Source organism: Rutidosis leptorrhynchoides, chromosome 8 (assembly GCF_046630445.1).
Source record: "Rutidosis leptorrhynchoides isolate AG116_Rl617_1_P2 chromosome 8, CSIRO_AGI_Rlap_v1, whole genome shotgun sequence".
Lineage (NCBI taxonomy): Eukaryota > Viridiplantae > Streptophyta > Magnoliopsida > Asterales > Asteraceae > Rutidosis > Rutidosis leptorrhynchoides.
Window position 1 is genome coordinate 81,619,617 of NC_092340.1, and position 53,853 is coordinate 81,673,469.

General features: G+C 33.5%; 3 protein-coding genes across 7 annotated transcripts; 1 reads left to right on the plus strand and 2 right to left on the minus strand.

Moving 5' to 3' along the window:
• Positions 1–9,065: 9,065 nt before the first annotated feature.
• On the minus strand, positions 9,066–12,099 carry LOC139862003 (SWI/SNF complex component SNF12 homolog). 3 transcript variants are annotated; one of them, XM_071850540.1, is made up of 3 exons: positions 12,049–12,099; positions 10,315–11,827; positions 9,066–9,345 (listed from the first exon to the last, which is right to left on the minus strand). In XM_071850540.1, exons 2-3 carry the CDS (start codon positions 11,766–11,768, stop codon positions 9,279–9,281), a joined length of 1,521 nt encoding a protein of 506 aa, XP_071706641.1. In that variant the 5' UTR covers positions 11,769–11,827; positions 12,049–12,099; the 3' UTR covers positions 9,066–9,278. The 3 variants fall into 3 exon arrangements, with proteins under 3 accessions (XP_071706641.1, XP_071706642.1, XP_071706640.1); XM_071850541.1 differs by having other exon boundaries at positions 10,315–11,788; positions 12,049–12,088; XM_071850539.1 differs by having other exon boundaries at positions 10,315–12,087.
• Positions 12,100–15,639: 3,540 nt separating this feature from the next.
• Positions 15,640–17,887, plus strand: LOC139863018 (small ribosomal subunit protein bS21c-like). Its single transcript, XM_071851668.1, has 2 exons — positions 15,640–16,146; positions 17,692–17,887. The coding sequence occupies exons 1-2, from the start codon at positions 15,728–15,730 to the stop codon at positions 17,798–17,800; spliced, it is 528 nt and encodes a 175-aa protein (XP_071707769.1). The 5' UTR covers positions 15,640–15,727; the 3' UTR covers positions 17,801–17,887.
• Positions 17,888–18,300: 413 nt separating this feature from the next.
• On the minus strand, positions 18,301–30,681 carry LOC139861493 (uridine/cytidine kinase UKL1, chloroplastic-like). Of its 3 annotated transcripts, XM_071849890.1 has the most exons (15): positions 30,670–30,681; positions 23,600–23,726; positions 23,424–23,515; positions 22,330–22,399; positions 22,109–22,227; positions 21,801–21,897; positions 21,198–21,277; positions 20,483–20,677; positions 20,314–20,397; positions 20,155–20,215; positions 19,875–19,935; positions 19,195–19,288; positions 19,011–19,083; positions 18,597–18,679; positions 18,301–18,483 (listed from the first exon to the last, which is right to left on the minus strand). In XM_071849890.1, exons 1-15 carry the CDS (start codon positions 30,679–30,681, stop codon positions 18,337–18,339), a joined length of 1,395 nt encoding a protein of 464 aa, XP_071705991.1. In that variant the 3' UTR covers positions 18,301–18,336. The 3 variants fall into 3 exon arrangements, with proteins under 3 accessions (XP_071705991.1, XP_071705990.1, XP_071705989.1); XM_071849889.1 differs by lacking the exon at positions 30,670–30,681 and having other exon boundaries at positions 19,011–19,068; positions 23,600–23,882; XM_071849888.1 differs by lacking the exon at positions 30,670–30,681 and having other exon boundaries at positions 23,600–23,882.
• Positions 30,682–53,853: the final 23,172 nt, after the last annotated feature.

Genomic DNA, 53,853 nt, shown 5'->3' on the forward strand with positions numbered 1-53,853 from the left:
GGGAATGATGATTTTGTGATATATTGTGACGCCTCAAAACAAGATCTTGGTTGTGTATTAATGCAACGAACGAAGGTAATTGCTTATGTGTCTAGACAATTGAAGATTCACGAGCAGAATTATACGACGCATGATTTGGAATTAGGCGCGGTTGTTTTTGCATTAAAGACTTAGAGGCACTACTTATACGGGGTCAAAAGTATTATATATACCGATCACAAAAGTCTCCAACACATATTTAATCAGAAACAACTAAACATGAGACAGCGTAGGTGGATTGAGTTATTAAATGATTACGATTTCGAGATTCGTTACCACCCGGGGAAGGCAAATGTTGTAGCCGACGCCTTGAGCAGAAAGGACAGAGAACCCATTCGAGTAAAGGCTATGAATATAATGATTCACAATAACCTTACTACTCAAATAAAGGAGGAGCAACAAGGAGTTTTAAAAGAAGGAAATTTAAAGGATGAAATACCCAAAGGATCGGAGAAGCATCTTAATATACTGGAAGACGGAACCCGGTATAGGGATGAAAGGATTTGGGTACCAAAATTTGGAGATATGAGATAAATGGTACTTAGAGAAGCTCATAAAACCAGATACTCAATACATCCTGGAGCAGGGAAGATGTACAAGGATCTCAAGAAATATTTTTGGTGGCCGGGTATAAAAGCCGATGTTGCTAAATACATAGGAGAATGTTTGACGTGTTCTAAGGTTAAAGCTGAGCATCAGAAACCATCAGGTCTACTTCAACAACCCGAAATCCCGGAATGAAAATGGAAAAACATTACCATGGATTTCATCACTAAATTGCCAAGGACTGCAAGTGGTTTTGATACTATTTGGGTAATAGTTGATCGTCTCACCAAATCAGCACACTTCCTGCCAATAAGAGAAGATGACAAGATGGAGAAGTTAGCACGACTGTATTTGAAGGAAGTCGTCTTCAGACATGGAATACCAATCTCTATTATCTCTGATAGGGATGGCAGATTTATTTCAAGATCCTGGCAGACATTACAGCAAGCATTAGGAACTCGTCTAAACATGAGTACTGCCTATCATCCACAAACTGATGGGCAGAGCGAAAGGACGATACAAACGCTTGAAGACATGCTACAAGCATGTGTTATTGATTTCAGAAACAGGTGGGATCGACATCTACCGTTAGCAGAATTTTTCTACAACAACAGCTACCATTCAAGCATTGAGATGGCGCCATTTGAAGCACTTTATAGTAGAAAGTGCAGATCTCCGATTTGTTGGAGTGAAGTAGGGGATAGACAGATTATGGGTCTGGAGATAATACAAGAAACTACTGAGAAGATCATCCAAATTCAACAACGGTTGAAAACCGCCCAAAGTCGGCAAAAGAGCTACACTAACATTAAAAGAAAAGATATAGAATTTGAAATTGGAGAGATGGTCATGCTTAAAGTTGCAACTTGGAAAGGCGTTGTTCGATTTGGTAAACGAGAGAAATTAAATCCAAGGTATATTGGACCATTCAAGATTATTGATCGTGTCGGACCAGTAGCTTACCGACTTGAGTTACCTCAACAACTCGCGGCTGTACATAACACTTTCCACGTCTCGAATTTGAAGAAATGTTTTGCTAAAGAAGATCTCACTATTCCGTTAGACGAAATCCAAATCAACGAAAAACTTCAATTCATCGAAGAACCCTTCGAAATAATGGATCGTGAGGTTAAAAGACTTAAGCAAAATAAGATACCAATTGTTAAGGTTCGATGGAATGCTCGTAGAGGACCCGAGTTCACCTGGGAACGAGAAGATCATATGAAGAAGAAATATCCGCACCTATTTCCAGAAGATACGTCAACACCTCCAACTGCTTAAAATTTCGGGACGAAATTTATTTAACGGGTAGGTACTGTAGTGACCCGAACTTTTCCAAGTTTATATATATTAAATGAAATTGATATTTACATGATTAAGTGTTTCCAACATGTTAAGCAATCAAACTTGTTAAGACTTGATTAATTGAAATAGGTTTTATATAGAAAATTGACCACCCAAGTTGACCGGCGATTCACGAACGTTAAAACTTGTAAAAAACTATATGATGACATACATATGGATATATATATATATATAAATATATATATATATATATATATATATATATATATATATATATATATATATATATATATATATATATATATATAGTTATCATGATATTATGATAAGTATGTACCTCATTAAGTATTTTAACAATGAGTTATATACATAAAAATGAGACTATTGAATTAAGAAACTTGAAAACGGTATATATAACAATTATCGTTATAACAACGTCTTACTAATTACATATGAATCATTTTAAGATATTGATACACTATATATAAACATGTTAAATGATAAGTAAACATATCATTAAGTATAATAACAATGAACTACATATGTAAAAACAAAACTACTAACTTAAGGATTTCGAAACGAGACATATATGTAACGATTATCGTTGTAACGACATTTAACTGTATATATATCATATTAAGATATATTAATACATCATTATATCATGATAATGTAATAATTTAACATCTCATTAGATATAATAAACAATATGTTAACAACATTTAACAAGATCGTTAACTTAAAGGTTTCAAAACAACATTTACATGTAACGACTAACGATGACTTAACGACTCAGTTAAAATGTATATACATGTAGTGTTTTAATATGTATTCATACACTTTTGAAAGACTTCAAGACACTTATCCAAGTACTTCTACTTAACAAAAATGCTTACGATTACATCCTCATTCATTTTCATCAACAATTCTACTCGTATGCACTCGTATTTGTACTTGTACAATACACAGCTTCTAAATGTATTTACTATTGGTATATACACTCTAATAATCAGCTCTTAGCAGCCCATGTGAGTCACCTAACCATGTGGAAACCATCATTTAACATCTAGCATGACTTATGAGCAAGGAAACAAAAATAAGAACTCCTTTTAACCCCACTCACCTTCACCGCTCACCACCTACTCCATTTCACTTCCAATTTTCTTCCAAATTCTCTCTCAAAACACACACACTCTTCTATGAACATCTAAGTTACTATTTTTCCAGCAAAAATCATCAAATACAAGCTTTGGTTATTACCTATAATCATCATAAAAACAATTACTCAAGAACACATCAAGAACACTTCCAAGTTTACAAGTTTTCTTCCAAGTTTCCTAATCCATTCCAAGCTATCATCTAAGATCAAGAAACCTTTGTTATTTATAGTAGGTTATCTTTCTAAATCAAGGTAATATTCATATTCAAGCTTTGATTCAATTTCTATAACTATAACTATCTTAATTCGAGTAATAATCTTACTTGAACTTGTTTTTGTGTCATGATTCTATTTCAAGAACGTCCAAGCCATCAAAGATCCTTTGAAGCTCAAGTTATTTTTTCATCATTTCCAGTAGGTTTACCTACTAAAATTGAGGTAGTAATGATGTTCATAACATCATTCAATTCATATATGTATAACTATCTTATTCGAAGATTTGAACATGTAATCACTAGAACATAGTTTAGTTAATTCTAAACTTGTTCGCAAACAAAAGTTAATCCTTCTAACTTGACTTTTAAAATCAACTAAACACATGTTATATATCTATATGATATGCTAACTTAATGATTTAAAACCTGAAAACACGAAAAACACCGTAAAACTGGATATACGCCGTCGTAGTAACAACGCGGGCTGTTTTGGGTTAGTTAATTAAAAACTATGATAAACTTTAATTTAAAAGTTGTTCTTCTGGGAAAAAATTTTTTCTTATGAACATGAAACTATATCCAAAAATCATGGTTAAACTCAAAGTGGAAGTATGTTTTTCAAAATGGTCATCTAGACGTCGTTCTTTCGACTGAAATGACTACCTTTACAAAAATGACTTGTAACCTGTATTCCCGACTATAAACTTATACTTTTTATATTTATATTCATAAACTTAAGTTCAATATGAAACCATAGCAACTTGAATCACTCAAAACGGATTTAAAACGAAGAAGTTATGGGTAAAACAAGATTGGGTATTTTTGCTTGTTGTAACTACGTGAAAATTAGTAACAAATCTATATTAATCATAACCTAGCTAATTCATATTGTATTATATATGTATTCTAATATATTATATAATCTTGGGATATCATAGACACGTATGCAAATGTTTTGACATATCATATCGACCCATGTATATATATTATTTGGAACAACTATAGACACTCTATATGCAGTAATGTTGGAGTTAGCTATACAGGGTTGAGGTTGATTCCAAAAATATATATACTTTGAGTTGTGATCTAGTCTGAGACGTGTATACACTGGGTCGTGGATTGATTCAAGATAATATATATCGATTTATTTCTGTACATCTAACTGTGGACAACTAGTTGTAGGTTACTAACGAGGACAACTGACTTAATAAACTTAAAACAGTAAAACGTATTAAAAATGTTATAAATATATTTTGAACATACTTTGATATATATGTACATATTTGTTATAGGTTCGTGAATCGACCAGTGGCCAAGTCTTACTTCCCGACGAAGTAAAAATATGTGAAAGTGAGTTATAGTCCCACTTTTAAAATCTAATATTTTTGGGATGAGAATACATGCAGCTTTCTAAATGTTTTACAAAATAGACACAAGTAATCGAAACTACATTCTATGGTTGAATTATTAAACCGAATATTGCCCCTTCAAGTCTGGTAGCCTAAGAATTAGGAAAATGACCCCTAATTGACGCGGATCCTAAAGATAGATCTATGGGCCTAACAAACCCCATTATGGAATTTGGAATGCTTTAATACTTCGATTTATATGGTGATTGCGATTGCCAATTTATGATATACTTGCGAGTATGCGGAGAATATTCTATATGCATTATGTTAATGTCGGTTACCAGGTGTTCATCATAGAATGATTTTTATACACTTGCGAGTGTAGGATTATTGAATAAATGAAATCTTGTGGTCTATTATATTAATTTGATAATATATAGGTTAAACCTATAACTCAACAACATTTTTGTTGACGTTTAAAGCATGTTTATTCTCAGGTGATTATTAAGAGCTTCCGCTGTTGCATGCTAATACAAGACTTGGTGTCAGCATGCTTGTATAATATTGTTTAAAACTGCATTCGAGATTTACTTTGTTGTAACATATTAATATTGTAAACCAATATGTATTGGTAGTGTGTAAGTGTGATATTTTTAGATTATCATTTCTGATAATCTAGGTGGTGTCCTTTTAACCTTGTCGATAAAATAAAGGTTATGGTTTGTTTTAAAAACGAATGCAGTCTTTTAAAAACGTCTCATATAGAGGTCAAAACCTCGCAACGAAATCAATTAATATGGAACATTTATAATCAATATGAACGGGACATTTCACTTTTGAGATCTCTACAGGAAAGCATCCGGGCCTAATTTTTTCGCACGATCTCTTACAACTGTTTCCGTAGCAATGATCAATTGGGATTTTAAAAACTTTTGAGGCGAATGAAACATCTTTGTTGAAGAAGGGGTTATTTGTTGCAGAGGACTTGGATAAATCATGTATGGAATTGCAAGGGTTTTTTTTTTGGATAATTTTGTTTAAGGGTAGGATAGTCATTTACATTTAGATTAAAAGGAGTATCTTGGATACATGGAGAGGCTACCGAAAGTAGCCTATCCTCTTTGTCTGACTTGTGATGTATATCATCCATACATTTTATTGTAAACGGAGATTTTTTGATCTCTTGTGTTGACCGTATGATTTGATCAACCTTTTTCATTTGTATCTTAACTGTCTTTGTAACTTTCTCCATCGAAAATGAATTTCCTTTGGAGTGGTGGCTTCTTTTGGAGGGTTTGCTTTTTGAGGTGTTTTAAAATTCAAATTGTCATCGATAACGTAAAGATCACCCTCTCCATCTTAAATTCCGAATCTGGTTGTTGGGATTCCGGCATCGGCACCGATTTCTCCTTAGCTTTTTATTCAGCAAAAGCTTTGTAAGAGCATTGTAATACATCATTGTACTCCTCAATGATATCTTCGCCTACTGTTTCGATTATATCATCTTCAACAGCTTCTTCAACCCATAAATTGCAACTGGAAATGCTTGCAACATTTGCCTTAACATATGTGTTAATTGGACTCGGATCGTTAATTTCGATCAAGGCATACATTACATCATGTTGTTTAAGATTATGGAACATTCTATCGATATGTACGACTCTCCCAAACGACTTAGCCGCTTCAATTGCGCAATCAGAGGAACAATAATCGAAAGGGATACCCTTAATCACTTAATACATGCACATTACCATAAACAAAATCAACAAAAAAAGATAAAAACCATACCAATTGAAGAAAAGCAACTACCAACGAAAATCTTCAATAGAAGCAAAGAAGCACAAATTAGTATGATTAATATTATATAATAACAACGGAAGGTTGGCATGTCATTTTACCTTTTATTTGTTGTGAACAAGTGTCGTTTTGATTTCACGTTGATCAGAAAAAAATGCGTATTCTATTCTATCATGTTTAGCTTCAGCAAACCCAGTTTTAAAAAACTGGGTTGTTGGGCAGTTTGATTTTGTTATTTAAAAAAAAAACGACAATATATTTTGGTTAAGTAAACCATTTCCCAACATAAAACTAATGGGCACTCTAACACAACATGTTAGGATGCAAAGTTGCCTGCTGTTTATCCTAGGTTCAATATCAATAATTCATTTTTTTGTTTTTTATTCACACTAACGTCCACAAACCCTTTTCCTTTTTTTTCCTTCTTTTTTTTTTCAATCACTCCAACGCAGTAGGTTAGGATGCAAAGTTTGGCTTGCTGTTTATCTTAGGTTCAATACCAATAATCATTTTTTTGTTTTTTTAATCACGCTGACGTCAACAAACCTTTTTCCTTTTTTTCCTTCTTTTATCATTTTTTTTCAATTTCTTTTTTATTGATTCCAATCAACTACAAAACATCATTTTTTTTTAAAAAAAAATTCCTTATTTTTATTCTTTTACTTTTCTTTTAATTATGCTTACTTTTTTCTTTTAGTTACATTACGTTTGCCTTTTCTAAATTTACATAAAAATTTATCTACTTCTTTTGTTTTTAGCTTTTTTCTTGTTTTTACATTATAATTGTATGAATACTTTAAAAAGATATAGGGTAACATTGTTTCTTTACTATCCATTTAACTAATATTTGTATGAATAAATATTTATACACATGTTAAAATAATTTAAGTGCTAATGAAAGCAATTATGGCGGGAAAGACGGTTACACCAACTTTTCCCTAATTCCTTTTATTTCCTCTAATTGTTCATTAATTTCTTCAAAAACTAATTTGTAGTTTAGCTTCGATTACATATTCTTCTAATTCCTGTGAAGTTTGATCGAGGATTTAGCTATGACTTCCAATAAACGCACATCGAAGAGGAAGGTTAAAGTTTCAAATAAATTCGATGATTCAAATATGACTTTTGCTGATAAAAATAGGAATTAAACGGCGGTATAAGACATTATTACTGTAAACATAGATGTTAATTCAAATTATCTTACCAATTTGGAGGAGGAAACAATTGACGATCATATTGGTGGTGGTGTGCAGAGCATGAATATGGGGAGAATACATCTTACTGCTGAAAATGATATAGTGGTTAAGGATTCCGGAAGTTCAGACAAGGCTACTGATGATAAAGATATACATCTTATGCTTGTAAGTAGTCCTGTTAAAAAAATTGTGAATAATGAAGGTTCCGATAAAAGTGAAATTCCACGAAATAAACTGTCATATGCTAAGATTGTTAATAATCATGAATTGAATATTGAGAAAATCATGAGCTATGTTCCTGCTACGGTTAATGAAGATGGTAGCGAGTTTGTTAGTTTCAACGAAGAACTTGTTAATGAAGGATATTTAAAATGGAATTTCACTGCTTCTGGATACATGATAGCATGTTATATGCCTTGTAGTGCTTTGCAATATAACCTTAGAAAAATGTGGGGAAATTTTTGGTTTGAGAGAAATTATTATTGTTATTATGGATGATAAACAAGTGTACTATTTTAAATTCAGCAATGAGGATGGTATGAACACTATTATTTTAAATTCGGCAATGAGGATAGTACCAATTACCAACTATAAGCTACCAGCTACCAACTAACACAAACTAGTTTTGCCAAAAAATACCCGTGGTTTACAAAAAGATACTTGTTACCAACTAGGGATGGCAAAATGACACGTACCCGATGGGAAAAACCGAAACCCGTTATAAGTTGGGCCGGGTCTGACCCGAGTCCGCCGGGTCATGGTCCAGGTATGGAGATGGTTACAAAAAAATTTCCGAGTTCGGGTATGGTTTTGGATACAAACCCGTATACCCGACCCGTATACCCAACCCGCATACCCGTATACCCGACCCGATAATTTTAATAATAATTTTTATGTAAAATTTTAGTATTGGTATTATATTGTTAATGTATGAAAGATTTCTCTTATTTGTTTTGAAAATGAGTATAACTTTATCCAATATAATCATATACAACAAGTTTTCGAGATGTGATATTTTATATACTTTATGTATTTGAGTATTTTATAAACTTTTCAATTAACATTTTGTATGTGATATTTTATACTACTTTAAACATGAAGTGATTAAGTTATTTTTTGATATTATGATTTGGTAACTTGTTGAAAAATAAATACTGAATGAATAATCGGGTATACCCGTTTACCCGTGAGGAAACCCGAAACCCGATAGTATATAAGTAAATGAAGACCCGGCGGGTTTCGGGCCGGGTTTCTTAATCGGGTTCTGGTCCGGGATTACCTAAACCCGACCCGATGCCATCCCTTAGTTTATTACCTGAATAGTCTCACCTTACTAATTTTGCCACTTCCTAGACTCCCAAGTCAACCTTTCAAACACATATATGTGAAGGTATATAACTATATACTATAATGGGGAAGTTTGGTATCACCTATTCCTTATGATCTAACAACATGACCACCCCATAATTAATTGAATATCATTAGCAACAAAGATACTTAGCTTCAAAAACTTTTATATTCTGAAACAGAAGCTACAATTCATTTCTAAGCTAGAAAGCCAGAAAAAAGTAAATTACAAAGTTCTGAAACCAGAAAATATGCAACTGCACTTCTGGTTTTTCTTCTTGCTGATACCAGAAAACAAGTTTCCATTAAAATATCTCCATACTAATTATGTGGCTGTATGCGCGTTTCTAGCTGGTCTTCGATTTATGTAACGGATAACTGCATCTTCAACCCTACATATTACCAAAACATAATTACGTAAGATTTGAAGTAGTTAGAAATAAATTATGGTACATTTCCATCAACTAGATAACACACTAATTCAAACATAGAAATATTGTTAAGCCCACATATATTACTATTACTATTACTATATATATATCAATATCAATTGAAGAACCAACATTCATTGTTCAGTTTGGGCACTTTAGTAGTAATTTTGTTAAATTTTTTTACCATCATATGCACAATTACATTAGTTATGAACTTATGATATTCCATATAAGCAACTAGGCTATTTCATTAACTATGATATCCAATAGAAGTAGTGGCGGAACCAGAAATTTCTTTTACTGGGGGCGAATTTTTTTTTATTTTTTTTAAAGCGTAAACTTTTTTTAGGCAAAATATGAAGGTTTTGGGCAAAATGTGGACCTTGAGGGCAAAATATGAAAACATATGGGCAAGAAAAAAACCATCGGGGGCAAAATGAAAAAAATCTAAAATTTTTGCACTAAAAACTACAAATCCACTGGGGGCGGCCGGACGGGTGCCCCCACCCGCCCCTTAATAGTTACGCCCCTGAATAGAAGTACGATTAGGGAATCATGGTTGATGAGATTATCACATTAGGGTCGAACCAAGCAACAAAAACAGAGAGCGCTACCTATTGCTAGCAAACTGACTTTCTTTTTCGTTAGTAATTCTCAATTTTTAACTCTAATACTACTTTGGGTGTTATCAAACAAGGGCAAATCATTGATACATAAGATGCTATGATGAGTGACTTTAGTTAGCCTTTCAATAATTGAAATAACATAAACCAAATATTCACGGATGAATCATCAATCATGCATGCAAGTAAAAGGAAACTCAAGATTCACATCTATATTCATACAACGCATCAAATAAAGCATTGGCAATATATTAAATACACATATAACTGCGACACATTATTACCAAAAAAATAATTATAATATTACCAGGATTGGCTATAAAATTCAGCCTGGCTCTCTTTTTCAGCATTACGAATTGCATCACCCGCAAGAAGCTTTAAATCTCTACCTTGAGATTCAATCAGAGCATCAATAAACTCAACAGGCGATTCACTGAATCCAAGAAAAAACGCCCGTCTTTTACGATGCTCATTTATTTTTCTTATTGTGGTACAAATTGCTTCATCACACGATTCAATCTCCTTCATTTTGTCATTATTAGCCATTAAAGCATTCAATTCCTTTTGTACTAAAAGTGGCACATCAACCAGTACATCATAACAAGCACTGCCAGCTGGACTATTTCCCGAAAGCTTAATCTTATGCTCCAAATGAATAGGCTGAGGTGGCGATAAATGATTGGATATCCTCTGTGAGACAATTGAGAATTTCACTTTTTGTTCCCCGAATATTTTATAAAGCGTTGGGTCACAATTAAAATAGGAAGGATCATCTGCATTCTGCAATTTTCTAGCTTTAACATATTGCCAGATGCCAGAAATAATTCTAGCACGAGTATCAACTTCAACTCCTAAAACCTCCATTAATGGAGACGAAAGCTTAAATTTTTCAGGTTGATAATTCATTTCCAACCTAATATTCACATTAAATTCCTTATCACCTTTCCTTTTTACTTCAAATCCTTCAATACCCGTTGGTGTTCTAGAACTATCCCACACAATCACATGATTATCGGGATACAATCTTTGATCCAACGAAATAGTAACTCTTTTAAAAAAAGATGAGAACTTTGGGTACATAGGGTTTGGTTTTGACATCAACGGGTCAACGTCAATTCCATCTTCCAATATCCTCCCTACAATCTTCATCGTCCAATTAGGCGCCTCGGCATTAGGCTTTTTTGGAATAGTCTGAACTTGATTCGCAAATGTATTAAAAACATATATTCTTAAAGTTTTCTGCACGGATGGCGGTTTTTTAATAGCTTCTTGGATGTCTATCTTTTTTCTCATGATAGCAGAATCAACACGCGACTCAAATTCAAGAAGTTGTGTGTATAAAGCAGACGATGGCAAAATTGCAGCCACTCGTTCTTGTAACAACTTTTCCGGAAGCTTCTGCTTCTTTTTATGAGACGCGGTACTCGAATTCAACACGCCTGGTGGCCGCCCAACTGGTTTCGGAGCCGGACGTTTGGTACCAGATAAAGAGGATGAATTAGCAGTAACTAATGGTCCATGTGATTGGTTAATAACAAGTCCTTGAGCCTGAAGCTGGGCTTGAAATTGAGCATGATTAGCTTGAGCATGAGCTGCAGCTTTTGCTTGCGCTTTCGATTGAGCTTGTGCAATCGCCTGTGCATGCGTGTGAGACGCTGCAAACTGCGAGAGCTGAAACTGTCCCGGAATTGGTTGTTGAGGGTGGGATTGTGACAGATGATGGTCATTAGGGTTTGACATTTTATTGTTGTTTACAGACATTATTCTGTACACCTGTAACCCTAATTATAACAATGCTGGTTTGAATTCCATACAAAACCCTAAATCAAATGCAAACAACATACTTTCAGAATGCAATTATCATATCATACAATCCAAAATGCCCTAATATAATACAATTATACGTTGTGTACGGAATGGGATTACGAACGTAAATAAATTGAACAAATGTGTGTGTTATTAGATATATTACATGAAATTGAAGCAAAATTGTGAAATTGAAAGCGTGAAATAGAATTTAAAGATCTGTAAATCAGCTTACGTTACGTGAAAGCAGATCCCTTGTGAAACTCCTGTAGTACTCCGTACTTTGATTTCGAGTTAGAAACTGAACATAGAGATTTTTATTTTTTTATTTTTTCAATTTCGGGTCGCTATTACGGGGCCGACCCATTTATAAGTGGATCCAATTCTTTTCTATTTAATTTTTGCAATGATCAAGTAAAAGTAGTAAGTTTTTTATGGTTTTGTATGAATAAATAAACTGTAAACATGATTATTATATAATGTTAACCAAAAAATATAGGCTCTATTTTACACTTTTAATTTAGCTCATATTTGGTGGTATGAGTTTAGAAAGTCGTGTATCATTAATCGTGTTATAATTTTCTTCTAAATTTTACCGTAAATAATTAAAAGAGATTATCATCATCTAAATGTAAATGTATTTCAATCGAAGAATAAGTAGAACCTAAGAGATGTATTTGGATATATAGCAACAACTTCAGTATTTAACTTTAATATAAGAAAAATAAATAAGTATGGATAGTTGTGTAAGAGGTAGAAAGCGTCACGTAATAATTCAATTACTTAAATAAGGGTGCGTTTGTTTGTCTTTTAATGGAATGATTCAGTGCTAGAATGCTGAACCATTCAGCATTCAGCGTGTTTGTTTCTGACCTCTGAATGACATATGGTGCTGAATGGTTCAGAATTCAGTGCTGAACCATTAGAGTTGAAACATTCTCTTAACCATTAAGAGCCTAATTTTTCTGTAATATTCTTTTCAAATCATATCCAGAACGTTTAACAAACAAGCATATTGTATTTTTTTATTCATGTAACAAGCGAATAATGTAATTATATTCAATTCATATCGTTCATATAGAACGATTATCAAACAGCTTATTTTCATTCAGAACATACTTTATTCAGAGGCTCTGAACCATTCAGATTCTGAACCATTCAGCGCTAAATCATTTAGTTTTATCAATCGCACCTTAAGAAAAATCTTATATGTTTACCCGTTCAAATGTATTCGAATAGAAAATCACTTTGTTATTGGACATATCTCACATATTTAGCGACGAAACTTAGAGATCGTAACATGGGAGCAAAAATACTAATTTGGAGGGCGAATAGTAAAAAAAATAATAATTTACCTTAAAAAATTACTATGTATAAAGTAGTACACTATAAATTTTTTCGCAAGTGGGGCGAATAATTCTTTTGGATTATGCTATAAATAAGCAAGTAATCAGATCTCGGATCCGGGCTAGATGTATAAATAGGCAATAGCCGTCGAACTTCTTGAAGACAACTCTGTTGACGCCACTATAAATAACTTGTCGCCAAATGACTTAAACGCGACTCCCCAACCTCTATTGAAATATGCTCGAATTGGAGCTGAACCCAATTACTTCTACTACTTGATGTTTTTTAAGTAAACTTTCAACTTATTCAAAGAAGCTTCAATTAAATAAAGCTCGTTATTAACCACCACGATTAACGGAAGGTGAGTAACAATTAAGTACTAGATTATTTGCTCACCAACGACTCTCACAACATGTGAGCATTAAAGCGGAAGGATCATTAAACTCGATTTGTCGTCTTATTTTAGAAAGCTCACCGAATTTAACTAAGCTCACGAAGCTTTATTAACAAATGACACATTTCAATAGTTTAATTTAGCTAAGATCATATTCTCTAACTCATAATTGAGCCCAAGTCATTTGCATCTTGAGATTTATTTATTTATTTATTTATTTTTTTTTCAGCAAACCAGAAAATATATTAATATTCAAGGGCCAGGATCTTCCCAAAGAGCCCAAATACACAAACCAAAAACAAAAAAAAACAAAAAACAGATCAATACAATACACGATCAATACAAGAACAATACAGACCAAAACCAATACTCAAACAAGACTAAACTGATTATTAGCCCATTTCAGATTCCATAAACCTTCAACTCTTCTAACAGTAACCGAATTCTTAACTGTTAAAGAGAGCATCTTCCAGCGAATATAATTCTGAATATCATCACCCACTATTCTAGCAATCTTCTTCTGATTTCTAAATAACCTTGCATTCCTTTCTCTCCATAAGAAATATACACAAGCTGCCAACACAAGCCGATTAATAACATTCCAAATGTTCTTTGTAAATGGGTACACTGCCATTCTTTGAACAATACTATCCAAGATTTAATTTTTGTTGACAGTAGACAATCGAAGATTGAAACTCTGATACCACTTGTTAGAAATTATGAAAATTAAATTATTGTTGATCGAGTAAATCCGAATAATAACGTTTTCGAGTTCGGCTAGTGAAACTTATTAAAGAATCATAATTTGTTCTGAGTTCGACTGGATTTTGAAAGTTAGAATTCTCGAATTCGAGATAAGAAAGCTCGAACTCAAATAGTTTGTTAAATGGTCCAAAATTAATAAGTCATTATACAAAGAAAATCAGCATTTTGTGGCCGAATACACCACGTATTACCTAAAGGGAAATTGTTCAAAATACACTTTTTTTTAAGGCTTCAAACAAAATACACTTTTTTAAAAAAAAATTGTCTTTTTACACCATTCGGTAGACGGGATTCCCGTCTACCACCTTTATCTGTCTTCTACTACCATTTTTACAAAGTAGTCGACGGTGAGATAAAGGTGGTAGACAGAATTTACAAAGTAGTCGACCATCTACTGCCTTGTTGTTGCTGTCTACTGCCTTGTAGACACTAACAAGGCAGTAGACAGCAACAACAAGGCAGTATACAGTAACAACAAGGCAGTAGACAGTCGACTACTTTGTAAATGTCTGTCTACTGCTTTGTTCTCGCTGTCTACTAACCCTGCCAGTAGACGTACCATTTTTACAAAGTAGTCGACGGTGAGATAAAGGTGGTAGACAGAATTTACAAAGTAGTCGACCGTCTACTGCCTTGTTGTTGCTGTCTACTGCCTTGTTGTTGCTGTCTACTGCCTTGTAGACACTAACAAGGCAGTAGACAGCAACAACAAGGCAGAAGACAGTAACAACAAGGCAGTAGACAGTCGACTACTTTGTAAATGTCTGTCTACTGCTTTGTTCTCGCTGTCTACTAACCCTGCCAGTAGACGTACCATTTTTACAAAGTAGTCGACGGTGAGATAAAGGTGGTAGACAGAATTTACAAAGTAGTCGACCGTCTACTGCCTTGTTGTTGTTGTTTACTGCCTTGTTGTTGCTGTCTACTGCCTTGTAGACACTAACAAGGCAGTAGACAGCAACAACAAGGCAGTAGACAGTAACAACAAGGCAGTAGACAGTCGACTACTTTGTAAATGTCTGTCTACTGCTTTGTTCTCGCTGTCTACTAACCCTGCCAGTATACGGGAATTCGTCTACCACCTTTATCTCACCGTCGACTACTTTGTAAAAATGGTAGTAGACGACAGATAAAGGTGGTAGACGGAAATCCCGTCTACCGAATGGTGTAAAAAAACAATTTTAAAAAAAATTGTATTTTGTTTGAAGCCTAAGAAAAAAAAAAAAAAAATTTGTATTTTGAACAATTCCCCTTACCTAAAGCCCAACCCTAATGTCCATTCCAGCCCACAAAAACCGATTCAACTAACTTTATCCATTCCAACCTCAGTCTTATCATCATCAATCATCATCTTTACTCACAAATAAAAACACAAAACACTCATCTTCAATCTTCAACCTCAACAACAATGGCGTCCTCAGCACTATCCAATCTCCTATCACTTCTTACACCATTCAAATCACCACCACAACAACAACAACCTTCAAAATTACCACCTTCACACATGTCTCTATCCACCGATTCAAACCCTAAACAAACTTTCACTCCAATATCGAATTCAAATTCAAATTCAAATTCATCGAATGAATTGATGTCAGTTGTGTGTCCATCGTTAGCGTACGCGAACACGTTATATTTTAACTCGGCGTATAACGTGCAGGTGATTGTTGAAGATAATGAACCTGAAGAGAAACTATTGGGAAGGTTTCGAAGAGAAGTAATGAAAGCTGGTGTAATTCAGGAATGTAAACGACGTCGTTATTTTGAAAATAAACAAGAAGAGAAAAAACGTAAACATCGTGAAGCTGCGAAACGTAATCGACGCAGGTAACTTTTTGTAATTTATTAATTATTCGATTTATGTATTACTTAGGTTAACATTTTACCATCTGATTTATGGATAAAAGATACAATTATACTTGTGTATATCTATTTTCTTATTTAGGGTTTGAAAATTAGTTGCATTTGTTGTAGTAGGAATTAGTTGAAGTAGGTGCTGTGAGCAGTAGATTTTTAGTTAAATTTTTAAGTTTCTTTATTGTTTGATTTCATCAAGTGTAAACATCAAAGTGACTAATATATATATGGAAGCATTTGCCCACATAAATAAGTAATTTGGGCACTTTTTTCCGAATTGCTAAGCGTATTGACTAAGCATGGAAATTGTGCCACAAGCTAGCACAATACACATAAAGAGTATGATAATAAGTGTATATATGAATTCGAGTTAGTTATGGATGGTTACAGATTTCGATAGCTTATAAACACTTGTTTTTATTATTCCATTGGTCGTGTAGATTAATCATTAATCTATATCTATATTGGTTTTGCAATAGTTTGACGACGAATTACAAAATTGAAATGTTCTTTGATTTATTGGTATGGATTTAAGCCTAATATTTTCTTTGTTAGAGTATATTGGCTCCTTCTTTGTACTGTTTCTTCAAATAGATAAGGTTTTCCCACAGGCTATTCGGGAAAGGGCAGTAATTTATACTCAGATGTACGTGGCCGGCCTAACTAGGTTATTACCGTTTACGACCCTTTTCCTTGGACAACTCAAGATAAAAAGTTGCAAGGTTGTCCTTGTTCGGGTTACCCGGGAAGGACGAGTAATCCGACCCCGTACTCTAGTGTACGCAGCCCATCAGGAATATTATCCTGGCTGTTTCCAACCCTTCCCTGGCCACCCCAAGATAAGCCGCTAGGAATTTGTATTGCTTTTTCATCTGCCCAAATAAAATTTCGCCCTCAAAAGTGGATCAGCAGATCTCACCTGCAGTAAATTTTTCATGAACTTATTTCCGTTGCGTTCTTTGTTTAACATCTTATTAACTAATCAACTATTTAGGAAACAAGCCGTTTATCACATCTTATTAACTATTTAGGAAACAAGTCCTGTAAAATGAATAAAGATGGAAAATAAAATGGATTGACCAAAAGGTTATTTGTTTGATAGTTATTTGTTATGGAGAATATTAGGTTAGTGTTAAGACGTCAAGTTTTAACAACTGACCTATAAGTTTATTAACACACACATTGGAATGTTGTCACTTAAACTTTGTGCATCTATTGTTTTACCATCTTTGTTTTTAGAATGAACGGAACCATTATATTGTGTTCTAACTTTTAGTATAATTATTGCTTTTGCATGGCGATTAATATTACCTTACATAAAAATGTGCCGTTAGTTGATTGCTAAGTCTATTTTCACTGCGCTACCTTATCATCTTCCCTAATCTTGATCAATCCGATATGCTATGTACTTTAAGCAGTATTGTATTGAGAATTTTGTTGTTATTTATCACACTTGTCATCGGAAAACATGTTAACTAACGAAAATTGTTATGCTTTTTCAATGTCAATTTACAGACGCACCCCTTTTAGAAACCCGAATGAGGATAAAGTGGAGGGTGTGAACAAGAAGAGAGAAGACGATGATGATAACTGGGACATGCCTACTGACAGCCCTCTAAAGTGAGTTGGTGCATCCTCAGTTTTGCCCTCTAAATATACCGTACGGCGTATATTTGTTGTTTAGAAATCGATCTCTATTGGTTGTGTATTATTTGATCAGTATATCACTATATCACTCCTGGTTATGAGAAAATATAAAGGGCATGCAATTTTGTTGTATGTTATAAGAAACTGAAATATGTGGTACATAACATGCTGTATACTTGTGAAGACGCATATGATGATCACGAGTACCACGTTAACAAAATTATATTATCTACTGGTTGTATTCGACATCCGCTAATTATAATTACAACTTCCTATAATTATACTTCAAAGACTTGTTTGATGGAGTTCTTATTATTGTTGTAGTGTCCATAATGAATCTAAAACCTATTTGGCCTTGTTTAAATGATACACAAGATAGTAAATGTATAAAATATTGAATACTGAATATTGATTGGTTAATTTAACTTCAATTTCATCAGAAACTATTTCCTATAATTGTAAACAAATACTCCGGGGAGTCTTATTCAATTTCATCGGATCATGTTTCAATCATCAGTCGTCGGTGCCAAAGTAACGGTCACCAAACTCGCCAAGACCAGGTATGACACGATATTCTTCATTCAAAGCAACGTCGATCTCTGATGTTACTATCTTCACTGATGGAAACCGTTTTGAAACACAATGAATTCCTTCTGGGGCCTAAGCAAATCAGCACCAGCATACATGAATGAATATAGATGACAAAATGGGCGGGTCAGTATAGGTGACAGGTCAAAACGAGATATTTATATGATGAGTATAACGGAACTCACCGAGATGAGATTGAGGAATATAATGTAGGACTCTGGCACTCCTTTTTGTATCAGTAGTTCAATTGCCTGGTTAGCTGAGTTACCTGCAAGCCGTATCACACACATAGGTGGTTCAGCATTCAATCTAAACGATTATTGCTCATTATAACTTAGTAGCCAAAGTTGTGATTTCACGTTATAAGATAGTCTCGTAAAACTGCAACAAATTAATTTTTTTAAAATATTTTGAGTTGCAATTAGAGTCCACTGTTATCATTACCAACGGTTGAGGTTAAAAAGGGGCGAGCTTTTAAAATAATCGAGCATTACATGCAAGCATAAATACAAAAAGAATTATTAAAGTTCTTAAACGTATTATATGCATGAAGAAAGCAAGCGAGAAAAAAAAAGAAAAAAAAAAAAGATACTACCAACCTGTTGCGAGAACAGGGTCAAGAAGAAGCACGTGTCTTTCTGAAATGTCTTTTGGGAGCTTTTCATAGATAAGCTGCATGTCATATTGTCATGAAAGATCGAGTTTTATATGCTAAAGTTATGATCATGCAAAAAAAAAAAAAAGTTGGATTCATTAACCAACAAATTAGAAAGAGATAATTACCTGCTTCCCGTTGTCACCATCACGATGGATCAATATTTTTCCAATTTTAATGCCTTTACAACAAGCACGCAATGCATTCTCCATACTTTCACCACTGTAAAATAAATTATTAATCAGATTCAGAGTTCAAATATTAACTTTCAGTTCTAAAATTCCATTCACAGTTCATGCGTCATCTTTCAGTTCTCAAATTTAGATAAGATGCATGCATATGTTACCATAGTTCTGTTGTTAATTAGATTAACATGCTATTTATGTTAGTTCAAATTATAAGCAAGATTTCATTTATCCACGAATAGTGAATACTAGAAAAATCAAATGCATCAGGAGAATTATCATATTGGTGTTGAAAAATTCCCGGTGAAACACCAATACGACATTAATCAATTATTGATAAGAAAATCAAGAAAACTTCCTTCAACACGGTACAAACATTAAGGCCATAAAAGCTCATAGGCTGTCTACCACACTCAAAAACAAAAGAATATCTAATTTAATGTCCCATTAAGCTCTGTGAAATAAAAAGCATGTCCTTTACGCCGTTAAGAAGTAAAAAAAATAAAAATAAAATAATAAGTATGTCCTTTACGCTTAAGGTAACAAAAAGTGACCTACATTTACAATATATTATAATAATTAAATACGTAGTACAAGATAAGTACTCGAGTATTATTACTCACCTTCGAACAATCGACACCCCACACAGTTTTTTGCAGAAGTCAACTCCACTATATACCGATCCTGTAACAACAGTAACATCTCAGTGATATTTAGGTAACTTCTCAAGTTATAGAAAATAGATGACCACTTATCAAAATAACCTTCCTTTAATGAACAGCGAGATACAGATATACATATAACAAGGCCTTCATGAAAAAACTGAATTTAAGTTCAGTAACTTCAAGCACCATTGCGAAATGTTAAATGAGGAGCTAAAAAAGACACTGGATGACATCATACCTGTAGGAGTGACTACTTGCATCTCAGTAAATGGTAGATGACCAAGACCATGCTCCACAACCTGGGACCAATTTCATTTAGTTGTTCGCATTTAATATTAATAATTACAGATTCCAACTGTCAGTTAATAACAGTTGAAAATAGGGTAGAGTCAAGTACCAATCGAATTAGCCGATCAGAATAAAATACAAAATCATGCTTGGATATCTCTTTATCTCGAATTAATGTGTGCATGCCTCGAATCTGTTACACAAATCTCAAATTAGTATGTATTCCTTATATAGTTTATCAATATGTCGTGTACCAGATGACGTGGCAAAGTGATTACCTGGAATGTTGACTGAATTACATAAATGTTGGGATATATTTTGCAAAGGTCATGTTGACCAAGCTTTGTACGAATATGTTGCACAATCAAGTCAATTGCCACGTGATTATCACCTCCTCGTGGTATGATAACATCAGCATACTTTTTCGATGGAAGAACAAAATCATCAAAAGCAGGTTTAACAAACTTTGCATACTGCGCATTTAATAACATAATGTCACTGACTCACTGTCATTCAACATAAAGCTTCGTATTTCTAAAGATAATGAGATTTAAATGATCAGTCAAAACTTAACCACCCGATTTTCACTAAATCCTAATAATAATATTATCCTGTTGCTGAAAAGATGATTTGCACTGAGGAACAGTATCTATATACCCCCCTCAGTATATAAAACACGTGAAATTCTGATTCAAAAAACATGTTGCTATAGTTTCTAAATATCCCCTTAATGTGCAAAAAAAGGAAGAAGCTTGAGGGTATAAGTTACTGATTTCTACTTATCTAGTAACAATTACAAATGGGAAAACAGTAAAAATTGATTAAGTGCTTCCCAAATTAAAGTAATACTTCATCTTTTGGAGTCCAGGTAAATTAAGAGTATTCCTTTTTCAAGGAAGGTGGAGTAATAAAACGGAATCGATGGTACCGAATTTTGGTTATAAACTCGTATCAAATAATCTTTGAGAATTTCAAAAGGTGGAAGAAACTTACCTGTTCAAGCACGGAATTTACATCTCTACCCCTCTCGACCGTGTCTCGCCTTATTCTACGAGCAAGCCTCACATCAGCATCTAGTACAATTATCCATCAACATACAAGGAGATGAGACAAGTTGGTTAGCACAATATAGATATCTAATGACTGAATGATTCATTGATTAGTAAAAATTTACACAAGCTCGTTATATATCATCAGTATGATAATAAGGTCATGAAGATGCCGTCTTTAAAAGACACTACAATACACTAGGGAGTAATATGCAGTAGACATGTTAAAACAAACATGATTTATACAGGGTAAACTGATACTTAAATCTGCATTAAACTTGGAAAAGGGGAAACCAGGGAAACAAAAGAAGTGAAAAAGCAATTAGGTTTAACTAAAAAGTACTTATTGCATCCAAATAAGTAGACAAGACGTAGATTAGGTATGAATATAAAGTACATATTGCAGCCATTTTATACTTACAGGACTTCATTCACGTACAGAAACCAAAAGAAATAGAGTTATAGATTACAGCAATTAGCTAAACTAAATGCTAAACGAATATGGTAAAAATTATTGGAAATATAATGAGAGTTAAAGAATGAACACCCGTGTCAACAAATATCTTCATATTCATCAAATCACGAACTCGTTGGTCATGAAATACCAGAATTCCCTCTAAGATAATAACATCAGACGCATTAACCTGACAATCAAAGATAAGTTACAAAGGTAATCCAAAAAAAACAATATTGGTAATTGTCATTTATCACAAAAATATACAATCAATCAGTATTCACTATTTAAAAAAGGTACTGAGTAAGAAAGCTGATAACCGATAAGCAATAACCCTGAACTGTAATTCATTTTTGGTGAAAGGAATCAATTGAAGACAATACGTTCGCTTACACAAGTACCTGACGAAAAGACTCTTTACATCTGCGATGGTTTTTAAAGTCATATATTGGAAGTTGCACCGAGTTTCCTTGTTTGAGCTCTCCGACACATTCTAACATTTGCTCTGTGTCAAAAGCATCTACAACAGCAAGATTTATAGTTCATTTTAGCAACATTAGCCTGTTCAGATTATAAAGTGAAATGAAAACTTGCACAGCCTTAAACTAAAGAAAATCATTACCAGGGTGGTCAAAATTATACTCATGGACACGGTCAGATTCTTCAGCGCTCAAACCGCGATAAAATGAATCCTGCATGACAACAAGTACATCAAATTCGACACTTCAAGGATACTCCGAATCAATTATTCAGGTATAGAAGTTTTTCATATTGTACAAAATATAATAAAATGGAAATAACGTAAAAGTTATGGCGAACTTGTGGCTGTGGTGTGGTGGATTGACGCATTCTTCCCACAGGGGAGATGCGGGTTCGAATCTTTGCACACACAATTAATTCCCAAGTTCACCCCCCACATTACGTGGGATACCTGGGTTGAGGTCACCAATTTAAATCTCTTCGTGAGAGAAGGTGTCTCATTAAAATAAGTCTGGCTGGGAGGTTTTATCAGATCATTCATGGACCTCTACCCGGACACTGCCCGTATGGATGTGTTCCCAGATACAGTCGATTGGGTACGGGTTTCCGCCCGAACGTGTGTGTTACGCGCAAATGATGAGGGTCGTTGATATAAATGATCCGCTGATGCAAAAATGGTCGTTAAAAAAACATGGAAGTTATGGTAGTCATACTTTGTTCAAAATTCAAATACCGAAACACTATAAAAACTGTTGCTAGCAATAACCGCATGTTTCCTTAATCAACCATGCGCTAAATATAACAGCAACATTTATAGTACATTTTTCGAAAGAACTAAACACTCTTATTGCTAACTAGTTAATAGCCGAACTTCTCACTCAACTTCATTTTCTGTTTCCCACAACGTAATAACTCGTGCCTAACATCAGATGTCACAAGTAACATGTGAAGTGCTTAATTATTTTTTAAAGATACACAATAACGATAGCACAAATATCTCAATCATTCATGTACTGTTAATTCTTTCTAGCATCTAATATAATCTAATCATCTATAATTATAAACTTCTACATTTAATAGATGTCACAAAAATATATTTTCTCCTATCTTATATAACAGTAATAAGTAATTTTAGCCTCACCAGCTTAACATATATCTCAGAATTAGACAAAAAAATAAAATAAAAGTAATTATACAGATACATATACATATACATATACATATACATATACATACCTGATTAACAAGAACAACACGATGATCATGAAGTTGTTGAATAATCATGTCACAAACAGTTGTTTTACCGGAAGCAGTACCACCAGAAACCCCTGGCAAACAATAAACAAATATATAATTATAATTGTAAACAAATTTTAGGTAACTGATTGATTGAATAATCGATTAAAATGTACCGATGACGAACGGCTGTTTAATTGAATCGGAATGTAAGGAAGATGAGGAGGATGAAAGGAATCGGGCGTCGAGATGTAAGCCGGAAAAATGAGGACCGGAAGCGGCTTCCATGACGTAATCAATTGACTTGGTTTGCTCCGGCATCGTAATTGGAGCAAAAGTCAGTCAGTGAGTATAGTCGTCGGAAAATTGATTAAAAATGAGTGTTGGGGTTTCCGCGTTGGTTTAAAGCTTTGCGGTCAGGTTTATAGTTTATTTCACAATAAACAAATGGCATATTCCGGGATCTGTCACGGTATGGAACTCATTAAAATTTATTTATATTTATATTTAATTTAAATATAAATAAATTAAATTAAAAAGTTTATTTTATGAATATTATAAAACCAACTACTTTATTTTATGTAGGTACGCGGTTCGTCGCAGAAGAAAAAAATTTGTTTGTAATTGCAAATTGTTTGTAGGCTTTATAAATAACTAGGTTTTGAGCCAGTGCGTTGCACGGTTGTTAAAACAGCCATTAATTGTGAGATTTTGGAACAGTTAGTTTGCCATTTATTCTTAATCAATTTTACCATCTCTATTTATATCTGATCACAATGCAAAGATACACGTACTGACCACTTGATATTCGCGACAACATTGAGTTACATCTTTTTAATTCTCAATAGCTTTTATTATCTCCCTTTCCTTCGACTTCTGGCTCATTCATCTTCTTCAATTTTTACTATTGTATTATTAGTTGAAAGGCACCTTCAAAAGTAATAATATCATCTCCACTTAATATTTATGTTAATCTTTTGTTATTCATCCTTCACTCGTTCACCCTTATACAGGACCTTCATATACTTTAGTTCCTTTGTGCAGTTCGTTGACACTAACATGGAGATAGGTTATCGATTTGATTTTTTGAAGAGAATAATCATAATCATTGAAATATATATATGTGATGAAGACGCTTAATTAGTCGACATATAGATTAGATCGGCATTTTTCTTGATACTATAACTTTGCAAATCCTAATTTAGGGCTACATGGGGAGATCGACGCTTCAATAAGTTATGGGGTTGAACCCGTTTGATTTTTAATTTATTTAATTAATCATCAAGTAGTTAACAAATATTATTTAATTAATTTAATTAGTAATTGTTATTTACCTGCTTTCTTTTGCGTAAAATTGTGGATTGTGGAAAGTACATGTGGATATTCCACTTGGCAAAATTATCTATAATTAAGGTCTTAATGACATGTCGGCTTGTTTAATCTCTCTTTTATATATATAGATAGATACTACTCGTGCGTTGCATATAAGCTCTATAAAATAGTATTCGAACACATTAGACCATTAGTATTGTTACGATTAACTATATGAGTATGAGTATCATTTGTGTTGAAATCAAATGTATTGAAAATATTATTATTGTAAACGTTATAAATAAAAACAATTATAATGCAACAATATATTGGTTATAATCATTATTACGAAGTTTCATGTACTAACTCAATGACACTAAAAAATGAATATAGTTTGAATAAAACAATTACATGTCAGTGAGATAGAAAAAACATTCTTGTAATACACATTTCTGAAGCAATTTCAATCGTAATTATCCAATGATTTTCAACTAAGAATCGGTTCATCAGTTGAGTTTTAAATGAAAAATATATGGGGTCCTGCAGTTTAATTTAGTGGTGTCATATACAATTTAAAGAGTATTCATTGTTAAAAATTTTCAAACTAGTGGTGTCCCGTGATCCCACGGGTCAGCACATAGATTCGCCCATGGCGCTAACACATGATGGGAAAGTTACCTACAAAGCATTTCCGTAGTTCGAAGTGTTTGACTTTCCTACTTGACTCATAGAGTTCAACGCAACATTATATAGATTCCACCCGCCATGGATTTCGCTATATCCATTGTCACTAATTTCTTAACAAAACAACACTTATTACTGCGACCACCATATGAATAGAAAAAAAAAAGATAAGTAACAATTTAAATCAACAAACTTACCAAAATCAACTATCATGGTCAACTTATAAAAGTCAAACCATGTACTAACCATGTACTCCTACTAACTATCACAAATCTCCTCTTTATGACCTCATAGTTGAAATGTCCCGTTCTTATTGATTAAAAACGTTCCATATTAATTGATTTCGTTGCGAGGTTTTGACCTCTATATGAGACGTTTTTCAAAGACTGCATTCATTTTAAAACAAACCATAACCTTTATTTCATCAATAAAGGTTTAAAAAGCTTTACGTAGATTATCAAATAATGATAATCTAAAATATCCTGTTTACACACGACCATTACATAATGGTTTACAATACAAATATGTTACAACAAAATAAGTTTCTTGAATGCAGTTTTTACACAATATCATACAAGCATGGACTTCAAATCTCGTCCTTATTTAAGTATGCGACAGCGGAAGCTCTTAATAATCACCTGAGAATAAACATGCTTAAAACGTCAACAAAAATGTTGGTGAGTTATAGGTTTAACCTATATATATCAAATCATAATAATAGACCACAAGATTTCATATTTCAATACACATCCCATACATAGAGATAAAAATCATTCATATGGTGAACACCTGGTAACCGACATTAACAAGATGCATATATAAGAATATCCCCATCATTCCGGGACACCCTTCGGATATGATATAAATTTCGAAGTACTAAAGCATCCGGTACTTTGGATGGAGTTTGTTAGGCCCAATAGATCTATCTTTAGGATTCGCGTCAATTAGGGTGTCTGTTCCCTAATTCTTAGATTACCAGACTTAATAAAAAGGGGCATATTAGATTTCGATAATTCAACCATAGAATGTAGTTTCACGTACTTGTGTCTATTTTGTAAATCATTTATAAAACCTGCATGTATTCTCATCCCAAAAATATTAGATTTTAAAAGTGGGACTATAACTCACTTTCACAGATTTTTACTTTGTCGGGAAGTAAGACGTGACCACTGGTTGATTCACGAACCTATAACAATATATACATATATATCAAAGTATGTTCAAAATATATTTACAACACTTTTAATATATTTTGATGTTTTAAGTTTATTAAGTCAGCTGTCCTCGTTAGTAACCTACAACTAGTTGTCCACAGTTAGATGTACAAAAATAAATCGATAAATATTATCTTGATTCAATCCACGACCCAGTGTATACGTATCTCAGTATTGATCACAACTCAAACTATATATTTTTTGGAATCAACCTCAACCCTGTATAGCTAACTCCAACATTCACATATAGAGTGTCTATGGTTGTTCCGAAATATATATAGATGTGTCAACATGATAGGTCGAAACATTGTATACGTGTCTATGGTATCTCAAGATTACATAATATACAATACAAGTTGATTAAGTTATGGTTGGAATAGATTTGTTACCAATTTTCACGTAGCTAAAATGAGAAAAATTATCCAATCTTGTTTTACCCATAACTTCTTCATTTTAAATCCGTTTTGAGTGAATCAAATTGCTATGGTTTCATATTGAACTCTATTTTATGAATCTAAACAGAAAAAGTATAGGTTTATAGTCGGAAAAATAAGTTACAAGTCGTTTTTGTAAAGGTAGTCATTTCAGTCGAAAGAACGACGTCTAGATGACCATTTTAGAAAACATACTTCCACTTTGAGTTTAACCATAATTTTTGGATATAGTTTCATGTTCATAATAAAAATCATTTTCTCAGAATAACAACTTTTAAATCAAAGTTTATCATAGTTTTTAATTAACTAACCTAAAACAGCCCGCGGTGTTACTACGACGGCGTAAATCCGGTTTTACGGTATTTTTCGTGTTTCCAGGTTTTAAATCATTAAGTTAGCATATAATATAGATATAGAACATGTTTTTAGTGGATTTTAAAAGTCAAGTTAGAAGGATTAACTTTTGTTTGCGAACAAGTTTAGAATTAACTAAACTATGTTCTAGTGATTACAAGTTTAAACCTTCGAATAAGATAGCTTTATATGTATGAATCGAATGATGTTATGAACATCATTACTACCTTAAGTTCCTTGGATAAACCTACTGGAAAAGAGAAAAATGGATCTATCTTCAACGGATCCTTGGATGGCTCGAAGTTCTTGAAGCAGAATCATGACACGAAAACAAGTTCAAGTAAGATCATCACTTGAAATAAGATTGTTATAGTTATAGAAATTGAACCAAAGTTTGAATATGATTATTACCTTGTATTAGAATGATAACCTACTGTAAGAAACAAAGATTTCTTGAGGTTGGATGATCACCTTACAAGATTGGAAGTGAGCTAGCAAACTTGAAAGTATTCTTGATTTTATGTAACTAGAACTTGTAGAATTTATGAAGAACACTTAGAACTTGAAGATAGAACTTGAGAGAGATCAATTAGATGAATAAAATTGAAGAATGAAAGTGTTTGTAGGTGTTTTTGGTCGTTGGTGTATGGATTATATATAAAGGATATGTAATTTTGTTTTCATGTAAATAAGTCATGAATGATTACTCATATTTTTGTAATTTTATGAGATATTTCATGCTAGTTGCCAAATGATGGTTCCCACATGTGTTAGGTGACTCACATGGGCTGCTAAGAGCTGATCATTGGAGTGTATATACCAATAGTACATACATCTAAAAGCTGTGTATTGTACGAGTACGAATACGGGTGCATACGAGTAGAATTATTGATGAAACTGAACGAGGATGTAATTGTAAGCATTTTTGTTAAGTAGAAGTATTTTGATAAGTGTATTGAAGTCTTTCAAAAGTGTATAAATACATATTAAAACACTACATGTATATACATTTTAACTGAGTCGTTAAGTCATCGTTAGTCGTTACATGTAAGTGTTGTTTTGAAACCTTTAGGTTAACGATCTTGTTAAATATTGTTAACCCAATGTTTATAATATCAAATGAGATTTTAAATTATTATATTATCATGATATTATCATGTATGAATATCTCTTAATATGATATATATACATTAAATGTCTTTACAACGATAATCGTTACATATATGTCTCGTTTAAAAATCATTAAGTTAGTAGTCTTGTTTTTACATATGTAGTTCATTGTTAATATACTTAATGATATGTTTACTTATCATAGTATCATGTTAACTATATATATATATATCCATATACATGTCATCATATAGTTTTTACAAGTTTTAACGTTCGTGAATCACCGGTCAACTTGGGTGGTCAATTGTCTATATGAAACATATTTCAATTAATCAAGTCTTAACAAGTTTGATTGCTTAACTTGTTGGAAACATTTAATCATGTAAATATCAATCTCAATTAATATATATAAACATGGAAAAGTTCGGGTCACTACAGTACCTACCCGTTAAATAAATTTCGTCCCGAAATTTTAAGCTGTTGAAGGTGTTGACGAATCTTCTGGAAATAGATGCGGGTATTTCTTCTTCATCTGATATTCACGCTCCCAGGTGAACTCGGGTCCTCTACGAGCATTCCATCGAACCTTAATAATTGGTATCTTGTTTTGCTTAAGTCTTTTAACCTCACGATCCATTATTTCGACGGGTTCTTCGATGAATTGAAGTTTTTCGTTGATTTGGATTTCATCTAACGGAATAGTGAGATCTTCTTTAGCAAAACATTTCTTCAAATTCGAGAAGTGGAAAGTGTTATGTACAGCCGCGAGTTGTTGAGGTAACTCAAGTCGGTAAGCTACTGGTCCGACACGATCAATAATCTTGAATGGTCCAATATACCTTGGATTTAATTTCCCTCGTTTACCAAATCGAACAACGCCTTTCCAAGGTGCAACTTTAAGCATGACCATCTCTCCAATTTCAAATTCTATATCTTTTCTTTTAATGTCAGCGTAGCTCTTTTGTCGACTTTGGGCGGTTTTCAACCGTTGTTGAATTTGGATGATCTTCTCGGAAGTTTCTTGTATAATCTCCGGACCCGTAATCTGTCTATCCCCCACTTCACTCCAACAAATCGGAGACCTGCACTTTCTACCATAAAGTGCTTCAAACGGCGCCATCTCAATGCTTGAATGGTAGCTGTTGTTGTAGGAAAATTCTGCTAACGGTAGATGTCGATCCCAACTGTTTCCGAAATCAATAACACATGCTCGTAGCATGTCTTCAAGCATTTGTATCGTCCTTTCACTCTGCCCATCAGTTTGTGGATGATAGGCAGTACTCATGTCTAGACGAGTTCCTAATGCTTGCTGTAATGTCTGCCAGAATCTTGAAATAAATCTGCCATCCCTATCAGAGATAATAGAGATTGGTATTCCATGTCTGGAGACGACTTCCTTCAAATACAGTCGTGCTAACTTCTCCATCTTGTCATCTTCTCTTATTGGCAGGAAGTGTGCTGATTTGGTGAGACGATCAACTATTACCCAAATAGTATCAAAACCACTTGCAGTCCTTGGCAATTTAGTGATAAAATCCATGGTAATGTTTTCCCATTTCCATTCCGGGATTTCGGGTTGTTGAAGTAGACCTGATGGTTTCTGATGCTCAGCTTTGACCTTAGAACACGTCAAACATTCTCCTACGTATTTAGCAACATCGGCTTTCATACCCGGCCACCAAAAATGTTTCTTGAGATCCTTGTACATCTTCCCCGTTCCAGGATGTATTGAGTATCTGGTTTTATGAGCTTCTCTAAGTACCATTTCTCTCATATCTCCAAATTTTGGTACCCAAATCCTTTCAGCCCTATACCGGGTTCCGTCTTCTCGAATATTAAGATGCTTCTCCGATCCTTTGGGTATTTCATCTTTTAAATTTCCCTTATTTAAAACTCCTTGTTGCGCCTCCTTTATTTGAGTAGTAAGGTTATTATGAATCATTATATTCATAGATTTTACTCGAATGGGTTCTCTGTCCTTCCTGCTCAAGGCATCGGCTACCACATTTGCCTTCCCCGAGTGATAACGAATCTCAAAGTCGTAATCATTCAATAATTCAATCCACCTACGCTGCCTCATATTCAGTTGTTTCTGATTAAATATGTGTTGAAGACTTTTGTGGTCGGTATATATAATACTTTTGACCCCATATAAGTAGTGCCTCCAAGTCTTTAATGCAAAAACAACCGCGCCTAATTCCAAATCATGCGTCGTATAATTTTGTTCGTGAATCTTCAATTGTCTAGACGCATAAGCAATCACCTTCGTTCGTTGCATTAATACACAACCGAGACCTTGCTTTGATGCGTCACAATAAATCACAAAATCATCATTCCCTTCAGGCAATGACAATATAGGTGCCGTAGTTAGCTTTTTCTTCAATAACTGAAACGCTTTCTCTTGTTCATCATTCCATTCAAATTTCTTCCCTTTATGCGTTAATGCAGTCAAGGGTTTTGCTATTCTGGAAAAGTCTTGGATGAACCTTCTGTAGTAACCAGCTAGTCCTAAAAACTGGCGTATGTGTTTCGGAGTTTTCGGGGTTTCCCACTTTTCAACAGTTTCTATCTTTGCCGGATCCACCTTAATACCTTCTTTGTTCACTATGTGACCGAGGAATTGAACTTCTTCCAACCAAAATGCACACTTTGAAAACTTAGCGTACAATTCTTTCTTCCTCAATACTTCTAACACCTTTCTCAAATGTTCACCGTGTTCTTGGTCATTCTTTGAGTAAATAAGTATGTCATCAATGAAAACAATGATAAACTTGTCAAGGTATGGTCCACACACTCGGTTCATAAGGTCCATGAACACAGCTGGTGCATTAGTTAAACCAAACGGCATTGAAATGTCCCGTTCTTATTGATTAAAAACGTTCCATATTAATTGATTTCATTGCGAGGTTTTGACCTCTATATGAGACGTTTTTCAAAGACTGCATTCATTTTTAACACAAACCATAACCTTTATTTCATAAATAAAGGTTTAAAAAGCTTTACGTAGATTATCAAATAATGATAATCTAAAATATCTTGTTTACACACGACCATTACATAATGGTTTACAATACAAATATGTTACATCGAAATCAGTTTCTTGAATGCAGTTTTTACACAATATCATACAAACATGGACTCCAAATCTTGTCCTTATTTTAGTATGCAACAGCGGAAGCTCTTAGTATTCACCTGAGAATAAACATGCTTTAAACGTCAACAAAAATGTTGGTGAGTTATAGGTTTAACCTATATATATCAAATCGTAACAATAGACCACAAGATTTCATATTTCAATACACATCCCATACATAGAGATAAAAATCATTCATATGGTGAACACCTGGTAACCGACATTAACAAGATGCATATATATAAGAATATCCCCATCATTCCGGGACACCCTTCGGATATGATATAAATTTCGAAGTACTAAAGCATCCGGTACTTTGGATGGGGTTTGTTAGGCCCATTAGATCTATCTTTAGGATTCGCGTCAATTAGGGTGTCTGTTCCCTAATTCTTAGATTACCAGACTTAATAAAAAGGGGCATATTCGATTTCGATAATTCAACCATAGAATGTAGTTTCACGTACTTGTGTCTATTTTGCATATCATTTATAAAACCTGTATGTATTCTCATCCCAAAAATATTAGATTTTAAAAGTGGGACTATAACTCACTTTCACAGATTTTTACTTCGTCAGGAAGTAAGACTTGGCCACTGGTTGATTCACGAACCTATAACAATATATACATATATATCAAAGTATGTTCAAAATATATTTACAACACTTTTAATATATTTTGATGTTTTAAGTTTATTAAGTCAGTTGTCCTCGTTAGTAACCTACAACTAGTTGTCCACAGTTAGATGTACAGAAATAAATCGATAAATATTATCTTGAATCAATCCACGACCCAGTGTATACGTATCTCAGTATTGATCACAACTCAAACTATATATATTTTGGAATCAACCTCAACCCTGTATAGCTAAGTCCAACATTCACATATAGAGTGTCTATGGTTGTTCCGAAATATATATAGACGTGTCGACATGATAGGTCGAAACATTGTATACGTGTCTATGGTATCTCAAGATTACATAATATACGATACAAGTTGATTAAGTTATGGTTGGAATAGATTTGTTACCAATTTTCACGTAGCTAAAATGAGAAAAATTATCCAATCTTGTTTTACCCATAACTTCTTCATTTTAAATCCGTTTTGAGTGAATCAAATTGCTATGGTTTCATATTGAACTATATTTTATGAATCTAAACAGAAAAAGTATAGGTTTATAGTCGGAAAAATAAGTTACAAGTCGTTTTTGTAAAGGTAGTCATTTCAGTCGAAATAACGACGTCTAGATGACCATTTTAGAAAACATACTTCCACTTTGAGTTTAACCATAATTTTTGGATATAGTTTTATGTTCATAATAAAAATCATTTTCCCAGAATAACAACTTTTAAATCAAAGTTTATCATAGTTTTTAATTAACTAACCCAAAACAGCCCACGGTGTTACTACGACGGCGTAAATCCGGTTTTACGGTGTTTTTCGTGTTTCCAGGTTTTAAATCATTAAGTTAGCATATCATATAGATATAGAACATGTGTTTAGTTGATTTTAAAAATCAAGTTAGAATGATTAACTTTTATTTGTGAACAAGTTTAGAATTAACTAAACTATGTTCTAGTGATTACAAGTTTAAACCTTCGAATAAGATAGCTTTATATGTATGAATCGAATGATGTTATGAACATAATTACTACCTCAAGTTCCTTGGATAAACCTACTGAAAATGATAAAAATAGATCTAGCTTCAAAGGATCCTTGGATGGCTTGAAAGTTCTTGAAGCAGAATCATGACACGAAAACAATTTCAAGTAAGATTTCCACTCGAAATAAGATTGTTATAGTTATAGAAATTGAATTAAAGTTTGAATATGATTATTACCTTGTATTAAAAAGATAACCTACTGTAAGTAACAAAGGTTTCTTGATCTTGGATGATTACTTGGAATGGATTTAGAAAACTTGGAAGTAAACTTGCAATCTTGGAAGTATTCTTGATTTTATGAAACTAGAACTTTTGGAATTTATGAAGAACACTTAGAACTTGAAGATAGAACTTGAGAGAGATCAATTAGATGAAGAAAATTGAAGAATGAAAGTGTTTGTAGGTGTTTTTGGTCGTTGGTGTATGGATTAGATATAAAGGATATGTAATTTTGTTTTCATGTAAATAAGTCATGAATGATTACTCATATTTTTGTAATTTTATGAGATATTTCATGCTAGTTTCCAAATTATGGTTCCCACATGTGTTAGGTGACTCACATGGGCTGCTAAGAGCTGATCATTGGAGTGTATATACCAATAGTACATACATCTAAAAGCTGTGTATTGTACGAGTACGAATACGGGTGCATACGAGTAGAATTGTTGATGAAACTGAACGAGGATGTAATTGTAAGAATTTTTGTTAAGTAGAAGTATTTTGATAAGTGTCTTGAAGTCTTTCAAAAGTGTATGAATACATATTAAAACACTACATGTATATACATTTTAACTGAGTCGTTAAGTCATCGTTAGTCGTTACATGTAAATGTTGTTTTGAAACCTTTAGGTTAACGATCTTGTTGAATGTTGTTAACCCATTGTTTATTATAACAAATGAGATGTTAAATTGTTATATTATCATGATATTATGATATATAATATATCTTAGTATGATATATATACAGTTAAATGCCGTTACAACGATAATCGTTACATATATGTCTCGTTTCGAAATCATTAAGTTAGTAGTCTTATTTTTACATATGTATTTCATTGTTAATACACTTAATAATATATTTACTTATCATTTAACATAATTGACCAAGTGTATCAATATCTTAATATGATTCATATGTACCTAGTAAGACGTTGTTATAACGATAATCGTTATATATATCGTTTTCGAGTTTCTTAAATTAATAGTCTCATTTTTATGTATATAACTCATTGTTAAAATACCTAATGAGATACATAATTATAATAGAATCATGTTAACTATATATATATCCATATATATGTCATCGTATAGTTTTTACAAGTTTTAACGTTCGTGAATCTCCGGTCAACTTGGGTGGTCAATTGTCTATATGAAACCTATTTCAATTAATCAAGTCTTAACAAATTTGATTTCTTAACATGTTGTAAACACTTAATCATGTAAATAACAATTTCATTTAATATATATATATATAAACATGGAAAAGTTCGGGTCACTACAGTACCTACCCGTTAAATAAATTTCGTCCCGAAATTTTAAGCAGTTGGAGGTGTTGACGTATCTTCTGGAAATAAATGCGGGTATTTCTTCTTCATCTGATATTCATGCTCCCAGGTGAACTCGGGTCCTCTACGAGCATTCCATCGAACCTTAACAATCGGTATCTTGTTTTGTTTAAGTCTCTTAACCTCACGATCCATTATTTCGACGGGTTCTTCAATGAATTGAAGTTTTTCATTGATTTGGATTTCGTCCAACGGAATAGTGAGATATTCTTTAGCAAAATATTTCTTCAAATTTGAGACGTGGAAAGTGTTATGTACAGCCACGAGTTGTTGAGGTAGCTCCAGTTGGTAAGCTACTGGTCCGACACGATCTATAATCTTGAATGGTCCAATGTACCTTGGATTTAGTTTCCCCCGTTTACCAAATCGAACAACGCCTTTCCAAGGTGAAACCTTAAGCATGACCATTTCTCCAATTTCAAACTCTATATCTTTTCTTTTACTGTCCGCGTAGCTCTTTTGTCGACTCTGGGGGGATTTTCAATCTTTGTTGAATTTGGATGATTTTCTCGGTAGTTTCTTGTATTATCTCCGGATCCGTAATCTGTCTATCCCCCACTTCACTCCAACAAATCGGAGACCTGCACTTTCTACCATAAAGTGCTTCAAACGGTGCCATCTCAATGCTTGAATGGTAGCTGTTGTTGTAGGAAAATTCTGCTAACCGTAGATGTCGATCCCAACTGTTTCCGAAATCGATAACACAAGCTCGTAGCATGTCTTCAAGCGTTTGTATCGTCCTTTCGCTCTGCCCATCAGTTTGTGGATGATAGGCAGTACTCATGTCTAGACGAGTTCCTAATGCTTGCTGTAATGTCTGCCAGAATCTTGAAATAAATCTGCCATCCCTATCAGAGATAATAGAGATTGGTATTCCATGTCTGGAGACGACTTCCTTCAAATACAGTCGTGCTAACTTCTCCATCTTGTCATCTTCTCTTATTGGCAGGAAGTGTGCTGACTTGGTGAGACGATCAACTATTACCCAAATAGTATCATAACCACTTGCAGTCCTTGGCAATTTAGTAATGAAATCCATGGTAATGTTTTCCCATTTCCATTCTGGGATTTCAGGTTGTTGTAGTAGACCTGATGGTTTCTGATGTTCAGCTTTGACCTTAGAACACGTCAAACATTCTCCTACATATTTAGCAATATCGGCTTTCATACCTGGCCACCAAAAATGTTTCTTAAGATCCTTGTACATCTTCTCCGTTCCAGGATGTATTGAGTATCTGGTTTTATGAGCTTCTCTAAGTACCATTTCTCTCATATCTCCAAATTTTGGTACCCAAATTCTTTCAGCCCTATTCCGGGTTCCGTCTTCCCGAATATTAAGATGCTTCTCCGATCATTTGGGTATTTCATCCTTTAAATTTCCCTCTTTTAAAACTCCTTGTTGCGCCTCCTTTATTTGAGTAGTAAGGTTAGTGTGAATCATTATATTCATAGATTTTACTCGAATGGGTTCTCTGTCCTTTCTGCTCAAGGCATCGGCTACCACATTTGCCTTCCCCGGGTGGTAACGAATCTCAAAGTCGTAATCATTCAACAATTCAATCCACCTACGCTGCCTCATATTCAGTTGTTTCTGATTAAATATGTGTTGAAGACTTTTGTGGTCGGTATATATAATACTTTTGACCCCATATAAGTAGTGCCTCCAAGTCTTTAATGCAAAAACAACCGCGCCTAATTCCAAATCTTGCGTCGTATAATTTTGCTCATGAATCTTCAATTGTCTCGACGCATAAGCAATCACCTTCGTCCGTTGCATTAATACACAACCGAGACCTTGCTTTGATGCGTCACAATAAATCACAAAATCATCATTCCCTTCAGGCAATGACAATATAGGTGCCGTAGTTAGCTTTTTCTTCAATAATTGAAACGCTTTCTCTTGTTCATCCTTCCATTCAAATTTCTTCCCTTTATGCGTTAATGCAGTCAAGGGTTTTGCTATTCTGGAAAAGTCTTGGATGAACCTTCTGTAGTAACCAGCTAGTCCTAAAAACTGGCGTATGTGTTTTGGAGTTTTCGGGGTTTCCCACTTTTCAACAGTTTCTATCTTTGCCGGATCCACCTTAATACCTTTTTTGTTCACTATGTGACCGGGGAATTGAACTTCTTCCAGCCAAAATGCACACTTTGAAAATTTAGCGTACAATTCTTCCTTCCTCAATACTTCTAACACCTTTCTCAAATGTTCACCGTGTTCTTGGTCATTCTTTGAGTAAATAAGTATGTCATGAATTAAAACAATGACAAACTTGTCAAGGTATGGTCCACACACTCGGTTCATAAGGTCCATGAACACAGCTGGTGCATTAGTTAAACCAAACGGCATGACCATAAACTCGTAATGACTGTAACGTGTTCTGAAAGCAGTCTTTGGAATATCATCTTCTTTCACCCGCATTTGATGATACCCGGAACGTAAGTCAAACTTTGAATAAACAGACGAGCCTTGTAGTTGATCAAATAAGTCGTCGATTCTCGATAGTGGGTAGCGGTTCTTGATGGTAAGTTTGTTCAACTCTCGATAGTCGATACACAACCTGAATGTACCATCTTTCTTCTTGACAAACAAAACAGGAGCTCCCCACGGTGATGTGCTTGGTCGAATGAAACTACGCTCTAAAAGTTCTTGTAATTGGCTTTGTAGTTCTTTCATCTCGCTGAGTGCGAGTCTGTAAGGAGCACGAGCTATTGGTGCAGCTCCTGGTACAAGATCTATTTGAAATTCAACGGATCGATGTGGGGGTAATCCCGGTAATTCTTTCGAAAATACATCGGGAAATTCTTTTACGACGGGAACATCATTGATGCTCTTTTCTTCAGTTTGTACTTTCTCGATGTGTGCTAGAACAGAATAGCAACCTTTTCTTATTAGTTTTTGTGCCTTCAAATTACTAATAAGATGTAGCTTCGTGTTGCCCTTTTCTCCGTACACCATTAAGGGTTTTCCTTTTTCTCGTATAATGCGAATTACATTTTTGTAACAAACGATCTCTGCTTTCACTTCTTTCAACCAGTCCATACCGATTATCACATCAAAACTCCGTAACTCTACTGGTATCAAGTCAATCTTAAATATTTCGCTAACCAGTTTAATTTCTCGATTCCGACATATATTATCTGCTGAAATTAATTTACCCTTTGCTAATTCGAGTAAAAATTTACTATCCAACGGCGTCAATGGACAACTTAATTTAGCACAAAAATCTCTGCTCATATAGCTTCTATCCGCACCCGAATCAAATAAAACGTAAGCAGATTTATTGTCAATAAGAAACGTACCCGTAACAAGCTCCGGGTCTTCCTGTGCCTCTGCCGCATTAATATTAAAAACTCTTTCGCGGCCTTGTCCATTCGTGTTCTCCTGGTTCGGGCAATTTCTAATAATGTGGCCCGGTTTTTCACATTTATAACAAACTACATTGGCATAACTTGCTCCGACACTACTTGCTCCGCCATTACTCGTTCCGAAACCATTTGTTCCTTTCATTCTGTTAACCCCTGGTCCGTAGACCTCACACTTCGCCGCGCTATGACCATTTATTTTACACTTGTTGCAAAATTTGGTGCAGAACCCCGAGTGATACTTTTCACACCTTTGGCATAGCTGCTTCTGATTGTTGTTGTTGTTGCGATTGTTATTGTTGTTGGGACGATTGTTGTAGTTGCTGTTGTTATTGTTGTTATTTTTGTTGTTGTTGGGCCGTTTATTGTAGTTGCGATTGATGTTGCGATTGTTGGGATAATTGTTGCGATTATTATTGTAATTGCTGTTGTTATTGTATTGGTGATTCTTATCACCGTTTTCCTCCCACTTTCTTTTGACTTGCTTCACATTGGCCTCTTCAGCCGTCTGTTCTTTAATTCTTTCCTCAATCTGGTTCACTAGTTTGTGAGCCATTCTACATGCCTGTTGTATGGAGGCGGGCTCGTGTGAACTTATATCTTCTTGGATTCTTTCCGGTAATCCTTTCACAAACGCGTCGATCTTCTCTTCCTCATCTTCGAACGCTCCCGGACACAATAGGCACAATTCTGTGAATCGTCTTTCGTACGTGGTAATATCAAATCCTTGGGTTCGTAACCCTCTAAGTTCTGTCTTGAGCTTATTGACCTCGGTTCTGGGACGGTACTTCTCGTTCATCAAGTGTTTGAATGCTGACCACGGTAGTGCGTACGCATCATCTTGTCCCACTTGCTCTAGATAGGTATTCCACCACGTTAACGCAGAACCTGTGAAGGTATGCGTAGCGTAATTCACTTTGTCCTCTTCAGTACACTTACTTATGGCAAACACCGATTCGACCTTCTCGGTCCACCGTTTCAATCCGATCGGTCCTTTGGTTCCATCAAATTCCAAAGGTTTGCTGGCAGTGAATTCTTTGTAGGTGCATCCTACACGATTTCCTGTACTGCTAGATCCAAGGTTATTGTTGGTATGTAGCGCAGCCTGTACTGCGGCTATGTTTGAAGCTAGAAAAGTACGGAATTCCTCTTCATTCATATTCACGGTGTGTCGAGTAGTCGGTGCCATTTCCTTCAAAATAGTCAAATGGAACAAGTTAATCATACAGAATATTTAGAGTAGTTAATAGTATTTCGTAGCATAATATGAACTCATTTATAAAAGCTTTTTCTTCATATTAGCGTTTTATAAGTTTAAATTCGGGTAGTACCTACCCGTTAAGTTCATACTTAGTAGCTAATATACAATTCAACTACTACAATTCTATATGAAAAACTGATTATAATAATATTTCGCGTTCAAACTTTTATACAATATTTTACAAACTTACAATACCGCTTATGTTACATAAAGCATGAAATATAGCACACAATAACTTTGATACAAGATAGTTGTGAAGATAATTCTAGCTAGTACACAAGTCGTTCAGCAAAGGCAATAAAGACACGTAATTCATACGTCCAGAAACAAGTCATGCATTCTGGTTTTACTAGGACTACTTCCCATCCTTGGTCTTGTGGAACATAACCGTTATGGCCGTTGATAAGACAGCGTGTTGTAACGTCGTCAAAGGGACGAGGGTTACGTAATGTCCAACAGTCCCGTAACAATCTAAAAACCTCATTTCTTACCCCAATTACCGACTCTGTTACTTGTGGGAATGTTTTGTTTAATAGTTGTAGCCTGATGTTCTTGTTCTCACTTTGGTGAGAAGCAAGCATTACTAACCCGTAAGCATAGCATGCTTCTTTATGTTGCATGTTAGCCGCTTTTTCTAAATCATGAAGTCCTATATTCGGATACATTGAGTCAAAATAATTTCTTAACCCGTTGCGTAAAATAGCATTTGGGTTCCCCGCAATATATGCGTCAAAGTAAACACATCGTAACTTATGGGTTTCCCAATGTGATATCCCCCATCTTTCAAACGAAAGTCTCTTATAAACCAAGACATTCTTGGAACGTTCTTCGAATGTCTTACAAACTAATTTCGCCTTAAATAGTTGTGCCGAGGAATTCTGACCGACTCTAGACAAGATTTCATCAATCATGTCTCCGGGTAGGTCTCTTAAAATATTGGGTTGTCTATCCATTTTGTGTTTTTAAACTGTAAAATAGACAAGAGTTAGATTCATAAAAAAAATTACTTATTAATACAAGCAATTTTTACATATATCATAAAGCATAAGCACACTATATTACATATATTACACCACACGAATACAACTATCTTATTCCGACTAGCTCGTTTCTTCTTCTTCGGTTTTGGTTCGTTTTGCCCAGTTTCTAGGGATATATGATGTTCCCCTAATACGAGCCGTCGTTTTCCACATTGGTTTAGAAAAACCTAGTGGTTTAGAGGTTCCCGGGTCATTGTTACAACTTAAGGGCTTCGGGGGTTGACGATACATATAAAGTTCATCGGGGTTGGAATTAGATTTCTCTATTTTTATGCCCTTTCCCATATTATTTTCTTTTGCCTTTTTAAATTCAGTTGGGGTAATTTCTATAACATCATCGGAATTCTCGTCGTAATCCGATTCATCGGAGAATTGGTAATCCTCCCAATATTTTGCTTCCTTGGCGAAAACACCATTGACCATAATTAACCTTGGTCGGTTGGTTGAGGATTTTCTTTTACTTAACCGTTTTATTATTTCCCCCACCGGTTCTATTTCCTCCTCCGGTTCCTCCTCTTCCGGTTCTGATTCTTCTTCCAGTTCTGATTCTTCTTCCGGTTCCTCTTCGGGAACTTGTGAATCAGTCCAATATATATTCGACTCTTCATTATTATTAGATGAGTCAATGGGATTTGTGCTAGAGGTAGACATCTATCACACAATATCAAACATGTTAAGAGATTAATATATCACATAATATATACATGTTAATAATATATAGTTTCCAACAAATATGTTAAGCAATCATTTTTAAAGAAAACACGGTCGAAGTCCAGACTCACTAATGCATCCTAACAAACTCGATAAGACACACTAATGCAAATTTTCTGGTTCTATAAGACCAACGCTCTGATACCAACTGAAATGTCCCGTTCATATTGATTAAAAACGTTCCATATTAATTGATTTCGTTGCGAGGTTTTGACCTCTATATGAGACGTTTTTCAAAGACTGCATTCATTTTTAACACAAACCATAACCTTTATTTCATAAATAAAGGTTTAAAAAGCTTTACGTAGATTATCAAATAATGATAATCTAAAATATCCTGTTTACACACGACCATTACATAATAGTTTACAATACAAATATGTTACATCGAAATCAGTTTCTTGAATGCAGTTTTTACACAATATCATACAAACATGGACTCTAAATCTTGTCCTTATTTTAGTATGCAACAGTGGAAGCTCTTAGTATTCACCTGAGAATAAACATGCTTTAAACGTCAACAAAAATGTTGGTGAGTTATAGATTTAACCTATATATATCAAATCGTAACAATAGACCACAAGATTTCATATTTCAATACATATCCCATACATAGAGATAAAAATCATTCATATGGTGAACACCTGGTAACCGACATTAACAAGATGCATATATATAAGAATATCCCCATCATTCCGGGACACCCTTCGGATATGATATAAATTTCGAAGTACTAAAGCATCCGGTACTTTGGATGGGGTTTGTTAGGCCCAATAGATCTATCTTTAGGATTCGCGTCAATTAGGGTGTCTGTTCCCTAATTCTTAGATTACCAGACTTAATAAAAAGGGGCATATTCGATTTCGATAATTCAACCATAGAATGTAGTTTCACGTACTTGTGTCTATTTTGTAAATCATTTATAAAACCTGCATGTATTCTCATCCCAAAAATATTAGATTTTAAAAGTGGGACTATAACTCACTTTCACAGATTTTTACTTCGTCGGGAAGTAAGACTTGGCCACTGGTTGATTCACGAACCTATAACAATATATACATATATATCAAAGTATGTTCAAAATATATTTACAACACTTTTAATATATTTTGATGTTTTAAGTTTATTAAGTCAGCTGTCCTCGTTAGTAACCTACAACTAGTTGTCCACAGTTAGATGTACAGAAATAAATCGATAAATATTATCTTGAATCAATCCACGACCCAGTGTATACGTATCTCAGTATTGATCACAACTCAAACTATATATATTTTAGAATCAACCTCAACCCTGTATAGCTAAGTCCAACATTCACATATAGAGTGTGTATGGTTGTTCCGAAATATATATAGATGTGTCGACATGATAGGTCGAAACATTGTATACGTGTCTATGGTATCTCAAGATTACATAATATACAATACAAGTTGATTAAGTTATGGTTGGAATAGATTTGTTATCAATTTTCACGTAGCTAAAATGAGAAAAATTATCCAATCTTGTTTTACCCATAACTTCTTCATTTTAAATCCATTTTGAGTGAATCAAATTGCTATGGTTTCATATTGAACTCTATTTTATGAATCTAAATAGAAAAAGTATAGGTTTATAGTCGGAAAAATAAGTTACAAGTCGTTTTTGTAAAGGTAGTCATTTCAGTCGAAATAACGACGTCTAGATGACCATTTTAGAAAACATACTTCCACTTTGAGTTTAACCATAATTTTTGGATATAGTTTTATGTTCATAATAAAAATCATTTTCCCAGAATAACAACTTTTAAATCAAAGTTTATCATAGTTTTTAATTAACTAACCCAAAACAGCCCGCGGTGTTACTACGACGGCGTAAATCCGGTTTTACGGTGTTTTTCGTGTTTCCAGGTTTTAAATCATTAAGTTAGCATATCATATAGATATAGAACATGTGTTTAGTTGATTTTAAAAGTCAAGTTAGAAGGATTAACTTTTATTTGCGAACAAGTTTAGAATTAACTAAACTATGTTCTAGTGATTACAAGTTTAAACCTTCGAATAAGATAGCTTTATATGTATGAATCGAATGATGCTATGAACATCATTACTACCTCAAGTTCCTTGGATAAACCTACTGGAAATGATAAAAATAGATCTAGCTTCAAAGGATCCTTGGATGGCTTGAAAGTTCTTGAAGCAGAATCATGACACGAAAACAATTTCAAGTAAGATTTCCACTCGAAATAAGATTGTTATAGTTATAGAAATTGAATTAAAGTTTGAATATGATTATTACCTTGTATTAGAAATATAACCTACTGTAAGTAACAAAGGTTTCTTGATCTTGGATGAATACTTGGAATGGATTTAGAAAACTTGGAAGTAAACTTGCAATCTTAGAAGTATTCTTGATTTTATGAAACTAGAACTTTTGGAATTTATGAAGAACACTTAGAACTTGAAGATAGAACTTGAGAGAGATCAATTAGATGAAGAAAATTGAATAATGAAAGTGTTTGTAGGTGTTTTTGGTCGTTGGTGTATGGATTAGATATAAAGGATATGTAATTTTGTTTTCATGTAAATAACTCATGAATGATTACTCATATTTTTGTAATTTTATGAGATATTTCATGCTAGTTGCCAAATGATGGTTCCCACATGTGTTAGGTGACTCACATGGGCTGCTAAGAGCTGATCATTGGAGTGTATATACCAATAGTACATACATCTAAAAGCTGTGTATTGTACGAGTACGAATACGAGTGCATACGAGTAGAATTGTTGATGAAACTGAACGAGGATGTAATTGTAAGCATTTTTGTTAAGTAGAAGTATTTTGATAAGTGTCTTGAAGTCTTTCAAAAGTTTATGAATACATATTAAAACACTACATGTATATACATTTTAACTGAGTCTTTAAGTCATCGTTAGTCGTTACATGTAAGTGTTGTTTTGAAACCTTTAGGTTAACGATCTTGTTGAATGTTGTTAACCCATTATTTATTATAATAAATAAGATGTTAAATTATTATATTATCATGATATTATGATATATAATATAACTTAGTATGATATATATACAGTTAAATGCCGTTACAACGATAATCGTTACATATATGTCTCGTTTCGAAATCATTAAGTTAGTAGTCTTATTTTTACATATGGATTTCATTGTTAATACACTTAATAATATATTTACTTATCATTTAACATAATTGACCAAGTGTATCAATATCTTAATATGATTCATATGTACCTAGTAAGACGTTGTTATAACGATAATCGTTATATATATCGTTTTCGAGTTTCTTAAATTAATAGTCTCATTTTTATGTATATAACTCATTGTTAAAACACCTAATGAGATACATAATTATAATAAAATCATGTTAACTATATATATATCCATATATATGTCATCGTATAGTTTTTATAAGTTTTAACGTTCGTGAATCTCCGGTCAACTTGGGTGGTCAATTGTCTATATGATGTAGTGACCCGAACTTTTCCATGTTTATATATATTAATTGAGATTGATATTTATATGATTAAATGTTTCCAACATGTTAAGCAATCAAACTTGTTAAGACTTGATTAATTGAAATATGTTTCATATAGACAATTGACCACCCAAGTTGACCGGTGATTCACGAACGTTAAAACTTGTAAAAACTATATGATGACATATATATGGATATATATATAGTTAACATGATACTATGATAAGTAAACATATCATTAAGTATATTAACAATGAACTACATATGTAAAAACAAGACTACTAACTTAATGATTTTTAAACGAGACATATATGTAACGATTATCGTTGTAAAGACATTTAATGTATATATATCATATTAAGAGATATTCATACATGATAATATCATGATAATATAATAATTTAAAATCTCATTTGATATTATAAACATTGGGTTAACAACATTTAACAAGATCGTTAACCTAAAGGTTTCAAAACAACACTTACATGTAACGACTAACGATGACTTAACGACTCAGTTAAAATGTATATACATGTAGTGTTTTAATATGTATTTATACACTTTTCAAAGACTTCAATACACTTATCAAAATACTTCTACTTAACAAAAATGCTTACAATTACATCCTCGTTCAGTTTCATCAACAATTCTACTCGTATGCACCCGTATTCGAACTCGTACAATACACAGCTTTTAGATGTATGTACTATTGGTATATACACTCCAATGATCAGCTCTTAGCAGCCCATGTGAGTCACCTAACACATGTGGGAACCATCATTTGGCAACTAGCAAGAAATATCTCATAAAATTACAAAAATATGAGTAATCATTCATGACTTATTTACATGAAAACAAAATTACATATCCTTTATATCTAATCCATACACCAATGACCAAAAACACCTACAAACACTTTCATTCTTCAATTTTCTTCATCTAATTGATCTCTCTAAATTTCTATCTTCAAGTTCTAAGTGTTCTTCATATATTCTACAAGTTCTAGTTACATAAAATCAAGAATACTTTCAAGTTTGCTAGCTCACTTCCAATCTTGTAAGGTGATCATCCAACCTCAAGAAATCTTTGTTTCTTACAGTAGGTTATCATTATAATACAAGGTAATAATCATATTCAAACTTTGGTTCAATTTCTATAACTATAACAATCTTATTTCAAGTGATGATCTTACTTGAACTTGTTTTCGTGTCATGATTCTGCTTCAAGAACTTCGAGCCATCCAAGGATCCGTTGAAGCTAGATCCATTTTTCTCTTTTCCAGTAGGTTTATCCAAGGAACTTAAGGTAGTAATGATGTTCATAACATCATTCGATTCATACACATAAAGCTATCTTATTAAAAAAGGATTAAACTTGTAATCACTAGAACATAGTTTAGTTAATTCTAAACTTGTTCGCAAACAAAAGTTAATCCTTCTAACATGACTTTTAAAATCAACTAAACACATGTTCTATATCTATATGATATGCTAACTTAATGATTTAAAACCTGGAGACACGAAAAACACCGTAAAATCGGATTTACGCCGTCGTAGTAACACCGCGGGCTGTTTTGGGTTAGTTAATTAAAAACTATGATAAAATTTGATTTAAAAGTTGTTATTCTGAGAAAATGATTTTTATTATGAACATGAAACTATATCCAAAAATTATGGTTAAACTCAAAGTGGAAGTATGTTTTCTAAAATGGTCATCTAGACGTCGTTCTTTCGACTGAAATGACTACCTTTACAAAAATGACTTGTAACTTATTTTTCCGACTATAAACCTATACTTTTTCTGTTTAGGTTCATAAAATTGAGTTTAATATGAAACCATAGCAATTTGATTCACTCAAAATGGATTTAAAATGAAGAAGTTATGGGTAAAACAAGATAGGATAATTTTTCTCATTTTAGCTACATGAAAATTGTTAACAAATCTATTCCAACCATAACCTAATCAACTTGTATTGTATATTATGTAATCTTGAGATACCATAGACACGTATACAATGTTTCGACCTATCATGTCGACACATCTATATATATTTCGGAACAACTATAGACACTCTATATGTGAATGTTGGAGTTAGCTATACAGGGTTGAGGTTGATTCCAAAATATATATAGTTTGAGTTGTGATCAATACTAAGATACGTATACACTGGGTCGTGGATTGATTCAAGATAATATTTATCGATTTATTTCTGTACATCTAACTCTGGACAACTAGTTGTAGGTTACTAACGAGGACAGCTGACTTAATAAACTTAAAACATCAAAATATATTAAAAGTGTTGTAAATATATTTTGAACATACTTTGATATATATGTATATATTATTATAGGTTCGTGAATCAACCAGTGGCCAAGTCTTACTTCCCGACGAAGTAAAAATCTGTGAAAGTGAGTTATAGTCCCACTTTTAAAATATAATATTTTTGGGATGAGAATACATGCAGGTTTTATAAATGATTTACAAAATAGACACAAGTACGTGAAACTACATTCTATGGTTGAATTATCGAAATCGAATATGCCCCTTTTTATTAAGTCTGGTAATCTAAGAATTAGGGAACAGACACCCTAATTGACGCGAATCCTAAAGATTGATCTATCGGGCCCAACAAGCCCCATCCAAAGTACCAGATGCTTTAGTACTTCGAAATTTATATCATATCCGAAGGGTGTCCCGGAATGATGAGGATATTCTTATATATGCATCTTGTTAATGTCGGTTACCAGGTGTTCACCATATGAATGATTTTTATCTCTATGTATGGGATGTGTATTGAAATATGAAATCTTGTGGTCTATTGTTACGATTTGATATATATAGGTTAAACCTATAACTCACCAACATTTTTGTTGACGTTTAAAGCATGTTTATTCTCAGGTGAATACTAAGAGCTTCCGCTGTTGCATACTAAAATAAGGACAAGATTTGGAGTCCATGTTTGTATGATATTGTGTAAAAACTGCATTCAAGAAACTGATTTCGATGTAACATATTTGTATTGTAAACCATTATGTAATGATCGTGTGTAAACAGGATATTTTAGATTATCATTATTTGATAATCTACGTAAAGCTTTTTAAACCTTTATTTATGAAATAAAGATTATGGTTTGTTTTAAAAATGAATGCAGTCTTTGAAAAACGTCTCATATAGAGGTCAAAACCTCGCAACGAAATCAATTAATATGGAACGTTTTTAATCAATAAGAACGGGACATTTCAGTTGGTATCCGAGCGTTGGTCTTAGAGAACCAGAATTTTGCATTAGTGTGTCTTATCGAGTTTGTTAGGATGCATTAGTGAGTCTGGACTTCGACCGTGTTTACTTGAAAAATGATTGCTTAACAAATTTTGTTGGAAACTATATATTTTTAACATGTGAATATTATGTGATATATTAATCTCTTAATGCGTTTGATATTATGTGATAGATGTCTACCTCTAGAACAAGTCCCATTGACTCACCTAATAATAATGAAGAGTCAAATGTAAATTGGAATGATTCGTGGACTGATTCACAAGTTCCCGAAGAGGAACCGGAAGAAGAGTCGGAACCGGAAGAAGAATCGGAACCGGAAGAAGAATCGGAACCGGATGAAGAAATAGAACCGGTGGGGGAAATAATAAAACGGTTAAGTAAAAGAAAATCCTCAACCAACCGACCAAGGTTAATTATGGTCAATGGTGTTTCCGCCAAGGAAGCAAAATATTGGGAGGATTACCAATTCTCCGATGAATCGGATTCCGACGAGAATTCCGATGATGTTATAGAAATTACCCCAACTGAATTTAAAAAGGCAAAAGAAAATAATAAGGAAAAGGGCATAATAATAGAGAAATCTAATTCGTCGGGGTTGACGATACATATAAAGTTCATCGGGGTTGGAATTAGATTTTCAAGAGAAAGTAAAAGTATTTTCAGTTATTTGTTACAGTTATATGTGACATATGTTTAAGATAACTTGGTAAATTTTCCCACACTTGGCTTTTATTTTCCTTTTTATCGTCCTCTATTCCATTTTAAATGAATTTTAACATTTTGGTTTGTTTCTCAATTTATGTCCTTTTTGAGGTAACAATAATTTCGGTGTTAAAACCTAGTTTTATCGTTCATAAATATGTATAAACATGATTTTGAGTTCATTTAATTGAAAATTTTTAAAAATTTTACTAGAATTGGGTAGTTGGTATATAAGACTAGGGCTGTTCTTTTTTATCAGAGAGCACTAGATTCTAATACAACTACTGCTTTACTAGTATTTTTAATGGTAACCAAGTGTTTAAGATAAAAATTTTAAAATCCGAAAGAATTTAACCCCTTCCCACACTTAAGATCTTGCAATGCCCTCATTTGCAAGAAATCAGTAACAATTTAAATTATTGAGGGTGATTAGTGTGAAAATGATTAAATTTTTACCAAAGTTTCCAAATATATTGGCGTTTGTTTGCTGAATGATAAATGGTGCACATCATTTGTTCATTCCGTCTTGTTGTTATTTCACATATATTTTGCATCTTGTCGTCAAAATTAGTTGCTTTTGCTGAACTTAATGCCAGTCTTTGAAAATGCGTTGTTTTACCCTGTTGTGTACATAAGATAAACTGCAAACATATATACATATTTTTGAAGTTTGGTATATTACCCCACATTCAAAAATTATTAAAATCTAAGAATAAAAGTTAGACAATTATAAAAATGATTACAATATTAACAAAAGTATTAAACGTATCAATAATTACAAATTACAAAAAAAAAAAAAAAAATAATAAGTATACTAGGGATGATACTGGTACCAATAGGGGTTCCAGGCATAACCATAGGTGCTATAGAATGCTTCGGCAGGGTTATACGTAGGATATGGTGGCTGCATCTCTATAGACCAGGGAGGGAAGATGGGTTTCGGTGTAGGAATATAGTTTCTACCTATATGTTGGCAATGAGCTATGATTTGGTTCTGATGAACTTGCCAATCTTCAAATGCTCTCTGTCTAGCATTTTCGTATTCCTGAGAAGCTATAAACCTTTGCATTTCTTGCATCTCATTCCCCCCTCCTACATTACCTTGATGTTGGTTTCTCTCCACCTGTGGATGTCTACCATGGTATCGTACTGCGGCGTTATTTCGCCTCTTCAAAACTTTCGCACCATGGTATACATTTAAACCTATAGTATCGCGGCGTTCTGGTTCTTCTACTAATAATCCCCCCCGACTTATATCCACACCGAGATATTCACCAATCAAAGTAATAAAAATACCACCTCCTATTATGCTATGCGGTCGCATCCCCCGAACCATAGCTGATAAATAATAACCCACACAATACGGTATACTTACAGCGCTTTGTGGGTCTCGAATACACATACGGTAAAACAAATCCTGTTCATTTACTTTTTCCTTGTTCTTACCCCTTTGTGTAATCGAATTGGCTAAAAACCTATGAATCACTCTTAATTCGGCTCTATCTATATCCAAATAAGAGTAATTTCCCCCTTTGAAACGGTGATGGCTTGTCATTTGACTCCACACACCGTGTGTATCAAAATTTTCATCTATCTTTCTACCGTTTAGTATCAATCCTCTACAATCGGCAGACGCTAACTCCTCAGGCGTATATATACGTAAAGCCTGAGCCATGTCCAGTAAAGACATGTGGCGCATCGAACCGCCTAACAAAAATCTAATAAAAGAACGATCGGTTAAACTAGCTACCCGATCATTCAACTCTATACTACATAACAATTCTTCACACCATACTTTATATACAGGTCTACGCATGGTGAATAAACGTACCCAGTCATTAAAAGAAGAATTACCATACCTCTGTACAAGTAATTCCCTAATTGGCCCGGCCAATTCTACAGCTTCTAAGGGTCCCCATTCTATGACCCTCGGTACCTCAACAACCTTAGAATGAAGAGTATGCAAACCCCTTTGGTATTTTGGATAATCTATCCAAAGTCTGTCAAATCTCAGGTTCGGGTGCAACTCTTCCAAGTGCATATCGGAAAAAGTCATGACTGGATGAGGTATATACTGCTTGTAGTAGTTATCCACCTCCTGTTGTTCCAAATTCTCAGCAGGAGCATTGCGGGCTTGGGATGAAGATTCACCCCTTTCAGTCTGCAAAACACATCAAACACAATTTTTGTGCATCCAAATATGCATTAGTGTCAGCAAAATCATCAATCAAATTAATTACAATGACATTATCAATTTATATCAAACTTAAGCTCATTTTCATATTTTCATCAAATCTACAATTTTTCAAATAAGCATATACGAAAATGTTTGCCAAGTTCATAAGCATTCAACTCAAATAACATGTCAAAATAATCATTACTAGCAATTAAACAAGTCTCAAATGGCATTATCTTTCAAAAATCAAGTTCATGAATTTTAGACTTGAAAAAGTCCACTTTAATTCTCAAAATCATGTTTAGGCTCAAAGTTTGGATTATTTAACTACCTAGACATGTTACACTACTCAATTTAGCAACAATTCATGACAAAAATCGGCCATAACCTGTTTATATCAAAAAGCCCCAAATTTGCTCAAGAACACAAACCCTAGATTACTCAAAATTTGAAGTTTAAGGCTTCTAATCATGTTAAACAGCATCAATCTAGGTTATACAAGCATAATACATAAACAATTTAAGCCTAATTACACTAAAAAACATCAAAATCAAATTGGAGAAAAAATGGCTCAAGAACACTAATTTCGGATTAAATGGTGTTTATGTGTAGAAATTTACCGTTTTTCTTGAGTAATTCCTAGATAGCATCCTTCTCAACATGATTTTAGCAAAAAATTTGGTGATTAACGGTTAAAAATTGTGATTTTGGGGTGTATTTTTCGAGTTTTTCGTGGAGGTTTTCGCAGTTATTTTCTGTTTTGGGTGTGTGAAACTGAGCTGTTGCAGCTCTTTATTTTTTTTCTGATATCCGATATCTCCGCGACTCGCGGTGAATAACCCTTCAAACTCCGCGAGTCGCGGAGTTTGATATTTTTTTTTTTTTTTTATAATCATTAACTTATAAAATAATTAAGTACTTAATTTTAAAATTTCGTTTCCTTTGTTATTTAGGACGAGGTCGTTTCGGATCGATGTCCTAGTCCGTCCCTCGACAAAATTTTAAAATTTGTCTTTTTGTAGCGATTGTTTTAAAAGCTAAGATTTTTGAGTTTTTTAATGTTTTTGGCATACTTTAATTCAATGAGATTAAAAATAATGATAATAAAAGTTCTCGTCCCTCTCTCGGGTAAAGCAATTTCGGTTCAAAGACCTAGTCTTCAACTTACGACGAATTTTAAAAATCATATTTTTAACTTAATGAGATAAAGTAAATTTTTGTTTTTAAATTCACATAACTTAAATATAAAATTCAAAATTTATATTAAAAATTCACACCAAACTTAAAATTTGAAATGCATAAAATTAAAAATTCATATTTTCAAAATTAAAAGTTCACACCAATCTTAATTTAAAAATTCATATTATAAATTCACACCAAGGTTATATTAATTTTTTTTCAAATATTTACAATTTTAAATATATTGTTTTTATAAAGTTTACAATATTAATTTAAGATTTAAATATTAATTTTAAAAACAATGGTAAAAATAAAATTAAAAATCTTTTTGTCTTTTTATCCCACTTTAATCAATCAAATATTATCAAAAATATGCGCCCCTCTTTTCGGTAAAGTAATTTCGGTTCCAAGACCTAATTTAACTCATGACGAATTTTTGAAATATTTTGGGTTGATTGATTAAAGATATTTATACCTTAAGAATAAACGTTAAATTTCGCAGTGATGTAATAAATTTTTGTATGATATCAATAATTTCGGTCGCCAAACCTAATTTTATTCAATACCAATTTAATACTTTTTAGCGAACAAATTAGCGTTTATTATCAAAAGGTTAAAAATAAAAATAAAAACTGTACAGACATACCTGTGAGATAGATTTCTTAGTTATATGATCTATCCCATTCATAAGATAGTCGGTTTAATTGGTTTTCCATGGCTACATAGGCGTAACCTCGAGCATTCAGTGTCTTTTCTTCTAAACATATGAACGGTCCGTCTCTGTATAAAGTAACAAATTCGGTATTTGAATAGGTTTGATTATTTGAACATTTACCTCTATGTGACCATTTTCCGCATTTGTGACATCTTTCTAGGTGTCGTGCTCTTCTTTTCGCTGCGGATTTTGATTTTCCTTTACCAAATTGTAACTTATTATCTTCGCATCTGGATTCTTTTCTAACTCCGTCCATTCTTTCTCTGATTACTGATACTAATTCACTCGGTAGTATATCATTATTACGTTTAATGATCAAAGCGTGTAGCATTAGACCATGGTTTAGTTCACAGGCAGTCTTCATTTTGTAAAAACCTAAAAAAAATAAAAATTCAGAATGGGGGGAGAAGACTAGTTCTTTAGGGTCTGCTAGGGAAAGACCATTCGGGTTCCATTTTCGAGAACTACACGAAAACAGACAATCTAACTCTAACAGAAATACATATTATCCTTTAAAGACTTGATTCTCCCCACACTTAGTTAGCTGTGGTGTCGAAATTGTGATTAACTTCGTTGTCGACTTCCATCGGACCATGTATGTAATGTTTAACTCTGTGACCATTAACTTTAAATTCCATCCCATTTGAATTTATTAATTCTATCGTTCCGTATGGGAAAACTCTTTTGACTATGAATGGTCCAGACCATCTTGATTTCAATTTTCCAGGAAATAGCTTGAATCGTGAATTGAAAAGAAGAACTCTGTCTCCTTCTTTAAATTCTTTTGAACTTCTGATTCTTTTATCATGCTATTTCTTCGTTCTTTCCTTATAAATTAATGAATTTTCGTATGCTTCATGTCTTAATTCTTCTAATTCGTTTAGTTGACTTAATCGTAGACGTCTGGCTTCATGTAAATCAAGATTACATGTCTTCAAAGCCCAAAATGCTTTGTGTTCAATTTCTACTGGAAGATGACATGCTTTTCCATAAACAAGTCTAAAAGGTGTGGTTCCAATTGGAGTTTTGTAGGCTGTTCTAAAAGCCCAGAGTGCATCCTC

Bases quoted from the DNA above. Each gene is read 5' to 3' on its own strand.
- LOC139861493 (XM_071849888.1), bottom strand. From the start codon at position 23,744: ATGCCGGAGCAAACCAAGTCAATTGATTACGTCATGGAAGCCGCTTCC. The intron at 21,278-21,800 runs GTGTTCATTCTT...TAATTGTACTAG, and splicing joins GAAGATATTTGTTGACACGG to ATGCTGATGTGAGGCTTGCT. The intron at 18,680-19,010 runs GTTGGTAGTATC...TACGGCTTGCAG, and splicing joins TGACCCTGTTCTCGCAACAG to GTAACTCAGCTAACCAGGCA.
- LOC139862003 (XM_071850540.1), bottom strand. From the start codon at position 11,768: ATGTCTGTAAACAACAATAAAATGTCAAACCCTAATGACCATCATCTG. The intron at 9,346-10,314 runs GTAATATTATAA...GGTAATATGTAG, and splicing joins GAATTTTATAGCCAATCCTG to GGTTGAAGATGCAGTTATCC.
- LOC139863018 (XM_071851668.1), top strand. From the start codon at position 15,728: ATGGCGTCCTCAGCACTATCCAATCTCCTATCACTTCTTACACCATTC. The intron at 16,147-17,691 runs GTAACTTTTTGT...GTCAATTTACAG, and splicing joins GCGAAACGTAATCGACGCAG to ACGCACCCCTTTTAGAAACC.